This window comes from Tamandua tetradactyla, chromosome 15 (assembly GCF_023851605.1).
Source record: "Tamandua tetradactyla isolate mTamTet1 chromosome 15, mTamTet1.pri, whole genome shotgun sequence".
In the NCBI taxonomy this organism is placed as follows: domain Eukaryota; kingdom Metazoa; phylum Chordata; class Mammalia; order Pilosa; family Myrmecophagidae; genus Tamandua; species Tamandua tetradactyla.
The window spans coordinates 32,427,489-32,497,670 of NC_135341.1; the positions used below are offsets into that span (position 1 = coordinate 32,427,489).

Here is a 70,182-nt window from a genome sequence, read left to right on the forward strand (position 1 = left end):
GCTGGTGTTATCATTGTTACTACTACTACTATTCTCACTTTCACAGGACCCTGAGCCTTGGGGCCGGGGCTGGGGCTGGTGGCTGGGACAGAGTCCGGACACTGTGAGGCCTGGAAGGCCCCAATCTGTCACCCATCAGCCCTGTGACCTTGGTTGGCCTTGCCAAATCTCAGTTTGTGCATCTGGAAAACAAGATTAACAATGAAATGCTGGAGACGGAGACCCTGGTTCAATTTCCGGTGCCTGCTTATGCAAAACAAACAAACAAACAAAAAGAACAACAAAAATCAATGAAGCCTACTCCGGACAGTTCCAGCCAGGATTGGGTAAGAAATGAGTATGGTCTGCAGTGAAGCTGCAACTCAGCCACTCTCTGAGAACACCTGGAGTAAACATTACCACTTGTGCATGGTTGATACTGATAGCAAAGGGCAGCCCAGGCCTGAGGCCCGGCACCCCGTAGCTGCTCGGCCAATGCCAGGGAGAGCTAAGCAAGTGGACGGCGCCCAGCTGGGTTCCGAGCCGCCCGGGACAGGGGTTAGCTTCGCGAGCCTGGGCTTCCCGGGCCGCTCAGTGGGCGCTCGGGCGCTGGTCTTGTCTGAGAACCGGGAGGCGGGCCGGGGCGGGACCCGCGGCTGCACGGCTGCCTGGGGTGATCCTGGCGCCCCGCCCTGTCCCGCCCTATTCCCACGGGCGGGTCCCGGGAGTCTTAAAGCGCCCCCGAGCGGCGCCGGGCCTCGGCCGCTGCCAGTCGCTGCCAGTCGCGCCGCCGCCGGTGTGCTCTCGGTGTCCTGGTCCTCGCTCTCCCCATCCTCCTCCTCGCGAGCCGCGCCATGGAGGCCTACCACAAGCCCGACCAGCAGAAGCTGCAGGCCCTGAAGGACACGGCCAACCGCCTGCGCATCAGCTCCATCAAGGCCACCACCGCGGCGGGCTCCGGGTGAGTGCGGGGGTGGGGGCGCGGGGCCTGGGGGTGCCCGGGCGGGACCCGGGAGCCATTTCCGGAGGCCACGGTCGCCCCGGGCGCGCCGCACGGTGCCACCACCAGGCGGTCGGGAGCATGGTCAGATGGCGGAGACGCACGGGCTCACGCCATGCAGAGCCCAGGCCCGGAGGCCTCTTCCGCCGGGCTCTTCCGTCCCTGCTGCCCGGGCACCACAAGCAAGTTCTGCCCCTCGCTGCACATACGGCGCTCGGGGTGTGCCTGGGAATCACAGAGCCGCATTCTCCGGCCGCGCGGGGGACGCCATCATTATTGCGCCCTCACCGAGACCCCTGCACGCGCGGCGCTCTTAATCCTTCCCCACATCCCCGTGCGGGCGCCAGTGGTACGTCCCCCCCCTTACAGATGGGGAAACTGAAGTTCAGGGTTTAAGCCTATTGCCCAAGGTTACACACGGCTTGTGCTGGGATTTGAGGCGACCCAACCTTGGAAGGCTTTTGTAGCCCCCTTACTCGGAGGGAGACTCTGGGTTCAAAGCTGGGTGGCAGGGACAGAGGCCGGTCCATCTGCCCACCTCCAACTACCCCTCCCACCGTCACCACCCAGCCTCCTGGCACCTTTGGGTTGGGGTCTGAGCTGGGAGGAGAGTGCTGAGATGGTTCGGTGGGGGAGGGGAGGGAGGATGGCGGGAGGAAAGTGGCCACGTGGGAAGCCCTTGCACCTAGCAGGAAGGGGAGGTCTGAGATCTGATCTGGGATGAGGGAGGTGGGACCTGAAAGATAGGTGAAGGAAGGACCTGGCCCAGGGCTCCAGAGGAGGGAATGAAGTCCTGGGGTTAGTGGCCCCGCCCTCCAAGGTCGTTTCCCCCAGCCCTACTGGCTCAGAAGGCGGATAAAACGACTCGCTGATCCTGAGGCGCTCCTCCAAAGATGGCCAGTTCCTGTGACAGTGATAATAGATGATAACTGGTTGAGAGTGAATTACTTCAGGGCCTGTTTCCTACTCTCTAAAATGGGACAATAATGGCACCTACCACACCACAGTAAGGGGTTGCGGGGGTTCAGGTGCCCCACTTGGAGCTCTGAGGTTTTGGTAGGTGGGGATAAGAAGTAAATTCTTTTTTCGTTCTGCAGGGTAAGTTCACTTCCTTTAAGAAACCTGGTTCCCTGAAGGAATTAGACTCCTTGAAGGTGGACACCATTTCCCTGCCGCCCTATCTGTGCACACTTTGGACCCCTTATCTCTCTTGGGTTAATACCAGTCCTGTTGTGTCCAGACCCAGCTCACTCCCAGTATGCCCTTCTCCAGCCTGGCACACAGTAGGTTCACACACCTTGTATTGCTTGCTTGGTACTGCCAGGTCAGCGACCTTTGGCCATTTCAAGGGAGTGGGGCGGGGGGAGTCATTCACCTTGCAGGGCCTTGTTGAGTCCTACTGTGTGCTAGGAGTGGTCAACCTCCTGGAGGATCTAGCTGGGGAGATGCAGCAAATACTGGACTAGCTAGTATCACATGTCTGAGCATCTCACGAGGTAAGATAAGATCTACAGTCAGTTATATGGTGGCTGAGCAGGTAAATAGGGGCCCCTGTAACAGAGAACATTCTTTATTGGTAATGTGTACTAATATTGTCTTATGCATTCTGAGAAAAGCCTGAGTCAGATTCTATTATATTCACATGTTATAAAACAAGAAACTGAGGCTAGTGTGCTTAGTGCCCAAGCTGATAATTGAGGGCTGTTCATACTGCTCATTGGGGGGCTTCAGTTGTCAGGAAGACTTCTTAGGTGGGCGGGCAAGGTGCATTTGTACCAGGCTGCAGAGAGTGGAAAGAAATTGGAAAGGGGGAAATCGGGTGCAGCAATGGTCACGGTATTAACTCAAAAGGTACTTTAGGGGGAATGAAATAATATTTCCAACTACAGAGAGGTTCCCAGAATGATCAAGTGAGTCCCCTGGGCCTATGTTAGGAACTAAACTCTGATAGCCACCCAAAAAGAAAATGATTCTGTATTTGGGTGGCAGAGAGTTACACCCATGTTTACATTGTAACGCCTTAGGGAGAAACTCACAAGCTCAGTAAGTATCCATTTGTAAAAGAAGAAAAGAAAACGTGTAAAATACAATGACTCATGCATGCTTTGTCTTGTGAGCGTGTATGTAAAAGATACAGGAAAGAAATATTTGAAGAATTCAGGAGGAAGTAGCATGGCTCTGCAACTCCTGTCACAAGAGAAGTTGTGAAAGGCATGTGCAAAGAGTATGTGTATGCACACAAATCAGTAAAGGGGAGAGTTGCAATAAGGGCGGTTTTCTGGTTTCTAGGGTGCTTGTGTTGAGGCCCACCTCAATGGGAGCCCCATTTCGTGGTGAGAAGCCTGAGTCCCAAGGTCCTGGCCCGTGCTTGGCTGCATTCACAGCCAGAGTGACCGTCCTTGGTACCAGGGATACTGTCGGAGTGGCCCCTTCTCTGGGGAGCTTACAACCCTGGTGGCAGAAAAGAATTTTGGCCAAATGCTGATGGCTGCCCACCAAGGTTGCCAGGCAGGTTTCTGGATTTAGTGTCGGTTTTCTGTATTGCTGACCTGGTAGGCAGTGGATCTCAACAGGCCCTGGGAAGTAACATTTCCTCCCCAGTCTGATGACACTGGTCCCTGTGTTGGGGGGGGGGGGGGGGGCGGGGGAATGGGTCTGGTGGTGGAGGGACAGCGCCTTCACAAAGGGCTCTTTGTTGAGGCAGCACCCACAGTGGCCAAAGCTTCTCTGGGGTCATGTCCATCCACGTGCCAAGGGGACTGTGGCAAGCATCTAGCTCCTCCAGGTTTTAATAAAAATGAAAACCTAGTGGCTTTCTCAGAAGTGGGCTGGATGCTGACGGTTGTGGTGAAGATTCCTCAGTTCTCACTTCCCAGGATGTCCCCACAGTCCTCAGGTTCCTCAGCGGATGCTGTCAAATCCCTGGGCCATTTGGATATGAATGCAGTTCTGCTAAATGGGGGGTATGTGAGTCTGTGATTTAATCTACAGCCCCGCTTTGGGAATTGCTGGTGAGTTTCATCCAGACCAGGAGCGCAATGCTCTGCTTGGAGGGCTGTGACCTTGTCAGAAAGACCCTTTCCTCCCAGAGCCTCGGTTTCCCCCTCTTTAAAGATGAAATTCGTTGATAAGTGGTGTGCAATGGGCGTCTCAGGAATGAGGCTAGGGACAGCAAGTGAGCAAGCTCTGGGGTCCATCATCTGCCATCAGTTTTACCTCACTGGTGGACTTTGAGACCTTGACATCGCAAAGTGGGGACCCTTCTCCCTTCCTCCTGCCTAGTTCTGGCACGCAGGAGATGCTTTAGCTGAGTACTTTTTTTTTTTTAATTTTTTTAATTTGTTAATTTAAAAAAATTAACAACAAACAAAAATATTAACATATCATTCCATTCTACATATACAATCAGCAATTCTCAATATCATCACATAGTTGCATATTCATCATTTCTTAGAACATTTGCATTGATTTAGAAAAAGAAATAAAGACAACAGAAAAAGAAGGAAAACGATAACAGAAAAAAAAAAGATTATACATACCATACCCCTTACCCCTCACTTTCATTTATCACTAGCATTTCAACTAAATTTATTTTAACATTTGTTCCCCCTATTATTTATTTTTATTCCATATGTTCTACTCATCTGTTGATATGGTAGATAAAAGGAGCATCAGACATAAGGTTTTCACATTCACAGAGTCTCATTGTGAAAGCTATATCATTGTTCAGTCATCATCAAGAAACATGGCTACTGGAACACAGCTCTACGTTTTCAGGCAGTTCCCTCCAGCCTCTCCACTACATCTTGAACAACAGGGTAATATCTACTTAATACATAAGAATAACCTCCAGGATAACCTCTCGACTCTGTTTGGAATCTCTCAGCCATTGACACTTAGTCTCATTTCACTGTTCCCCCTTTGGTGGAGAAGTTTCTCTCAATCCCTTGATGTTAATTCTCAGCTCATTCTAGGGTTTTTCTCAGTCCCTTGATGCTGAGTCTCAGCTCATTCCAGGTTCTCTGTCCCATGTTGCCAGGAAGGTCCACACCCCTGGGAGTCATGTCCCACGCAGAGAGGGGGAGGGTGGTGAGACTGCTCGTCGTGTTGGCTGGAGAGAGGCCACATCTGAGCAACAAGAGGCTCTCTTGGGGGTGACTCTTAGGCCTAGATTTTAAGTAGACTTGACCTATCGTTTGTGGGATTAAGTTCCATATGAACAAACCCCAAGACTGGGGGCTCTAGCTGAGTGCTCTTGACCCTTCATGAGCCCCTCCGTGACCCAGGACCTGGAGGTCTCTTGCAGCATGCAGGCCCAGCTTCCCTAGACACAGCACTGCTGCCCACGCCTGTCTCTCCTGTCGGGACCCGTAGCTCCCACCCCGACCTGGCTCTCACTGAGGGAGGAGCCGACGCGACTGAGATTGCCCCTGCAGCAGCCTTAGCATTTCCTAACTCAATCTGTAGACACCTGACTGCCCTGCAGTGACACATTCTTTGTCCGAGTGACCTCTGAACTCAGCAGGGCTGACAGTCAGTGTTTCTTGAAGCTGTGAATGAGGTGCAGCCCACTGGTTAGGGTCATTGCTTCCTGTGAACTCTGACCGCTCTCCAGTCCCTATGGCAGCTCTGACCCCTGGACTTTTCCTTTGCTTAGTCGTGCCTATTTTCACCAGAACCTGCTTCTACAAAATCAGGAATGCCCTTACTGCCAGAGAAGGTAGTTACCTGGCCAGAAGACTCCCTACTAGGTCCAGAGACCCCTCTGAGGGCAGGGAGCTACTCAGAACTGAGTTCTCAGCCAGCCTCTGCTCTGGGCCCTGCATGTGTAGGTAATGTCCATTTAGAGTCGGGTGGGAAGTGATGGGAGCTAGGTGGTCCCACCAGCAGCTGCGTCTGCCACTTTGGACTTCTTGCTCAGAAGTTGGCTGCGTTCATGGGCTGAATACAATCTCTGAGGGCTGCACAACGGGTGAGGAAGTGTGGGACACCAGAGAATATCCTCTGGGCTCTCTTAGCACTTTTTTCTTCTTTTATAAAACAGATTTTTAACAGCTTTATTGAGGTGTAGTTTAGGTGCCATTTCCATACAATTCAGTGATTTTTAGCATGTTTACAGAGTTGTGCAACCATTCCCACCCCAACATCCCACATTCCCGCCAGCCCCAGACACCCATTAATCTCCTTTTTGTCTCTATGGGATTTGCCTTTTCTGGATATTTCATATAAATGGAATCATGTAGAATGATGTCTTTTGGGTCTAACTTCTTTCATTTTGCCTAATATTTGAAGGGTCATTCATTTGGAAGCATAGAGCAGTACTTCATTTCTCTTATTGCCAAATAATGTTGCAATTTAAGGATCTACATACCACAATTTGCCATTCACCAGTTTTTCTGAGCATTTTGCTTTTGGCCTAGCTCTACTGCTGGCAGGCTGTGTGACCTTGGGCAAGTCACTTCCCCTTTACGAACCTTAGCATCCTATCAAAATAAGGAGGCTCTCTGAGAGTAATAAGAACTAAAATTTACTGGGCAATGGCTATTTTTGTGCACTGAACCAAGCTCTTTACATACCAACTACCTCTTTCAGTCAGTTTCTGTTGTCTCCATTTTATAGTAAGGAAATTGAGGTTCAGAGACATGACTTTCCCCGGGTCCTGCAGTGAGGACCCATCACATATTCATTTGTGTCCTCTGTTTGTGCCAGGTGCTGTTCAGACCTGAGGGGACAATAATGAAAAGGTGCAAAGTCTCTGCCTTCTCAGAGCTTGTCTTGCAGTAGGACCAGACAAGCAAAAAATAGCCACATATATATAGATGCATTACATAGATTCATTCATATATGGATGAATCTTGAAGACATCATGTTGAATGAAATAAACCAGACACAAATGGACAAATGCTGTATGATGTCACGTATATAGAATTACTAGAATAAGCAGATTTGTAGAGACGGATTCAATCACGGGGTTCCAGGAGCAGGGGTAGGGTCGGGAATAGGGAGTGGATACTTAATGGGTACAGTTTCTGTTTGGGGTAATGGAAGAGTTTTGGTAATGCATAGTGGTGGTATATGGCAGCACAACATTGTGAATTGTAATTAATACCACTGAATTGTATACTTGAAGGTCGTGAAAATGGAAAATGTTATGTTGTTAAACATGTTTAACATTTTATGTTAAAATAAAAAAAATTTTAATTACCACACACCGTCAGGTGGTTACAAGTGTGAATGAGGGATGGTCAGGGAGAACTTCTCAGAGGAGGTGACACAGGAGCTGAAAAAATTGAGAGAAAAAAACAAGCTGAGGTCTTGCTTCAGAGGTTCAGGAGCTAACTTGGGCAGTTTGGGGAGCAAGAAGAAGAAGGGCTGCTTCTGAGTTTATTTCTGCCCTGGCATTCTGGAATTCTCTCCAGAGTAGTTTTTAAAAGAAACTTATACCTAAAAAGTATATAAATAATGCATATATATTATAAACAATGAGCCTTACATGTACCTACCACCTGCCTTCAGAACTAGGACATAACTAGTACGTTAGAAGGCTTGTGCTCCTTACTTCCCCCTCCTATAAATTGTGCCTTATCATTCTATTGTTTTCTTTATAGTTTTATGACATTTGTAGACATTCATAAATGATACATTTGGTTTTCTCTGCTATATAGATCCTTTTGCAATATGCTATGTTTGTGAGATAATGTTGATGTTGGGTTATAGTGTTCACTCATCATCACTGCTGTATAGTATTCCATTATATAAACACTTTGCAAATATTCTATTCTATCAGTGGACACTTGGTAGCTCCTAGGTCTTGCCATTACAAACAATTCAGGGGACAGTCTCATGCATGTTTCCTGGCACATGCCTGTTGGCTTCTCTGTGGGTATTTTCCTGCAAAGGGAGCTGCTGGGCCTTAGGGAATAAGCATCTTCAACTACTACTTTGATAATGGTTAAAAGATTACTCAAATGTTCTATTTCTTCTTGAATCAGGTTTAGTAAATTATTTTTTTCCTAGAAATTTTCCTGTTTTCAAATTGGTTGACATCAAATTATGCAGAGTTTACGTTATCTTTTTTGGGGGGATGCATGGTCCTGGAATCGAACCCAGGTCTCCCGCATGAAAGGTGAGCATTCTACCACTGAACCACCCGTGCACCCCTACATTATCTTTTTAATTTCCAATGCATCTGTACTTATGCCCCATTTTCTATTTCTTTTTTTCCCCCATTTTCTATTTCTAATATTGCCTTTCTCTTTTCTTGATTGACCTTATCAGAAATTTGCTGAATTTTTGACCCTTTTTGTTGTTGCTGTTGTTGTTTGTTTGTTTTTATTTTTTTTCCATCCATGTGAGTATCCCCCCTTTTTTTTTTGCATGGGCAGGCACCAGGAATCGAACCCACATCTCTGGCATGGCAGGCAAGAACTCTGCCTGCTGAGCCACCATGGCCTGCTGTTGTTTGTTTTTAAATAACTTGCTCTGGCTGGAATTATTTTTATTGTATATTTGGTCCCTATCTCATACATTTCTGTTCTCTGTGATCTTCTTTCTCAAAAAGCTCACCTCTGCTTTTCTCACATTTCAAGTTGAATCTTAGCTATTGCTTTTCAACTTCTGTGTTTTTTACTTCTTAGGGTACTGATTTCTTCTCCATAACATATTTTCTTCTTCTTTTGTATTTTTAAGCACTGGAAATTGCCTCAGTGAGGCCACTCACTGTAGATGCTCGGCCTCCTGGTTTGTTCTTGTATTGAGAAGCCGTATGCCAAGACTCCTTGTGACTTGGCTCCATGGTGTATGGGAAGGGGGCACTTTGTTAATTGTAGTTTATACCCATCATCTCTTGAAGAAGCCCCATCAGAGAGGTGAGGGATGTTCTCTGACCTTTCCTTTCAGGGAAAATGGTGAGCAGGTAGAGTGAGCACTAAGGGGGACGAGCAGAGGCCTTCCCGGCAATGGGATGTCTGTCTGTCGTCACAGAGGTGGGGGAGGTCTTTGAGAAACGTGATTTGAGGCCTCACTCTAAGCCGAGAGCATTTCCTTCATAAACTGAGCTAGTAGGGACTGTTAATAAGTGGCCTGTTCAGGCCAAGGGCAGGGCTTTTTTTAACAGGTTGTCAAGGTCTTTAACCCCAGTGCATTGCAAAGTCTAGTACATGGGAGAAGTTGAGAAATAAAGACTTACTGAGAATGAATGAAGTTAAAACAGGTGCTGCGTTTGGAGTGATAAGTCGGTCCAAAATAGTAGGATAAAGCACCCTTTAGCCTCCATCTCAGCCGAAGTGGAACATGTCAGCCAGGAGACTGAGCAGTTCTTTATTATTCAGACAATGACATGGGTGTGTCAGGGTCAGGACCTCTACCTGCAGTTGTCAGGCCCTGGGCAGGCTAGAGTTGCAGGAAAGCTCAGGCCCTGAAGCCACTGACTGTATATGATTTGGGTGCCCACAACCCTCTAGTAGGCTGACCTTGAAAGTAATTATGACCTGTGTGCTCAGTGCTTCAGTGTTTATAGAGCCTTATCAAAATCTTTGGCTTTCTTCCCTTTTCTCTGACCTGTGGCCCGGGTTGGTGTGTATGGCGTGGGGGGAGTTGCAGGCACTTGGCAGCTGGGCCCCCCCCAATGGAGAGTGCTGGTTAGTGGTGGCCTGAGCCCTTTGCAGACAGTAGCCCATATCCCCATCCCTGGACACTTTGCTTCCACGCCCATCTGGGGTGGAGTGGAGAGGACACTAAGGAGCCCTATTTGGTAGGTTTTTACTTGGTGGATAGGAAGAGCGCTCCAGGGGCATGGCCAGACGTGTGTTGTATTGCAGGTCTGCCTCATGTGAGCCTGGCAAAGGGAGGGCTTAAAATCAACTCCTTTTCCTATTTCCTATTTATTTTCCCATTTCTGATCTCTTCCCATAGGTGACCTTCTCCCTGCCCTCCGTCTGCGCTTCCTGGGTCTAGGCAGACTTCTGCCCGGGCAGGAAGCCCTGTCTCCCCAGACCCCCTTCCCGGTAGCCAGGTGGAAATGGCCCCCTGGGGTTTTGGGGTGGGCGGGGCAGGCACAGCCTTGTTGTCCTACTTTCTCCGACGAGCAGTTCCGCCCAGTGTCCGCCCACAAACTTCTCTGGCCCTTCCTCATAATAGGGGGACAGCTTTTGAAACAAGGTCCCTCAGGCTTGGGCCTGTCCTAAGAAGTGGGAAGGGCAGCTCTGCCTGACAGGTGTTATTGGGATAATCGCCAACTCAAGTGAAATTCGGCACTGGGGACAAAGGGATTAGAGTCCTGCAGTCAGAAGGTTTCTCGTTTACATTTCCTCACCTCCCTCTTTCAGGTGTAGTGTCTTTCCCCCATGACCGGGAGTTCATAGAAATGGTTAAGTATAAGGTGGTTGTGTGCCGGGAGGGTACTAAACCAGCATGGACGGTTCTCTGGATTTCTCTACTAACGTGTCTGCGCTGGAAGTGACTCACCCCTAACCTGATGGGGGTGCCATCTGGGTCAGGGGAGGCGGAGGCTCACGCGAGTCTCGGCGCTGCATGTGCCCTTGGGATTGGGCATGTATGAGTGTGCAGGGTCCCAAGAGGCCGGGGTCAGCAGCATCAGAGGGTGGAGCTAAGCTGCATGGATGGGGAGGCTGGAGGCACGTGCCCTGAAGCTGACACCCTAACAAAACCGAGTAGACCAGGGGCTTCAGGGTTAGCCAGGGTTTGCAGCTTGCCCTGCCTGGAACCCCAAACTGGGGCCAGGAGCTGGATTAATCCAGTGGGTCCTAAGAGACCTGGACGAGTCTCATCTCTGAGACACAATTACCGCACTTTCCGTTGTTAATTCCTTTGCCCAATAGCTGTTCAAATAACTAATTGTGCAAATATTGGAACAAGAGGCTAAAAGAAGGGGTCCCCCACTCCAAGGCCCCGTTCCAGCCCTTATCCATAGATAGAAAGGACTTTTATTTTTACATGGTCGTAACCTTTGTAGACAATGAGATTGTGTTTTGCTTTTTAAATTCTGCACCCAAGCATGTTTTCAGGTTGCTACATCAGTTCCCAAAATGTCCGTTTAAAAAAGCTGCCGAGCCCAGGATGCAGTTAGAAAGCCCAAAGGCTAATTTTTCAGACTACCAAACTCATATGTTGAGGTTGCTGGGGGGGTGGGGGCGTGGAAATTCTGTGAGCCTCAGTCCCTTACACACTGCCCCCCTGGGCTCAGTGGACCCAGCCCTCAGGGGACCTGGGAGGACAGGGTGCCCCTGACGGATGGACAGCGTCCTGGGTGGTCCCACCCGTTGGGACATAGCTCACTGACGAGTGGTAGAGGCCCCATGGCTCCCAGACCCTCCTCTTGGCTATTGAGTCCTAATAGGAGCCACGAGGTGAGCCTCCAGCCCAGCCCAGCTGTCCCCAGCCACAGTGCCGTCTTCAGCGGGGGCCGAGGGAGCGCCCCTGCCCTCAGGATGGGTGTGCTCTGCTCTCTCCTGGGCCCCTCCTTCCCCCTTACTCTAGTCCCATCCCAGAATTTTTCAGTTCCTATGATTCTGGGGGTCTGGGCTGGTGGCCCCTAGGGTGTTCCAGCCCCTGGCCAGCTCAGACCCCTGGCCGCCCACAGGCAGCAGGAGCCCCTGAGAAGCCAGCTAAGGGCTCGCCTTAGTGCTGGCACCCCAGGTCCTTGTGCGGGCCCTGGTGTGTGCATGACGCGTGTGTCTGTCCTCTCTCCCGGGCCGCAGCCACCCCACGTCCTGCTGCAGCGCCGCGGAGATCATGGCTGTGCTCTTTTTCCACACCATGCGCTACAAGCCGCAGGATCCCCGGAACCCTCACAACGACCGCTTCGTGCTCTCCAAGGTAAGAGCCTGACATCCGGCGGCCCTCGTCCTGGGACTGGCAGGCGCCCTGGGACGCTGAGAAGGTGCTGGCAGCCAGTACTGTTGAGGAAACCTCCCCAGGTCTGGTCCCAGCCCTGGTTTACCCTTCCCAGGTCCTTCTCCACCTGCCCGTCCTAGAGCCTGGCTCTGTGCTGACACATCCAGTGAGCTGAGCCTGAGCTAAGGAAGGAATGTATAAATTAAAGGGTTACGTTTCCAGGGAGCCCAGGGGCATTAACAAAGTTTTGCCCACAGGAACGGGATTAGGGACAATGACACTGGTCCTCCAGGTCTTCTGACATTTTGTGGTGTTTGTTGCCAGGAGTTGGTCCAGCTCTGGGGTACAGCTTTGTGGCTTCCCGCACACCAGCCCCCCGAGCCACGGCTTGCCCCCAGCTCCGGCTGGACAGCAGGGTTTTGAATGGGGTACCCTGTCTGTCCTTCCACATGAGTGTCACAACCACAAGCCATGCTGCAGGGGACTCCAGGCACCCCAAACTCCACCTACTCCCAAGCCTGGCTCTGTGACCTCTTGGTCTCCCAGGGCAGACATTAGAGCTTAGAAGTCTGTCCAAGTCCATTCGTGTGCCAGAAGCCAGGGATTAGGGCGGCCGGCTGCCTGCCTGCTGGAGTTCTGGCCTGTCTGGTTGCACAGCTGTGCTCCCCCGGCACCTGTCCCCGTGCTGGCTTGGCCTCAGCTGTGGGAACTTTGGGCTGAAAACCAAGAGGCTAAAGAGGGATGAAAAGAGGGCAAGTGGCCTTCACTTGGTTCCTCCCCTGAAATGGAGATCCTGCCTGGCCGGCTGTGCTGGGCCCCAGTTTTGGTGTGTGGTGGGAAGAGCCCCCAGGTATCGGCTCCCCCCCCGACCCCTCCTTTCTCTGGCAGGGCCACGCTGCTCCCATCCTGTACGCGGTCTGGGCTGAAGCCGGCTTCCTGCCCGAGGCGGAGCTGCTGAACTTAAGGAAAATCAGCTCTGACTTGGACGGGCACCCAGTCCCGGTGAGTACACCCCCACAGGCTTTGCAGGTCTCTGTCTCTACTTCCTGTTTCCCAAGCGGGCAGGGAAGTTGAAGGTGATGCAAGGCAGAGAATGCAAGATGAGGAAGGAAAGAATGGGCGTTTTGGGGGCAAGTTGCATACACTCCATTCTGGTGCTAAAGTGGGGGCACCTCCCCCCGAGCACTGAGCACCCGGCTTCCCTTTCCTGCTGGGCTGCCCTGACTGCACAGCCACAGCTCGGGAGGAGAGGCTCATTGAGGGATCAGAGGAGGGTACAGTAGGATGCTGGCAGCTCCTCAGAAAGGGGCCACAGTTTGCTCCTCAGAGGCATCCCTGTAAGTGTTCGGAGTTCACGGGTTGCAGTGAAAACTGTCAGCCCCCAGTGTGGACACCAGCTATGGCCAAATGTCCTATGTCAGTTTTGTCATGAATTCTCCCAGCCACCCTATGAGATGGGCCATGTGGGCCCCGTTTACAAATGAGAGGACTGACGCTCAGAGGTTCAGGCCCTGGTCTGAGCTCCCAGCTTGCATGGACAGAGCTGGGACGTGGTTCTTCCTCCACCAAGACCACATGAGAGCTCACACCTCGGGCAGAGGCCCCCTGGACAGGAGATGTGCCCCGAGCCTGCCCCACTGGGTCCCGGTGAGGGTGAGGCCAGGATCCTGGGAGGCAGGGAGGGGCGCACATGGCTCCTTCTTCTCCCCTGTGAGTAACTATGACCCTCTCTTGTGACAGAAACAAGCTTTCACGGATGTGGCCACTGGCTCCCTGGGCCAGGGCCTAGGGGCCGCCTGTGGGATGGCCTACACGGGCAAATACTTCGACAAAGCCAGGTAACACCCCCAGCCCCAGGCACCTCCTCTTGTCTGCCTGGCTAACATGTGTGGCCTGTTCTGTTCTCTCAGAGACCCACTAAGGCTGGTACCAGGACCAGCCCCTCTTTCAGCTGAGGAAACAGGCTCAGAGGAGTTAAGGGGCCTGCCCAGAGTCTCCCAGTAGTGAGGTGGGCCAGGTTTGCACCCGGAGCCCGTGCCCCTAATGTGTGCTGTAGGGCCAGAGTCAGTGTTCAGATCCCAGGCTGGTCTGGAGGCCAGGCTAGGGAAAGGGCCTGCAGGGTGGCACCCAGGGGCTCCACACAGGCAAGGTGGCCCGGCAGCTTTGCTAGCAGGGGTTGTCTTCGCAGCTAGCGGCCTCCCTGCTACTCTTTGAGACCCTGCTGGCAGGTGAAGGGCCTCAGCCAGGGCTGTCCTGGGGCTGGACAGTGCATGGAGGTGTGGAGGGAGCTGTGGGCCTCCGGAGGACAGGTGGCTGCCAGAAGGGAGCCCGATAGGTGCTGCCCCACGCTGAGCACCTGCCGTGTGCGGGCTGCTCCTGCGGGGAGGAGGGGCTGCTCCCCAGGAGGTGGGCTGGGCTGGGAGGCCCTTCCACATGCCCTCAGGCCTGGGTCTCTGGGCCCGGGTCTCCGGGCGTTTGCCCTCAGTCTCTGGCTGAGCTTTGGGCAGGCTCAGTGATACCTACAACTGATTCACTGTGAAGTGAAAAGAGACAATTACAAAGAATGGGATGTATGTTTAAGAGCATGTTATTTGACACAAAACCAGAGATGTGAGTTAATCATTTTCTACAGTTGCTTGAAATAATTCCCTATAGAGTGTCATTTCCTGATCCTAAAATAATAGAACAAGCCAGTGTGGGAAGAAGGGGTTTAGGCGGGTCCACAGAGCCCAGAGTGGCTTGGGACAGAGGTTGGCTAAGGACCTCAGATGGCATCTGGGGTGCAGAGCACACAGAGGTTATCAGCCTGGGCCAGGCGCTCCGAGGTGACACCTGATAGAGCAGGCCTGGCTCTTCCAGCCCCCACCAGGGAGCTGACACCAAGCTGGCTCCCTTTTCACTTTTAAGTGGTTTTTTTTTTTATACTCTAAAATACGAGCTGTTTTGAAAACTACTGAAAGACATTAAAAAGAACTCACGTTTCCCTCATTCTCAATTACCCCTTCCAGATTTAAACTTCACTGACAATGTATTTCATTCATGTTTAATATGGAAAACATCTTACGAATTGGTAATCATAGTATTTATACAATTTTATATTTTGTTTTTGTGGTTTTTTTAAATCAAAATACTATATCATGAACATTTTTTTGCATTAACTGCCAAGCGATTTGTAATGATTGTGTAATATTCTGTTTTATGCCCTGCCACCATCCATCTAGCTGGGCCTCTGTTGTTGGACATTTAAGTGGCTTCCAAGCAGCTCTGCCACAAACATGGACCCTCCTATTCATGGTAGTTCCTGACTGTAGGCTTTTACAGTCCCCACCCCAAAATCTTAACTGCTCCAGGCACTGCAGAGCCTCAGAGCTCACCCCAACTGCTGCAGGGGTCCCTTTCCTGGTTACAGGCCCTTCCCCAGCGTCTCCCCTGGGCGCCCTCCTGTCCTGAGCCTGGGGGCCACGGCCCGGCCAGCCTAGTCCCAGGTCTCAGCCTGAGTCCATGCTGGGGCGCCACTCCTGGCTCTCAGCCCCAGTCCTACTTCCCGGGAAGTGGGTGTGGGGTTAGGAAAGCAGCCAGTATGCTCCTCTGGAATCTCTTTCTGGAGAAATCTCTTCCCCGAGGGCCTCTCTGGCACAGCCCCCTCAGGGGTCTGCTGCCAGAGTACAGGACCCAGTTAAGCCCAGTCCGATGGGGCCTCTGTGAAGTGTGAACCCTGAGACCACAGAGGGGAAGGCTCCAGGCAGGGGGTGATGGGGGAGCCCTCCCTGACCTCGTGGCCGTGGGAGTGCTGTGCCAGCAGCCCCTGGCTGGCTGTCTCCAGCCTCTCCCTCCTCTTCCTCCCTGTGCCTTGGCCCTGCAGCACAGGGGCCTGGAGCCTGGACTGCTGAGCCTGCAGCCAGGTCATGGCCCTTTGCCTGCAGCACCAGGAGGGCAGTTGGGCCTCCTGATCCCTTCTGGGCACCATCCTCACTCCCTGGGGCCAGACAGCTGGACACGAGGCAGGAAAAGGAAGAGTCCTAAGTCCTACCCACTCCTCACCCTTCTTGCCTTGCTAGATAGAGCAGCAGGGTGAGTGGAGTCTGGGCTGGGACTCCGCTATTTCCCAACAGCCTGACCTCAGACAAGTCCCTTGACCTTTCTGACCATGTTTGCTCTCCTGTGTTGGAAATAACAACTGCATTCCTAATGGAGAGGGTCCCTCTGCACAGGATGAGGCACCAGCCTCTCCAGAGCCCCTGGTGAGAAGAAACCTGCCCAGTGGATGGGGCTATTGCTTTTATGCCGCTGCTCCTCAGCCACCCCCACCCCGCACCCCTCCAGGGGCCGAGGTCAGCGCTCCTGAGTTGGTCTCTCTGCCTCTAGCCCCACCCCTTCACTCTACCCTCCCCCAGTGCCAGGGAAGCTTCCATCCACTGGGGAGTTTTTTCCAGGATCAGTGTTCTTACCCTTGAAAAGCTCATAGTTGCCTGTGTTGAGGGGAGGAGAAGTTCCCTGGGGTGGGGAAAGGGCCGGGCCCAGCCCCAGCTTAGACACCTGGTGGTGACCAGTCATCGCAGCCCTGAAGTGTCCCCTGGGTACTCACCCCCCCACCTCGAGGCCCTCCTGCTCTGGATGCTGCTTGGAGCGTGTGACAGCAGCAGTGGGGTGTGGGCCTCAAGGCCCCCCTTGCCCTCTGGCCCACCCAGCAAGTTCCCAGAGCTCCCCAGCGCTCCTGGTCCTGAAAGGGTGATGGGAGAAATAACCCCGTGCCAGTAGTTTGCCTGCTCATCCACTCTTCACCTTCCTCTTGCCGTATCAACCCCCATTTTTCTGGCTGTTGTTGGCCGGGTCCCCGTTGTCTTAGAGCTATTTTCTTGGCAGCAGCATCTCTTTCAGGAGCTCCTGGCAGCTTCCTTCACAGCCACTTCCTTCCGGGCTTGTGGCCTTGGAGATCCGATGATGCGTCTGCCCGTGTGAATGCCATCTGCCCCTCACTTCTCTCGCCCAGAGAGCTGGCTCCTTTGGGCAGGGGGGGCTGGGGGTATGAGGGGCCCAGGGGAGAGGGGCGCCCCTCAGCCCTCGCCCCTCTCTGTCCGCAGCTACCGCGTCTATTGCATGCTGGGAGACGGGGAGCTGTCAGAGGGCTCTGTGTGGGAGGCCATGGCCTTCGCCAGCATCTACAAGCTGGACAACCTTGTCGCCGTTCTGGACATCAACCGCCTGGGCCAGAGCGACCCGGCCCCGCTGCAGCACCAGGTGGAAGCCTACCAGCGGCGCTGCGAGGCCTTCGGGTGAGTGCAGGCCTGTGGCCGAGCGTGGTCCCGGCATGGGAAGTTGTCCCCATTAGAAGCATCACAGGAATTAGGAGCAGAACCCCTATCTAAAGATGGTCCCCAGGAATTTCAATTCAACAGTTTTGAACTGGTCATTTGGACCTCACGTGGCCAGTCAGCCACCACGGTGGATTTGTGGGCTGGGGCCCCGTTATCATGGGTTTTTTTTTCTGGGCAAACCACGGTTGTGTGGCATGTTCTCAGCGCTTCCACATACGCCATCTCATCAGTCCTCACGCTGCTCCTGGGGGAGAAGGGAAGGGTCAGCACAGAGGTGAATGGGGCTCACTCAGTGAGGCGGAGGCAGCTATTGAGGGGTTTGCAGATGTGATCCCCCACATCCCGTGAGGATTAACAGGCTCCCTCACCTAGTGAAATGGGAGTTAGGGCTTTTCAGAGGTCCCCTTGGGCCTTGAATAATGATTGTGAGTTCGGAGTCATATGTTATAGAACGGGGAGGTGGATCTGGTCCCCTCCCCAGCCCCCAACACAAACCTCTCTGCAGTTGGGGTCCCAAAGAGCCCAGACCCCCAGGGTCGTTCTTGAGGGAGCTGTGGATTCTGAGCCTAGAGGTGGGGTGGGCTGGCCCCCACAGGGCTTTGAGGGCCTCAGGCCACCAACGCTGCCCTTTGTAGATAAGTCAGTGCGTGTAGGGACGCCAAACTGACCGAGGAAATTTGAGGTTGATTGTGGTAACCAATTACCCAGTAGACGGTTTTATTAACTCTGTTGGGCAAAGTTTCTCAAGAACCTCCCCAAGGCCACATGGGCCCCGGGCACTTGGCATCTAACCCCACAGAGCTCCTGGAGCCCGTGACCTTGTGGCTCTGGGACCAGATTCTGTCAGTTAAGTCCAGGCTCCCCGCTGACTAGCTTTGCGACCTTGAGCAAGTTACTCGACCTTCTGTGACTCCACTTACTTATCTATAAAATGGGCAATAACAGAGCCCCCCTGTAGGGTTGAGGTGAGGCCTGAGTGGGTTAAAATGTGTAGGGTGCTCAGCACACCAGCTGCACAGAGTGAGTGCCTGGGTGGGTAAGCTGCTATTTCTATTTATTATTAATATTCCCGAAAGAGTCCCAAAGGACTGCTTTAAAGAGAAAGGTTGTCCTGCTCCTGCTCTTCTCTTCAGCATCTATGAAGTGTTCAAATGTGTCTCCTAAATAAAAATCGGACCAAAAACTCATCAAGAATATAATAGTAGACAGATTCCAAATCCAGTACACTATCCCAAAATATTTCTTCATAGGAAATGAATAGATCAGGAATGAAAGTGGCAATAAATGAACTAAGCTTTGAATGACTTAGGAAAGAGGAGGGAAATGAGTTCAAAGGCAAGCGAGAGGAAGTAAAATAACAAGGAGAGAGAGAGAAAAAAATAAAACCCAAATTGGAAACAGGAATGTTTTAGGCTTCCTAACTCTTACAGCTCTTTTACAGATCAGCAGCTGTGAGTTGAGCGAGGGCAAACCCTCCCCCACCAGGTCAGACCTTTCCCTGGGCATGGCCCCTTCCTGTTATTGAGTTCCCAGCCCCCTTGCCCTTGCCCCGTGGTGCCATGCTCCTGCTTTCTCTTCCCAGCTGGCACACCATCATCGTGGACGGACACAGCGTGGAGGAGCTGTGCAAGGCCTTTGGCCAGGCCAAGCACCTGCCAACAGCCATCATTGCCAAGACCTTCAAGGGCCGAGGGATCACGGGTCAGTGTGCAGCACCCGCCTCCCCACCCCTACCCGGCACTGTGCCCTGGGCTCACTGGGGTGGGATTGGCTAAGAGGCTCAAGCCCTTTTCCATTCCTTATGGCTCGGGAAGCACAGTCTTTGGTTGCCTTACTGAGCGCACCTGGGCTCCGGAGGAGGGGAGCAGGAGATGCCAGGCTCCCTGCCTTCAGGGCTCCCCTGCTCCTTGGAGACTGAGGGCCATCCTCGCTTGCTTACAGGCAGGACTGGCCTGGAGCAGCCGTATTGTGTGGGGCCGTAAGGGAACCGGCCTCCAGGAAGAGGATAGCAGGAACTTATGTTTTCTGAGTGCCGAACCCTATTGCATCCTCCTAACCACCCTGCAGGGCTGGGCTGTGTCGTTTTGCGGATGAGGAAGCAGGCTTGGTGAGGTTGAGTTGCTCAGGGGACTCAGTGGTCAGTGAAGCTGAGCCTGGATTTGAACCCAGGCTCTAATGCTAGCCTTGAAGCACCAGGCTGAAGAGGGGCTTGGGGAGGGCCTGTGGGTAAGGAGGCAGGACAGTGGTGTGAGAGTCCTTGGCTTCCCCACCCTGGCTGGGGCACTTTGTCGTTTCCTTGGCAACCCTAGCTGTCTGCTCTAAGCTGGAGGTCTGATACTGAAAGCTCCAGGACAACCTGGAAACTCAGTTTCTCCCCTCAAAGGTGAAGAGGGTACTCCTTGAGTGACGGAAAAGCACTTAGCAGAGGCCCATGTGGCCAGGGAGAGTCTGAGAGGGGCTTCCTGTGCCAGGCATGAGAAGATGCAGGCATAAATTGTTCCCCGGGACCCAGGATCCAGACCCCCAGGGCTGGGCTGGCTCCCACCCATTTAAAGGTTGGGAAATGGGGCCAGAAGTGAGTAGGGAGTTGCCTGAAGACACAGGAGTCTTGGGGCACTAGGGCGCCTAAATCCAGTCCCTGCGGCATATGTCCTGGCCCCCACCCACCTCCCAGGGGCCACGGCTCCCTCCACCTGTGGGGCTCCAGACGTCCGCCACGGCTGGGAAGACGGTGGTGTGGCTTTTCCAGGTGGGGCAGGTGTCGAGGCGAGCACTCTTGGGGGCCCCAGGCTGTCACAGCCTCGGTGCTGCTGCTTGGCACAGACCCCTCAGGTGTTGCACCCCATGTGGGATCTCTGGAAACCTTGTGACAGTCTGCGGGCTGTTGGAGGTGCCTGGTCCTTGGCTTTGCCTGGGCTGTGGTGACCTACAGGGATGCTAAGCAAGGCACTTTGTTGGGGGGGGGGCACGCCTGGGTGCCACTTACACATCCAAGTCTGCTGCTTGTCGATGCAGCAGCAACCCCGGTTGTGCTCACTCTGTTCCAGGCCTGTTTCCACTTCTGATTCCCCAAATCCCTCCCCGCCCAGCCAGCAAACTCTGTGCAGGCTTGAGGTAGGGGGTGACCCAGGAGAATGGGAGATGGCAGGTGGGGGATGCTGAGGCCAGAGCATGCTCCCCTCCCCACTCACTGAGCTCCTGGGTACCAGGCTGCTATTGAGTAGGTACCTGTGGGAGTCCTGCTCCTCCTGTCTCCCTCTAACAGCCCCCCCGCAGTGCCTAGCAAGGGGCTCTGCTCATCCCGCCCTCACCAGGTGGAGGGCCACCCCCTGGAACACCTTCCTGGCCCATCAGAGAGCTTCCATCTTACTTGTCCCTCTGCCCTCCTGAATTGTACCTGCAGGGGTAGAAGATAAGGAGTCTTGGCACGGGAAGCCCTTACCTAAAAACATGGCTGATCAGGTTATTGAGGAAATCTACAGCCAGATCCAGAACAAGAAGAAGATCCTGGTGACTCCCCCGCAGGAGGACGCCCCCATGGTGGACATCTCCAATATCCGCATGCCCACCCCGCCCAGCTACAAAGTTGGGGACAAGGTGCAAAGTTGGGCCTTACTTTTCTGGACTAGCTGGAGGTGGGGTGGCCCATAGTCTGACTTCCAAGGCTGGGGCCAAGATGTACATTCTGGAGGCTGGGGAAGGGGGCGGTGGGCTTTAGCTGGGAAGAGAGGGAAGCCTGAAGCATCTCCATTGTGACCACTACAAATGGAGGAAGTCCAGTATAGCTGATACGAATTATTTTTAGAGGAATTATTTTTAGAAGTCAGTGAGTTCAAGGTCTGAGGCTAAGTTCATCTGAAGCTGCTACCAGCTCTTTCATGGGGATAGCCAACTCTGGAATTATCTCCCTTTGACAGGTCAGAAGCATAGACTCAGAGTTACACAGTAAGCCACTGACAGAACTGGGCCCAAAGCCCAGGGCACCCAAGCCCCTGCATCCCTGGTTCATCAGGGGCCCCCGCCCCATGTAACCTCATTGATAAACAGTCCTTCGTCAGGCTGTCTGATACCCAGGGCCTCAGTTTACTCCCCTGCAAAGTGGGGTGAGCTCACTGGCCTCTACTTAGGCGGTTAGGGAAGGTGGGATTTTTAGGGCATCTTTTGTCATTTGGACAACTGATCCCGAACAGGTGGTTCCAGGAATCCCTAAGACATTCATTGTAGATGTCCTCTTGTGCCACCCTACGGAAGTTAAAGGTTTCACAGGACCTTCTGCTATGGAGATTGTTTCTCCTGCCCGGAATTTTGTCCTTCTCCCTCAATGATGTGGCCTCCCAGAGGCTGGTCAGGCTCCTGGCCTAGGGGTGCTCAGAGCACCTCCCCACTGTGCCTGCTCAGCCTTCCTGCCCCCCCCCACACAGATCGCCACCCGCAAGGCCTATGGGCAGGCCCTGGCCAAACTGGGCCACGCCAGCGATCGCATCATCGCCCTGGATGGAGACACGAAGAATTCCACTTTCTCAGATCTCTTCAGAAAGGAGCACCCAGACCGCTTCATCGAATGCTACATCGCTGAGCAGAACATGGTGGGTGTTGGGCAGGCGGGGGGGTGGGGGGCGGTCCCAGGCCTGAGGGGGAAGGGGAAGGGCTGAACTGTCCTCCTTGGAGGAGGTGAGGCCATGTGCCCACTGTGGGCCAGCCTTGGAGACCGCAGGAGCAGCTGGGACCCAGAATTGACTCTTGACCTCAAGTAGCCACAGTGGATGGGGTATCACACCCAGGTAGACAAACCGGGGAGCTGAACAGGGCTGTAAGCTGCGTGCAGGAGGAGCTGCGCCTAGGCTAAGGGTGGTGGTGAATGGACCGTTCTGGGGGAAAAGGGCCTTCTGAGTAGAGAGGCAGGCATAGCACGGAGGCTGGAACTGGGGACCTTTTATGCACAAGGCTCTAGGCCCCCACCCTGAGGGATGGCAGATGGGAAACTGTGGGCTCTTGACATGCATGCAATTTGGGGAGCAGCCTCTTGTCAGTAACTATTAATGGTCAAATACGGAATGTTTTGTCCTGTTTTTCACAATATCCCCTTCTCCTGCCCGAGGTGCCCGGCCTGGCTTGCATGCCTCTGGGGATAGGGAGCGGCCTCACTTTGCTGTCTCCCTGGCTCTAACGTCCACAGTCCTTCCACCTTAACCTAAAATTGTCTCTCTGTGGCCCCTAGTCGTGCCAGCTGGAGGGCCAGGAGTCCAAACCAAACTGGCAGGATGTGGGGGCTGGGAAGGCCCCCAGGTGCCAGGAAAGGGAGCTCATGTCAGCTGTGGGTTTGGGAGCCATGGAGAAGTAGATGTAGAGCCCATGACAGTACTCGGTGCCTCCAGCGGCGGACTTGGGGTTGGGAGCCCTGGGCTCTGCAGAGGTCTGGCTGCTGGCCAGGGACACGGGGGAGCAGGGACTTTCAGAAGCCCAGGAAGGATGGACCATCTATGACCAAGCTTTATTCCCCTTCTCTGGGAAAGGGTTTGGCTGTGGCTAGGGAAAAACACCTTCCCCAGGAGAATAGTTCTGAGAGGACTTTGACACGGGTATTTCGAGTTGCAGGGGCGTGGTGTTTAGAAACAGGTGCAGCAGAAGTCCCGCACAGGTGGAGGGGTGTGAGCAGCTAGTCACTGGGACTGCAGACCCCTCCCCGCTGCCCCTTCCAGGGCTGAGCCTGCCCACCCCGCCCCCAGGTGAGCATCGCTGTGGGCTGCGCCACGCGCCACCGCACAGTGCCCTTCTGCAGCACCTTTGCAGCCTTCTATACGCGCGCCTTCGACCAGATCCGCATGGCCGCCATCTCCGAGAGCAACATCAATGTCTGTGGCTCCCACTGCGGCGTGTCCATCGGTCAGTCTGTGCCTATAACTTCCTGCGGCCCTGGGGACCAGGAGGAGGAGGGTGGGGCAGGGCCGGATTCCACTCCCCAGCCAACGGCCGTCGTTTCAGTGTGTCCTTCTCCACCCTCCAGGGGAAGATGGGCCCTCCCAGATGGCCCTGGAGGATCTGGCCATGTTTCGGTCACTCCCCATGTCGACCATCTTTTACCCGAGCGATGGCGTCTCTACGGAGAAGGCGGTGGAACTAGCAGCCAACACAAAGGTTGATCAGCCGTGGCTGTTCGTTCTTTCTCGTGCTGGCAGCTGGCAGCTGGCGCTTCCCAAGGGGGCGGATGCGGAGGCCAGCATGGAGGCACAGAGCTGGTCATCCCCTGCCCCCGGGCAGCACATCCTGACCTTGCCCCTGGTGTTTGGGCAGCTTGTGGAAGTTAGACCCGGGGAGGCAGTTAGAGGCCACCGTGACTGCCGCTTGCTAGATGTTGCCGAGTGGTCACCACACTCTTTCCCACCGAATCCTGCTCGCCTCTGCCAGCGGACACCTGTCTGCCCTTCCTGCAATGGGCTCTCTGACACAGTAAAAGGGGCTAAGCAGCCTGGTCCAGATCAAGAGCAGCAGACAAGCTGCAATAGACCAGAGAGTGGTTTGCATTCTGAGGGCAGGGGCAGACCAGGTGCATTCTCGGGGAGCAGTCCATCTGCCTGGTAGGAAGGTCATTTTCACTCTGAGGCTGCCAGAGCCACTGGGCAGTTCTCAGGAGGAGTGTTGAGGGAAGTACAGCCTGTAGAGGGCTATGAAGTTCTTTTTCCTTGCTAGAAGGGTATCTAGGGCGAGGTGAATGACAGAAACATCCCCATAGGGATGACAGGGCAGAAGATGCTTGCAGGGTGGGACGACGCCGCTCTGCGAGGCTGGGTGTGCTGTGTCCTGTGGTCCTCAGTTTCCCTGTTCCATCCCAGGGCATCTGCTTCATCCGGACCAGCCGCCCGGAAAACACCATACTCTATAACAACAACGAGGATTTCCAAATTGGGCACGCCAAGGTCAGTGAGTTCATGCCCAGGGACCCCACCGAGCCAGCCTGGACAGGAGTTGGGGCTTGCTCCAGGCCGCCAGTCCCTGAGCCTCACCGTGCCTTCTGTGTCTCCCCCAGGTGGTCCTGAAGAGCAAGGACGACCAGGTGACCGTGATAGGGGCTGGGGTGACCCTGCATGAAGCCGTGGCCGCTGCTGACCTGTTGAAGAAAGGTGAGGAGGGTAGGACCCCCAAATCAAGTGCTGACCACATACTAGGTCCTGGGGGGGTTGGGGGAGAGGCTCAGCTAGTCAGAAGCTGATAGTAGTTTGAGCCACGCTCTGAATGGTCACAGTGTACCCAGCAGGGTGCTCAGTCCTGGGGCTGCAGAGGCCACCAGCCCTGGCAGGCGAGGCACCCTAGCATGGTGGTCAGGACCGAGGCCCTGGCACCAAGCGAGGGTTTAAACTGGGGCTCACCCAGGCTCTAGTTAGGTGAGTTATTCCCTAACACCGTGCCTCGGTTTTCCCATCGATAAAATGAAAATGCTGTCACCTTCCCCATGGGGATCCTGGGGATCCAGTGTGGCCCAGCACCCTGATAGCCCTCCCTCGTCAGCTGCTGACACTGCAGGGGACAGCCACAGAATCACAGTGGAGGCCCCATTTCACCTGTGCTCGACAGCAAGCAGAGGCAAACAGGGGTGGGCAGGATGGTCTTAGGAAAGAACCTCAGGGGTGAGCGGGAATTGAGCAAAGTAGGGGGCAAAGAGCAGCCCAGGCAGAAGGAATGGTGCATGCAGAGCTTCAGGAGCTGAAGACAGAGTGGGGAGGGGGGAGCACCTGTGGGGCCCTGGCAGCCCCGAGCAGGGATGCGGTTTTATCCTGAGATCCAGGGCGGGCAGGGTTTGATTTATCCTGAGGAGGCCATCCGGCTGGGTCTTTGCCTGACCCCTCGGCTTACCTGTGGCTGCAGTCCCCTCCCCATACATCCTTGCCTTAGCCCTTCCTCCGGCTTCCCCTTTCTCTTCGAAGGTGTGCTGGGGCGGGTGAGGGAGAGCCGCTCACGGTCCACACATTATCCCGACGTGATGTTTGGACTGTACGCGGCACCCAGCTGGCCCTGGGAGGCAGAGGAGGAGGAGGGGCACTCAGTCTTCCTGGGTCAGACGCTCCCCAGGCAAAATGACAAACGGGGTAGATCAGGAAGGCTCCCCAGAGGAGGTGGTGAGTGTAGAATACAGAGGACACAGGGTCACAGATAAGCAGAGGAGGAAGGCCAAGCCGTGGGGGGCTTTGATAGGCCTCAGGAGCCCCCACCCAGGGGTCCCACTGAGGGCAGACCAGCCCTGTCCCCTCAGCCATGCCCCTCTGCCTTCTCCCCTCGCAGACAAGATCAACATTCGCATATTGGACCCCTTCACCATTAAGCCCTTGGACAGAAAACTCATTCTTGACAGCGCCCGTGCCACCAAGGGTCGGATCCTGACGGTTGAAGACCACTATCCTGAAGGTAATGGGGAGTCTGGGGGCGAGAGTAGGGGGCAGGTGGGTCAGGAGAGGGCTGGGGAAGAGGTGGGGCTAGAGAATCTGAGGGCCAGACAGACCTCCCATTATCCCAGGAGGGTGGCTGTGGCGCCCCAACTTGGCCTCTTAACAGGCCCTGGGCTTGGACCAGCTTTGAGCACCCTTCACCTCCCAGGAAGCCAGTGAGGAGTCCCACCTTGCCGCTAAGAGTAGGAAAGGTGGGTTATGTCGTACAGAATCAAAACTAGGAGAGATCACTGAATGCCTGCCTTTTACAAGTCCTTCACAGAGCAGCACTGTACAAGTATGCACCATCCCCTCCTCCTAGGAGGCCCGGGGGAGATGGGCTTAGACTCTGGGGCCAAGTGCAGGTGCTGGCTGATTGATGGCAGCTCACAGGTGGGTTTATTTACAACAACAACAACAAAAAAAGGAACCGGATTGATTGGTGTGTGCCGCGGCTAAGAGAGTGGATAAGGGTAGTTTTATGCCATCTTTACCACTGTTGGCTTAGGGTATAAACTCAGGCTGGTTCAAAGGGCCGGGAGTCAGCCAGGGGCTCTGGGGACCACCCGCTGCTCGCCTTGAAGCTGCATCCCCTGACTCACACACTCTCCTTTACCCAGGCGGCATAGGTGAGGCAGTGGCGGCTGCAGTGGTGGGTGAGCCTGGTGTCACTGTCACCCGCCTGGCCGTCAGCCAGGTTCCGAGGAGTGGGAAGCCGGCGGAGCTGCTGAAGATGTTTGGCATTGACAGAGATGCCATCGCAGAAGCTGTGAGGGGCCTTGTCAGCAAGGCCTAGGGGTCCACGAGGCTTATGGGGTGCCGGTTGGGGGATGTCTACACATTCCAAGGGCTTCTGGTTAAGGTGCCCAAAGACGTACTGAAAGGAGTAGTAAATATATGTTTGGAGAAAAATGAGTCAGCCTCTGAGATGTTTTTTTCCATAGTGCGGATGCTGGTTCTGGGGGAGAAGGGAAGAGGAGGAGTAGGGTGACTGGCACCCATAGCTCAGAGCCGGTACTTGGGCAGCCTAGGGCCCTCTGGAATCACCTTCCCCTGGGCCCGGCATCTTCCCTCAACCATCAGAGCTGCTGCTGCCCCCCACGCACTACTGAGTTACCTCTTCCTTAGCCAGTATGGTCCTGAGGGAAGCTGGGGAGCTTCCTTGCTGTCTGGAAGCATCCAGGCCCCTCAGGGTGGCCTGACCTTGCCCCAGGTCCCACAGCCCTGCAGTCAGAGGTCTCCTCTGGTCAGGAGGTTCATTTGTTCCATGTCACCTCCTTACGTCTTAACCAGGGCAAAGAAGCCAGGGCAACCCCTGTCCTGGGAGGAAGGCGATCCTCTGGCATTGGAGCAGCAGGTGGTGGAGAAATAAGAAGAGGGCCCAGCCGCCACCCAGCACTGTAGACCAAATGTCCTCAACCACTCCTGTGCAGAGCTGCACCCTCAGCCTATTAAAATGCACGTCCCTGGGCCTTGCCACTGGGGTCTGGCCCTGATGTCACAGCCAAGTGCTACATAGGTGTGAGAGTTCCAGCATCCCGCCTACTGCTGCTGCTCCCAGGTGGCGTCCCTCATTCCATGGCCACATCTTTCTTCTCCCCTTGCTGGTCTAGTGCCCAGAGCAGGAGTTGGCCCTGCTTGCAAGGTCATCTGCATGCAAAATTGTCCAGGCCTAGGGCCAAGGCCTGGGCCGCTGGTGGCCTTCCTAGGAAACCCTCAGAGCTCTTGGGGAGGACAAGACATTTGCAGATATGTCCTTTCATCCACCCAACAATCCGGACAGAGTGAACCAGTTAAACCCAAGTTCAGCAAACCGCTGCCCACTTAGCCACGTGACCAGGTTTGCCTATATAAGCGGCTCTGTGCCTGCATTTGAGCCAACACCAATTCCAGAGGGAGCCGGAGGGCCAGGGGTGGATGACACAGGCAGGTCTCAGCTGCCAGAGGGCCTAGGGAGCAGCCTGTGGCCTGTTCTCCACCTCCGAGGCTTCCACTGTGGTCACCCTGAGTTAGTGAGCAGAGGGGTGAGTGTGGAGGGCTCTAAATGCAGGCGGCGGGCATGGGGCTGGTGCCAGGACAGGGGTGAGTTTGTAAAAAGCTCCCCACATGAGTCTAATGTGCAGCCAGGTTTGGGAATCACTCATTTGATGGAGACCTGGGAGCCAAAGGTGAAGCTGGAGATGTGGGAGGACCCCAGGGCTCCTGAAGGGGGTGGGGGTGGGGGGTGGGGAGAGGAAAAAGGTAGAATTTACCTGAGGCAGGTTTAGCGGGAGAGAAGGAATTACCTGTGTTTTCCCCAGAGGCCTGCTCCAGGATGCCACTCTGTCCCTGTCAGCTGGGACTCGGAGATTCGCTGGTGAGGACCATGGTCCCCAGGCCGTGGCTGCCCTGGGTCCCTCCCTACCCCTCCCCAGGTTCAGTTCCAACTCATGAGCGCCCAAAGCACCTCCGGCCAGAGAAGCCTGAGGGTGGGTCGCCGCATCAGGGTAGGCACGGGTGGCTGTGGACACCAGGCACTGCAGGGGCCTCTCTGCCTGCCGGGGGCAGGAGCAGGGCAGTGGGGAGGGGGGCCAGCTCTCAGCCTGGAGCGCTGGGCCCTGACACATTCTGATTCCCTATCTGCCGTGGTATAATCCAAAATGAAACAACAGTGAACAGTGAAAAGGTCTGCGGTGAGCAGCCCCTAGGAGGGGGAGCTGGGGTGGGTGCTAGTTGGCAATCATCCTCGGTACTGCGATGCCAAGTGGAGCTGAGATGGGGGCTCCAGGAGGGGCTGTTGGCTGAGAACTGGGCAGCAACCAGCCCCCGACGGTGAGGGGCAGGGGTGGGAAGGCAGAGGTGATGTTACTGGGCATCTCCCGAAAGACAGAGCTTTACGTGTTCCCATTTTACAGATGAGGCAACACTGAGGCTCTGAGGAGGCATTGCTTGCCCCATCTACAGCGAGTAAGGATTGGAAATCAGGTCTTTGTGACTGCAGAGATCCCAAACTCTGTGCCTTGCTGCCTCTGGCCCCGTGAAGAAGGGGTTGTGCAAGGTTATGGGAATGCAGAGCGGAGGGAGCAGCTACATTACAGATCCCGATGTGGCTAAATTGCCCCGGTTCGCGGAGCCTCCAGGCTTCTGCACAGAAATTCCTAGAAGCACGTGGGAGATAAGGGCACCCAAGCTGTGGGCACAGGCCCAGGTCTGCAGGCAGGCTGGGGTGGAGCCAGCTGGGCCATCTATACTGCACAGCCATGGCTCCAAGGATCTGGACAGCCCTGGCTAATTCAAGCCGGGGGCATAGGGAGGCAGCTGCCCTCACCCCCAGCCTGCCTGGTCTCTTGCAGGCCAACACAGCTTATGGAGAAGACAAAAGGCCTGGGTAGGCTGGCCATTTGGGGTTTGGGTAGATATGGGGATGGTGGCAAGACTGAGATCCAGTCCTGGGACCCCAACATGAAACAGACATTTGGGGATCCCAGGGGTCACGGCATGACGCTGAAGACTTTGTGCGGAATGTGCTGGAAACCAGTCACCTGGGCCTGGTACCGCCAGCACAGCTGTTTCCGTAGGCGGGCCTGCCTAACCCCAGCTGCAAAGGAGAACTGCTCCCAGTGCGGGGCTGATTGATTGCATGTGCACTTTGCAAGGGACTGGAGGAATTTTCCCCAAACCAGTTCAAAGTGGGGATGTGAGTCAGGGATTTTGTAGATAAAGGAAAGAGGGTAGGAGTAAAAAACCATTATGATTCATTCTTGTCAGGTCAGCGATGGCGCTGGAGCTTTGTAAGGCACGCACAGGCAAATTTCTCAAGCCTGTGTTATCTCAAGCATGCCTTGTTGCTCCAGCACCAGTGATTAGATTGAGATATTGATGTGCAAGCTCTACGTGCAGCGTCTTCATAACTCTTTTCTTAGTTGATCCTCAGGAATGTCAGACTTTTGCCTTTTGAGGAGGCAGTCACTGATTCACTGGGCCACAGGGTGTCCGTGATGCTGTTCTGTTATGTTAGCCCTGTGAGAACTATGAAGGTCTGGTTCGTGTCCTCTGGGAACTAAATGCACAGAGGAGCCTGCCAAGCTCAGCCAGGGTAAGATATTCTCCAGCTACCAGGCCCTCATGGGAGACCAAGGAGCCGATCAGTTTCCCTCAGCCCCTGAGCAGGGAGGATAGAAGCTGAGACATCTGGGGCAGACTGACTGAGGTGCCACGTCCTCCTCGGCCTGCCTGAGCTCTCAACAGGGAAACTGGGGGGTCAGGGGGTGGTTGGCCAGGCCTCTTGTCTACGGCAGCTGAGTGGGAGGTCAAAGTGAGGACGGCCATTTGGCTCACAACAACTTCAGGACAAACCTCTGGGCCCGGTGGGCAGAGAAGGGAGGCCGGAGGCCACAGTTCATCACACAGCCATGCGGTGTGACAGGGTCATGAGGAGGGGGGTATGCCAATGTCTTCCCAGAGCTCCCATCCCTCGGGGAAGGCTGCAGCCAGCCGAGCCAGATGAAGGGGCAGGCAGGGAGGTGGGCACCCACCAGTCCCACAGCCCAACTCGGCCTGGAGAAACGGACCTGGGTTCTGACCCCACCCCACCACTGTCCCCTCTGTGCCATCAGGAGAGTCCACCCCCGAGCCTGTTTTCCTCACCTGTCTGGTGGGAGTAATGACAGCAAGGCTGCCATGAGGATGAGAAAGAGACCTAGTAATACTTTTACCACAAGGCCAGGCATTTAAGGGCTCAGAAGGCAGTTGCAGGTCATAGTGACTGGTACGGGGGCAGGGGCAGGCGAGTGGCATTCCGCGCAGGCCCCCAGGGAGCACGAGGCTCGACCAGCAACAGCCCAGGCTGGTGACAGGAGCTCCTGACCCTCGGGGGAGCTGCCCAGCACACTTAGCCCTTGTACTCATTAATGTCCGACAGTCCTGGGGTTTGTTTTAAGCAGTTTCATTGAGGGATAATGCACATATGCAGACAATTCACTATCTCAAAGTGTATTTTAGTATATCTACAGAATTGTACAACCATCACTACAATCAATTCCAGAACATTTTTACCACCCTATAAAGAAATCAATATCTGTTTGCAGTTGCCCCCCCCCCCCCCGCTTTCCCCCTTCTCTCAGCCCCTGGCAACCATGAATCCACTTTCTATCTTTATAGATTTGCTATTCTGGACATTTCATATAAATGGAATCATACAGTATGTGGTCTTTTGTGCCTGGCTTCTTTGACTTAGCATAATATTTTCAAGGTTGATCCATGTTGTGACATGTATCAGTACTTCATTCCTTTTTATTGTTGAATAATAATCCATTGTATGGCTACATCGCATTGTGTTTACCCATTCATTAGTTGATGGATATTTGGGTTTTTCTATTTTTTGGCTATTAACAATAATGCTGCTAAGAACATTCATGTAAAATTTTTTGGGCGGACATACGTTTCTATTTCCTTTAGGTATATACCTAAAAGTGCAATTGCTAGGATTTATTGTAAGCGTATGTTTATGTTTTTTTTTGGGGGGGGGGAATCACTTTATTCTAATTAGTCACAGACAATCACATTACTGCAGCTGGTTTAAGGAGGCCACACGAACATTTGTCCAGCCCCAAACCCTACACCATCTCCGTGGACTCTTCTATAAGAACAGCTTCTCCTTTTGTGATTCTAAAGCAAAGAAGCTATTAATGATAGAGAGGTTTAACTGGTGATTTTACACTTTATACTTTCACTATCAATTATAGTTCTATGCTAAATAAACTTGGTCATTAGATCAGATTTTCCATTTCTTCATTTTCAACTTCTTGATTATGCTAATCCATTTGCAATTCTGCACTGCTTCAGCACCTCACTGAAACCCTCACACAGCTTAAGGTCACCCTGGCTCTGGGCACACTCCAAAAACTGTTTCATCTCATAGAGGCAAGGGCCAAACTGCTGCTGCTGCTGGTATGCTGGCTGGGGTCCCTGAGGTTCCTGGTAAGTGATGTCAGGACTTGAGGGCTCAGCATTGCTCCCAGCACCAAGGCCCCCGGTGACGGCATGGCCCCGACTGTGCCCAACAGCAGAGCCCACAGCCACGCCAGCTGCAGTGGCTGCCCTCTGGGCCATCAGACCTGGCTGCCCGGGTGCAGCAGCAGGTGAGCCAACGGCAAACGGTGGGGCTGCTGCTGGTGACTGAGCTGCTGGCGCTGGCCTGGGCGCAGCATTCATCTGAGGCACCCAGCCTGTCAGAGGGGCCACGCATGAGGTACGGCTTCAGCTTCCACACGGCATCACAACCAGGCGGCAGTAGCTTCTAGAAAGACGAAAGCCTGAGGAGTGTTTAACTTTTTAAAAAACTGCCAAACTGTTTTCAAAGTTGCTGACGATTTTACAATCCTACCAGCCGTGTATGAGGATTCCAATTTCTCCACATCCTTGCCTCCCTTCATCTGGTGTTTTCATTCTAGTTGTCTTAGTTGGTGTGAAGTGATCTCACTGTGGTTTTTTTTTCTTTTTTTAGATGGAAGAAACTTACATCAGTATGGTTGTGGTTTTGATTTGTATTTCCATGATGGGTATGAGGTTGATGATCTTTTCATATGTTTATTGCCCATTTGTATATTTACATTACAGAAATGTCTTCAGTTCCTTTGCCTATTTTTAAATTATTGAATTGTAAGGGTTCTTTATATATTCTACATACCAGTCCCTTATTTTATAGGTCTATTATTTCTATAGGTAAAAAAAAAAAAACTTTTTACCTTGCAATAATTATAGACTCACAAGGAGTTGCAAAAATAGTACAGAAAGGGCCCAGGTACTTATCACCCACATTTCCCCAATGGTGGCTTCTATGTAACGATAGTGCATTATCAAAACCAGGCAACCGACATTTGCACAATGCCTGCAGTGACCAAAGACCTTACTTAGGTTTCACCAGTGCTTCTGTCCTGCTGATAGAGGCTCTCGTCTGTGCCTGTTTGAAACTATTGTGTACCCCAGAAAAGCCACATTCTTTAATTCTCACTCAATAGTGTGGGTGGGACCTTTGAATTAGGTGTTATCCATGGAGACGTGTCTCCATCCATTCAAGGTGGGGTGGCTTACTGGAGTCCTTTGAGAGGAAACCATTTTGGAAGAAGACAGAGCTGACACAGGCAGAGACATCTGGAGATGAAGAAAGAGAATGCCCCTGGGGGAGCTGTTTGAAATTAGAAGCCAAAGACCCAGGCAGATGCCAGCCACATGCCTTCCCAGCTGACAGAGGCATTCAGACCCATTGGCCTTTCTTCAATCTAGGTATCTTTTTATGGGTAACTTAGTTTGGACATTTTTATAGCTTTAAACTTGCAACTTAATAAATTTCCTTTTTTAAAGCTGTTCCCTATCTGGTATATTGCATTCCAGCAGCTTTAACAAGCTAAAACATTGTCCTTTCTGGGAAGAGGATGGGGAGACCAGCATCAGGTAACCTACTGCTCTTGGGAGGACCCAGCCCTCCTTTTCCTCCCAGTGAGGAAGCTGTCACACTGTGACCCACAAAGATGCCTTCCAGTGTAGAGCTGGGCCACAGCTGTACTTCCTGCTCCCACCAAAAATTCCCTCCCCAGGTTGTGGGGCGGGGGGGTGATGTGGGTCCCGCCACAAAGAAAACAACCACCTCCAGCAGCTCGTCTCATTTCCCAGTCTCTGGGACCCTTCTCACCTGGGGGAATTGGGATTTTGAAGGTTTTACTTTAATCATTAAAGCATTTCATTGTTGTTTTTTGGGGAAGGGGCAAATGTCACTAACAAAATGTCTCCAAAGCCAGATTAATACAGGAGAAAACACAATTCCCCTCTAGTTTTTTTTCCCCATCTAGTTTGGAGAGACTTCATCTTTACCCCCAAGATAGTCGACTCCCTGACGACGATACACATTAGCCACCTTGGCACAAATGCCCTGTGGTGTGGATAAAATTAAAATTCATTTTTATGTCTTTAAGTCCTCTTCTCCTTCTCAGTCTTCAGCATATACTTGATTCTCTGAAATCTGTTGGGGCCTGACCTAGAAAATTACCAGAATGTCAGACAATCTGGGGTTTCCACTGATGCCTCCGAGACAGCATCCTGCAAAAGAACAGCGAGTCCTCGTTTAGGCTGTGGATCCTCAAACTGATAATTCTGCCATTTTCAGTTCATTTCCTGAAAGTCCCAGGGTCGGCTCATGAAAAGTTGTCAAACAACACGTCAAATGTGGAATGTCAGCCTTACTCTAAACTTTCCCTGTTTGGAAAATCAGATGAAGACTTCATTGGACTTTATAGTGGCTGTCTGATTTTGGTAGTCCATTGAAGAAGGGAATTTGAAAGTTGTTGTATACTGTTAATGATTGTCTGCCCATGTCCTGTCTGAAATACCATGATGGTTTATGAAAAGTATCTTTAATAAAGGCAGGCTCCAGTTTGAAAAAAAAAAAAAAAGAAAAAGGAAAATATCTGGAATTTAAAGGGGGTAAAAAGAGTGGTTTTTAAAAGGAGGCAGACCTCTCCCCTACGTTGGACATGACTCCCAGGGGTACAAATCTTCCCGGTAACTTGTGACTTGACACCCCCCACCCCCACCCGGGGATGAGCCTAGCCCCGCCACTGTGGAATTGAGGAAGCCTTCTTAACCAAAAGGGGAAAAGAGAAATGAGACAAAATAAAGTTTCAGTGGCTGAGAGATTTCAAATAGAGTCGAGAGGTCATTCTGTAGGTTATTCTTATGCAATATATAAATATCCCCTTTCTGTTTTTGCTGTATTAGAGTAGCTAGAGGAAAATACCTGAAACTGTTAACTGTAATCCAATAGGCTTGATTCTTGAAGATGATTATATAACTGTAGAGCTTTTAAGATATGACCATGTGATTGTGAGAACTTTGTGACTGACGCTCCCTTTATCCAGCGTATGGAGAGATGAGTAAAAAGGAAAAAAAAGACAAAAGATAATAATAATAATAGGAGGGATGGGATATTTGGGGTATTCCTCTTTACTTTTACTTTTGCATTTCTTCTTTTTTTTTTAACTTTTTTATTGTATAGTATAACATATACACAAAGGAAAGAAATAAAAAAGCAATAGTTTTCAAAGCTCTCTTCAACACGTAGTTACAGGACAGATCCCAGAGTTTATCATGAGCTACCATACGATCCTCTTAGATTTTTTTCCTTCTGGCTGCTCCAGAATATAGGAGGCTAGAAGGCTTAAATATTTTTTTTTAATTTTTCTTTTATTCTTATTTTTATTCTTTTGGAGTAATGAAAATGTTCAAAAATTGATTGTAATGATGTATGCGTAAGCTATATGAAAACACTGTGAACCACTTTGGATTATTATACGGTATGTGAATATATAATGTTTCTCAATAAAATTACATTTGAAAAAAAGAATCAAGGCTAAAGAAGAAAAGCAAGGCAGAAACTCATCAAAAAGCCTCTAACCACTTCCTAACCCATTCTTGGGTCCAGAGTAAAGGGTATCCAGAAGCCCCAATCCTTCCTCTGGTTCTCACCTTCTAAAGAGCAGCCCAGAGTTTCTACCATCAGCAAATGTTCCCCCCAACCCTCAAATTTCTGTTTGTGCCTCAACCTTCATCAAAGTAGCACAGGTGAAGTTTATTAGTATACCAAGTTGAACATTCAATAAATATACTTTTTTGGGGGGTGATGGTGCATGGTCCGGGAATCGAACCCAGGTCTCCCACATGAAAGGCAAGAATTCTACCACTGAACCACCCGTGCACTCCAATAAATATACTTTTAACATATTTTCTTTTTTTTTTAGATTTGTACCAAATAAACATTTTTTGCTTTAGTCTCACACTTAAGTTTAAATTTTAAAATATTAAGTGCCATCTATTTTCAGCACACTGCAGTAATGACATTCTTTTGTTCTTCCTCATGCAAAAACATTTTTTAAATTTGTACATTTAGTCACTATCGTTATACACTCTAGGCATTCCTAGATTACACCATCTCAATCTTTATCATCTATCTTTCTTTGTGATTTCATTTATGCCCCCAGCCCTCCTCCCTCTATCATTCTCACATTCAGCTTCATTCAGTGTTTTAACATGATTGTAATACAGTTAGGTAGTATTGTGCTGTCCATTTCTGAGTTTTTATATTCAGTCCTGTTGCACAATCTGTATCCCTTCAGCTCCAATTACCCAATATCTTACCCTATTTCTATCTCCTGATGGTCTCTGTTACCAAGGAAATATTCCAAGTTTATTCACTGATGTCAATTCATATCAGTGAGACCATACAGTATCTGTCCTTTTGTTTCTGGCTAATCACACTCAGCATAATGTCCTTAAGGTCCATTCATGTTGTTACATACTTCATAACTTTATTCTGTCTTACAGCTGCATAATACTCCATTTTATGTAAATGTCACAGTTTGTTTAGCCAACTGTCTGTTGATGGACATTTTGGCTGTTTCCATCTCTTGGTAATTGTTAATAATGCTGCTATAAACATTGGTGTGTAAATGTCTATTTGTGTCCTTGGCCTCGTGTCCTTTGAGTAGAGACAGCATATAGATGGGTCCTGTTTTACAATCCATTCTGCCAGACTATGTCTTTTGATTGGAGAGTTTAATCCATTAACATTCAGTGTTATTACTGCATGGGTAGTACTTTCTTCTACTATTTTGGCTTCTGGATTTTATATGTCATATCTAATTTTCCTTCTTTTTACCTTTACTCATAGTCTTCCTTTCTACACTCTTCTCCACACCTCTCTCTTCTGTCTTCGCAGCTGTCTCTAGTGTTCCCTTTAGTATTTCTTGCAGAGCTGGTCTCTTGGTCACAAATTCTCTCAGTGATTTTTTGTCTGAAAATGTTTTAATTTCTCCCTCATTTTTGAAGGACAGTTTTGCTGGATATAGAATTCTTGGCTGGCAGTTTCTCTCTTTCAATAATTTAAATATATTATCCCATTGTCTTCTCGCCTCCATGGTTTCTGCTGAGAGATCTGCGCATAGTCTTATTGGGCTTCCCTTGTATGTGATGGATTGCTTTTCTCTTGCTGCTTTCAAGATCCTCTCTTTCTCTTTGGCCTCTGACATTCTGATTATTAAATGTCTTGGAGTATGTCTATTTGGATCTATTCTCTTTGGGGTACACTGCACTTCTTGGATCTGTAATTTTAAGTCTTTCATAAGAGTTGGGAAATTTTCAGTGAAAATTTCCTCCATTAGTTTTTCTCCTCCTTTTCCCTTCTCCTCTCCTTCTGGGACACCCACAACACGTATATTCATGTGCTTCATATTGTCTTTCAATTCCCTGAGTCCCTGCTCATATTTTTCCATTTTTTTCCCTATAGTTTTTGTTTCTTGTCGGATTTCAGATGTTCCGTCCTTCAGTTCAGAAATCCTATGTTCTGTCTCTTGAAATCTACCATTGTAGGTTTCCATTGTTTTTTTCATCTCTTCTACTGTGTCTTTCATTCCCATAAGTTCTGTGATTTGTTTTTTCAGACTTTCAGTTTCTTCTTTTTGTTCATTCCTTGCTTTCTTTATATCCTCCCTCAGTTCATTGATTTGGTTTTTGATGAGGTTTTCCATGTCTGTTTGTACATTCTAAATTAATTGTTTCAGCTCCTGTATGTCATTTGAATTGTTGGTTTGTTCCTTTGACTGGGCCATATCTTCAATTTTCCTAGTGTGATCTGTTATTTTTTGCTGGTGTCTAGGCATTTAATTACCTTAATTAGTTTATTCTGTAGATTGCTTTCACTTCTTTTATCTAGGATTTTCTTGCTGGATGAATTTGTTGTCTATCTGTTCTTTGACATTCCATTCAGCTTTATCTGGACCTTTAGCTTAAGTTTTGTTTAACAGTGAATAATTTTTCAGTTCTTGTTTCTTGCCCTGCTTGTGTGGTACCTTTCCCCCCCACACACTTAGGAGGGTCTGCTTAGATATTATAGACCCCAGCCAGATTTTCCCAGACCAAACTGGCCTCCTATCAGGAAGAAAGAATCACCTGCGTCGGTTTTCCCTGAGGGTGAGACCCAGCAGGTTGAAAGACTTGCCTGTGAAGTCTCTGGACTCTGTTTTTCTTATCCTGCCCAGTATTAACATATTTTTTTTAATGAGAAACAGCAGAATAGAATTTTAACAAAAACTTCCCATCCATATACCACACCCAAATTCTGGAGGTTTCCATCTCTGTTTCTGCAATCCCAAGAGGCTGATCAAAACACTAGCCAATTCAGAACTTTATCCCTTAGAGATTACTCAGAAACAAGCCAGAACCTCTGCATGTGCCTGTGCCAAAGATCACCAGGGCACTGACGGAAGGTGATAGAAGTGTGAACACCACCAGGAACTTCATTTTAGCTCATCTCAGGGACACAGAACCTCAGCAGCTTGCCTGTCCCTCTATGCATGCTCAGGAGCCCCAGTCCTGAGCTGTAGGGTGCTCACACAGCACTAAAACTGCAACAAGTATGCTGGATGTAGAGGCGGCTTTGGGGCAATTCACTCACTGTGAGGCTGGACAGGTTCTGTCCCATATATCTAGGTCCTGTTGATTCTGCTTTCTAAGTGATCTCAAATATACCTCCTTCTGTCCTCATCCTGGCCCAGGCCTCCAGCATCTCTCCCTTGATGGTGTCACAATCTCCTGACTACCCTCACACCTCCCACCCCAGCTCATTTTCCACACAGCAGCCCAAGGGAAACATCTAGAACCTGACGTAATCGCTCCTCTGATTAAACACCCCCACGACCCCCATGGCTCCCACAGATTGAGCCCAGCCTCTGGTGAGGCCCTGGATTGCTGGTCTTGCCCCTCTCCAGCTCCATCTTGCCCCGTCTCCCCCTCTCTCCCAATCCCCATTTCCAGTCCAGCTTCTCAGTTCCTCAAAGTTCTCTCTCGCTTCTCTTTCTGCTCCCCATCTGGGTTGGTGCCTGAACACTCAGGGCTAGGAAAGCAAAAGTCAGTTTGGCAATAGGAAGGAGGTGGGAACCAAGGAGGAGGAAGACAGAGCTCAGCTGGGGGACAGAGGGGCCGTCAGAAAAGACTTCCTGGAGGAGGCCGCATCTGAACCAAGCCTTCAGGAGAAGACTGGGTTTTGACTGAGTGAGCTGGGGGGAGTGGGGGCACATCCCAGGAGGAGGGCCAGCCTATTTGGGCAAAACTAGGTATCTGGCCAAGTAGAGGGCACATGCAAAGAGGTGGAGCGAGGCTGGCTGGAATGGAAGACAGACCCTCAAATGCTAGAGGAAGAGAACCGGGTTACTCACAGAGGAACCGGAGTCTACTCCTGTGTGGCTTCCGGCAGCTCTCTCACCCATCAAAAGGGCCTCACTTCCTCACCCATAAGACAGGATATTGTCATGTCTCAACCTTCTAGAGGAGCACATACCTTGTGTTTCAAATTATACTCAGGCCAGCCCTCAGGCAGGTGGTAGACACCCAGATGGGCTGGGACTGAGGGCAGGTGGAGGCCCCAGCCAGTCTAGCCCTAGCTATCTCACTAAAACTGTGAGATGCCGGGAAAGCTCTTGGGTCCTAGTGTCCCCTGTAACAAGAGAAAAGAAATGGAATACACAGATGTCTGGGCAGAGTTCAAAACTGCCTGCCCCAGGCTCATCATGTCTCTGGGACTTCCTATTTTATCTTTAAAATTCATGCAGACTTTGCCCTCTGTTCTATAACATCTGGTTTTTAACATCAAAAAATCTTTTAATTAGGCCTAAAGTCACCCCCAGATAACCTCTTTTGTTGCTCAGATATGGCATCTCTCTCTCAGCCAACACGGCAAGAGAATCCATGCCCTCCTATGTGGGACATGACTCCCAGGGGTGTGGACCTTCCTGGCAACGTGGGACAGAAATCCCAGAAAAAGCTGGGACCTGGCATCAAGGAATTGAGAAAACCTTCTTAACCGAGAGGGAAAGAGAGAAATGAGAAAAAATAAAGGGTCTGTGGCTGAGAGATTTCAAACAGACTCGAGAGGTTATCCTGGAGGTTATTCTTACGTATTATACAGATATCCCTTTTCAGATTATGGTGTATTCGAGTGGCTAAAGGGAAGTACCTGAAACTATAGAGCAGTGCTCTAGTAGCCATGTTTCTTGAAGATGATTGTATGAAGACATACGTTTTACAATATGACTGCCTGTTTGTGAAAAGTTTGTGTCTGATGTTTCCTTTATCTAGGGTATGGACAGATGAGTAAAAAACATGGATTAAAAAAAAACAAATAATAGGGGGAAGAAGGTTAAAATATATTGGATAGATGGAAGTAAATACTAGTGGTCAAAGAGAGGGAAGTGTAAGGGGTAGGGGATGTATGAGTTTCTTTTTGTTTCTTTTTTCTGGAGTGATGTGAAAAATGACCATGGTGATGAATATACAACTATGCGACGATACTGTGAGCCACTGATTGTACACCATGTATGGGATATTCGTATGTTAAGAATATTTGTGTTTGTTTGTTGTTTTGTCGATATAAATATAAGAATATATATCTTTTAAGTCACTTTTTTGTAAAATTTTAAATGCATTTATAGAATTACCCAGTGAAACCATTTAGACCTGGAGTTTTCTTTGTGGGAAGTTTTTTAGCTTACAAATTCAATTTCTTTAATTGACGTAAGTGTGTTATCTATTTCTTGAGTGAGTTTTCTTGGCTTGTATCTTTCAAGGGATTTATCCAGTTCATCTAAGATACAAACTACGAAAACTCACTCAAGAAGAAATAGTCGGAGGGCAGCCGCCCCCCGGGGGGTGGGGGAAGGGGGCGGGCGCGGAGTCTCGGGGGCGGGGGTGGGGGGGGTCACCGGCGGTTGGTGGGGGGCGGCCGTCGGGGAGGGGAGCGGGCTGCAGGGTTGGGCTGGGCAGAACCGTCCCCCGGCTGGGGCGCCGCAGCCATTCCGGGGTACCCGGCCAGCCCTCTCCGTGCTTCGGTGAAGCCGCCGGGTGCCCCAGCTTCGGGCGGCCAAGAAGGTGCGGTGATTACTGCTGCCATCGCTCCGGCTGCCGTCTCCTCCTCCTCCTTGGCCGCCACCACACTTCCTCCTCCTCCTCCTGGGCCTGATTCCTCCTCGCTGCAGCCTCCTCCTGGACAGGGCCCGCGGTGCTGCGTCCGCTCGCGGAGCCCCTCCTGCAGCCGTCGCCTCCTCGCTTATCCGCGGGTGCCGTAGGCGGCACAGGCTTGGAGGTGTCCACCCGCGCGGTCCGCCAGGAGGCCAGTCACGCCGGGAGCGCTGCACAGCCTCAGGACCTCAGCCGAATGCACAGCTAGAAAGTTGACTTTCGCAAGTACAGTCTACACAAAGACCTGCTGGAGCCACTATTGCACCCCATGCAGCATATGCGTGCTGTGGGTCCTGTGCTGCCCAGATTTACAAACAGGTGGACCCACCTACTACGCGCAGAATGTTCATCCTTAGGCATTCCCATCATGTGCCCTCTCTCCATGTGCACTTTCCAGGGTGGATGGATATAGGACCCCCTTGTATAACCTTCGTATTGACCAAAAGGCTTACGGAGAACTATGGAAGACAGGAGTACCTGAACGCATGTCTCCGCAGGCAGATGAAGGCGGGCACAGTTATTGAAATGTATTTGCCTTACATAGCTAAAGCCATGGAAAGCCATAAGGATGAGTTTACCATTATCCCTGCACCCGTTGGAGCTCTGAGCGAGTCAAAAGAACAGGCATAAGGAGAAACTCTTCAATAGTGGATCCTGGTAATCTCTGTGGCTTCTTCTGATTTTTGCCATTAGGATCAAAGGTTCCGTTACAGTTACTGTGTTGAATCCCAAGGGGAGATTTATAGATCCAATCAACACCTAGATAAAATGGGTGTGAATATTATGGAACAATTAGACACTGTATCTTTTAGCAATTACTTGAAGAAATACCATAATACACGTGGAAGACATTCCATTGGCGTGTTATTAAATGCTATCACAGAGCGCCAGCAGATTGGAATGAATATGAGTTGTTCCTTTTTGAATTATGCATGGCCAAACCAGTGTAGAAACTATCCAGACAGCTTGGTATGTTATGCAGCTGGAGCACTCCACTCCACGGCAGCTCTGAGTCCTCGGGGCTGCTGCCTGCATATTCTTAGACTCTGTCTGGGTCCCAGCCTGGCAGTTACAAAAATACTGTTCCTGGTTTGGGGGATTCTGAAACCTCAAACTAATAGAACTTTCTTTTCATTTTTTCTAGGAGGTGTAGTCCTTCCTTAATTTCAACTCATTAGAAAATGCTTTATTGTTCAGGGCAGTGGAAGGAAGACAGGCATCAAACTATTTTAATTTAAAAAGATGACAATATAAAGGCATACTTGTAGCAGACAGTTTTCTGAAAGTAACCTGTACAAAGCGTTTGCCATATCCTAAATTTGCACTCCTTGCAGACTTGTGCATATATATTGTGCTTGCAGAATAGTGTTGCAAATTGTACACGAAGGGTGGGAGCTTTCTAATAAATTGCATTTATAAATGGTCTGTATTAGATTATAATACATCTCCAGTTATAGATGATTACTACCCATGTTGTGCAACAGATACCTTCCATTTTAGTTGCTAGTAAAGGTCTACACAACTCAGGAAAAAAAAAAAAGAAGAAGAAATGGATAACCTGAATAGCTCTATATAAAAGGATAAGGGAATATTAGTGAACAACTTTATTTATACCTTTTAACATCTGTAGAATTTACAGTAATAGTACCTCTCTCATTCTTGATATGGGTAATTCATAGATTTTTTTCCCCTTTACAGTTTTGCTAGAGATGTATCAATTGTATTGATCTTCTGAAATACACACCCTTTGGAGCCATTGGTTTTCTGTATTGTTTTTCTGGTCTCTATTTCATTGGTTGCTGCTCTGATCTTTATCACCTTCCTTCAGCTTACTTTGGCTTTCATTTGCTCTTATTTATCTAGATTCTAGAGTGGAAATTGAGAACATTGACTTGACCTTTCTTATTTTCTGATATAGGCATTTAGTGCTATAAATTTCCCTGTAAGTATTGCTAACGCAGTATACCACAAATCCTGATATGAAGTGTCTTCATTCTAATGTCTAATTCATTCTAATTTTCCTTCAGATTTTTTCAACTCATGAGTAATTTAGAAGTGTATTTTTTCATTTCCAAATATTTGGGGATTTTCCAGAGACCTAGTCTAATATCTAATTCATTCTAATTTTCCTTTGGACTTTTTCAACTCATGAGTAATTTAGAAGTGTATTTTTTCATTTCCAAATATTTGGGGATTTTCCAGAGATCTTTCTATTACTGACTCCTAGTTGAATTCATTGTTGTCAGAGAACAAAACTTAATGTGACTTGAATCCTTTCAATTTTGTTGCGGCTTGTTTTATGACACAGAATATGTGTCCTCAAGAAAAAATGCATTCTGCTGCTGTTGGGTTAAGTTGGTTGATTGTGCTGTTCACATCTCCAGTATCCACACTGACTTTCCATCTACTTACTTTATCAATTGTCAAGAGATATCAAGTGTAGTTATGAATTTGCCTGTTTTTTTTTTTTAGTTCTATGGATTATTGCTCCATGTATTAGGTACATAAACATTTAAGAGTGTTATGTCTTGATGAATTGACAATTTTATCATTAGGAAATTATCCTCTTTATATCTGGTAACATTCATTGCCTTGAAATCTGCTTTGCCTGATGTTAATATAGACACTCCAGCTTTCTTTTTTCTTTTACTTTATAAATTTTTTTCAGCTTTCTTTCTAAAAGCTTTTTTATTGTAAAGTATAACATATATACAAAGAAAAGAAAGAAAAAAGCAATAATTTTCAAAGCACACTTTAACAAGTAGTTACAGAGCGGATCTCAGAATTTGTCTTCTCAAAATCCACCATCTCAGATTTTTCTTTCTAACTGCTCCAAACTACTGAAGGCTAGAAGGAATATTAATATAGTGATTCAGCAGCCATACGCATTTGTTAAATCCTATTTTCTCTGTTGTAACTCCTCCTTCTCCTTTAATTCTTCTCCCAATCTTTGGGCAATGCCCATTCTGACTTTTTCATGTTGAGAAGCAGGGCGATGAAATTGATAATCTTGGAGAGTCTGGTTCCTCTGAGTTTCAAGATTTATCTGATTTAGGAACCCTCCAGGAATTATATGTTCCAGGAAGGCAAACTTAGTGCATGAGAGCTTTATAGAGTCTCAGTTCAAGCCCTCGGAGTTCTTAGAAGTCAAGAGGAGTGATGTTGGTTGGGGTTCAGCAAGCCAAGACAAATAGCACTATCTAACTGAAGCTTGCATAACAGTAGCCTCTTGACTCTATTTGATCTCTCTTAGCCACTGATCTCTCTTAGCCACTTATTTTATTACACATTCCCCCCCTTTTGGTCCAGAAGGCATTGCTGATCCCACGGTACCAGGGCCAGACTTATCTCAGGGAGTCATGCCCCATGTTGTTAGGGAGTTCATTCCTGGATGTCACGTCCCACAAAGGGGGGAGGGTAATGATTTTCCTTGTAGAGTTGGGCATAGAGGGAGAGAGACCACATCTGAGTAACAAAAGGGGTTTCCTGGAAGCAACTTTTAGGCCTCATTAGGTAGCTTCTCCACTACAAAAATAAGATTCATAAAGGCAAGCCTCAAAATCAAGGGCTTGGCTTATGTTCTTGGGAATCCCCAGTGGTTGAGAGGGTAACCTGGGTTTCTGAGATTAGAGAGTTTACTAGTTCCATAAGTCCCCCCACTCTTTGAATTGTCAAAGAACTCTACCAATACCTCTTTTTTTTCTTTAATTTTTTTTATTGTATAGTATAACATATATACAAAGCAAAGAAATAAAAAAAAACAATAGTTTTCAAAGCACTCTTCAACAAGTGGTTACAGGACAGACCCCAGAGTTTGTCATGGACTACCATAAGATCCTCTCAGATTTTTCCTTCTAGCTTCTCCAGAATATAGGAGGCTAGAGGGCTTAAATACTTTTTTTATCATCACAACTCTTGTCCTTCTTTTTTTGTGAACAGTAATATATATACAAAAAAGCTATAAATTTTAAAGTGCAGCACCAAAATTAGCTGTAGAACATATTTCAGACTTTGACATGGGTTACAATTTCACAATTTTAAGTTTTTATTTCTAGTTGCTCCAAAATACTGAAGAGTAAGAAAGATATCAATTTAATGATTCAACATTCATATTCATTTGTTAAGTGCTATCTTTTATGTATAATTCCACCAACACCTTTGATCTTTCCATACCTCTCTTTGGGGTTGTTTGGGCTATGGCAATTCTACGTTTTTGATATTGGAAGGGTCTGTCACTAATATGGGGTAGGGAGATGAAACTATCTGATGTTCTGGAGAGGCTGGGCTAGGTTTCAGGACTTACCTGGACCAGGGACCTATCTGGAAGTTGTAGGTTTCTGGAAAGTTACTCTAGTGCCTGGAACCCTTGTGAAATCTTATAAATTGCCCTAGGTGTTCTTTAGGATTGGCTGGAGTGGTCCTGGTTGGGGGTTGGCAGGTTATGCTAGGTAGCAAGGTTTACCTGAAGCTTGTGTAAGAGCAACCTCCAGAGTAGCCTCTCAACTCCATTTGAACTCTCTCTGCCACTGATACTTTATTAATTACACTTCTTTCCCCCCTTTTGGTCAGGATGGAATTGTTGATCCCACGGTGCCAGGTCTGGATTCATCCCTGGAAGTCATCTCCCACGTCGCCAGGGAGACTTTCACCCCTGGGTGTCTTGTCCTATGTAGGGGGGAGGGCAATGATTTCACTTGCAGAGTTGGACTTAGAGAGACTGAGGCCACATCTGAGCCACAACAGAGGTCCTCCAGAAGTAACTCTTAGGCATACCTATAGGTAGTCTAAGCTTCTATGCTACCTACATAAGCTTCACAAAGTAAGCCTCATGATCGAGGGCAGGGCCTATTGATTTGGGCGTCCCTAAAGTTTGACACAGTGTTCTAGTTTGCTAGCTGCCGGAATGCAACACACCAGAGATGGATTGGCTTTTAATAAAAGGGGATTTATTTTGTTAGTTCTTCAGAGGAAAGGCAGCTAACTTTCCACTGAGGTTCTTTTTTACATGGAAGGCACAGGATGGTCTCTGCTGTTCTTCTCTCCAGGCCCCTGGGTTCCGACAACTTTCCCCGGGGTGACTTCTTTCTGCATCTCCAAAGGCCTGGGCTGAGCTGCGAGTGCTGAGATGAGGAATGCCAAGCTGCTTAGGCTGTGCTACGTGCGCTCTCTCATTTAAGCACCAGCCAATTAAGTCAAACGTCACTCATTGCAGCAGACACGCCTCCTAGCCGACTGCAGATGTAATTAGCAACAGATGAGGTTCACATACCATTGGTTTATGACTGCAGCAACAAGACTAGGTATGCTTACCTGGCCAAGTTGACAACTGAATCTAACTAACACACGCAGTATCAGGGGATTCCCTGATGGTAAGGTTTAATAGTTCCATAGTCTTTCTCCCCTCCCTCAGGGGACTTTGCCAATACTTTTTGATTATCTGTTTAATATACTCTAGGATGTTTCCAGGCATTACAATAATCTACACAGGATTAAAGGACCTCTTTCTTATTCTGTGCTTCTTGTGTTTCAGTTGTTCAATCTACCAGTACTTTTTAACTATCAACCCACCATAGTCTTGAGATGTGTCCTGGTATTATTTTAAGCTATAGGGAATTACAAGGCCTCGTTCCCATTCTGGACTCTGGTAGTTTGGGTTGTTTAAATGAGCTATCCAAAGAGGTTGATTTAAATTATGTGTTACAGAAAATTTAGATTGTAGACACAATAAACCCTTCTGCCTTTGATCTCATATAATAACTGAAGGTCTGGAATACATACACTGTCATCTTTTAATTTCTAATTTACCTTAGTCCTAGCCAGATTGGCTTAGTTTTAAATTCTAATTGAGGCCTGATTACTTTTTTGGTTACGGTAACTGTAATTCTGTATAGCTATGCTAACTGTCAGGACTGCAGCACTCCATTTCTGGGTCCTTGGTGTCATAGAGTTACTCAAAGTTCCAGGCAGTTGACAGCTGATACACATGAACCTCAGTGTCTCAGAATCTAGAAATACGTTACAACTCCAGACAAAATGTGTCTGCTATAAAGGTTTACAATCTAGGCTACCATTTTCTTGCAAGTATTTTCTGAGAGAGATCTTAGCATATTTGTTCTTTTGTTTCTGACTTATTTTGCATAATACATTGTCCCCAAGGTTTGTTCAGTTTATGTGTGCCTCTTGACAGCCTTCCTTTTTGTAGCCGCATCACATTCCATCATATACATGTATCACCATTTGTCACTGTGCTTCTCTGTCATTGTATCCTTTGGCTCCCTGCATCTATTGGGCATTATGGATAATGTCCAAAATAAATAAACCATGACTTACAGTATCCTTGCTTGGTTGTACAGTCAGCAGCACACAAAATTGGTCCATAAGGACAAAGAACCAGCAAATGCAACATCTCCAACTATCAAACCCCCATCACTTGTCCTCCCCCCCAACTAGTTGCGCCTGGTAGTGCTGTGGTACTATTGCTGTCTTCCTGTTAACTATTGGCCATAGCATGCATTTTTAGTTTTCCCCCTATATTCCTCTTCTATTAACTCTTTGTCCACTATTGAACTTTTGAAATCGTTCATAGAGAACTTACTTATAATTGAAGACTTAGTCAACGGGATACATGGGACTATACATCCCCTTTCAAACATATTCACCTTTAATATGGTAATGTTACTTATACACCTGCTGATTAGTTATCATCACTTCTTTCCATTTCCTTGCTTTTAAATTCAACCTCTTTGGGTAATCTTTCTCCTGTCTTTAGCTCTTGTGTACCTATAGGTCTATTATATTCTATGGGGTAACCTCTGAGATTATCTTTACCAGAGTCATAATAGTGAATTCATATGATTTATTTCACTCAGTTTTATGTCCTCAAGCTTCATCCATGTTGTCAAATGTTTTAGAACCTCATTTTGTCTAACTGCTGCATAATATTCCATCGTATGTATATACCACATTTTGTTTATCCACTCGTCTGTTGATGGGCATTTGGATTGTTTCTATCTTTTGACGATTGTGAACAATGTCGCTGTGAGCATTGGAGTGCAAACGTCTGCTCATGTCACTGCCCTCAGCTTTTCTGCGTATTTACCGAGCATTAGTATCACCAGTTGTTTTAGTTGGCAAGCTGCCGGAATGTGATATACCAGAACTGGAACGGCTTTTAAAAAGGAATTTATGAAGTTGCAAGTTTAAAGTTCTAAGGCCATGAAAATGTCCAAATTAAGGCATCAGGAGAAATATATCTTAACTCCAAAGAAAGGGCCACTGAAGTTCAGGGTCTCTCTCTCAGCTGAGAGGGCACAGGGCAATGTCTGCTGGCTTTGTCTCCTCATTTCATAAGGCTCCTTCAATGGCCTCCCCGGGGCTCTGTCCTATTTGTTGGCCCTATGGGTTCTGATGGTGCTCTAGCTTTTTTCCAAAATGGTTCCCCCTTAAAGGGCTCCAGTAAACAACCTCACCTTGAATGGGTGGAGACATACTTCCATGGAAACCGTCTAATCACTGGATGGGTCACATCTCCATGGAAACAATCAGAAAGGTCCCACCCAGCAATATTGAATGAGGATTAAAGGACATAGCTTTTCTGGGGTACGTAATAGCTTCAAACTAGCATCCAGGTCATATTTAAACTCAATATTTAGTTTTCTGAGGAATCACCAAACTGTCTTCCACAGTGGCTGGACCATTATACTTTCCCATGAACAGCAAATAAGTGTCCCAATTTCTCCACATTCTCTCCAATACTTGTAGTTTCCTGTTAGTTTAATAGCAGCCGTTCTTATAGATGTAAGATGATATCTCATTGTCCTCTTAATTTGCATTTCCCTTATAGCTAATGAAAATGAGATCTTTTCATGTGCTTTTTAGCCATCTGTATTTGCTCTTCAGAAAAGTGTCTATTCATATACTCTGCCCATTTTATAATTGGGTTGTTTGTTCTTTTGTTATTGAGCTGTATAATTTCTTTATGTACACAGGATAGCAAGCCTTTATCTAATATGTAGTTTCCAAATATTTTCTCCCGTTGAATTGACTGCCTCTTTACCTTTTTGGCAGTCCTTTGAGGCACAGAAGCTCTTGATCTTAAGGAGTTCCCATCTGTCTGTTTTCTCATTTGCTGCTGTGCTTTAGGGGTAAAGTTTAAGAAGCTACCTCCTGTTACTAGATCTTAAGGATGTTTCCCAACATTTTCTTCTAGAAGTTTTATGGTACAGGCTCTTACATTAAGATATTTAATCCATTTTTGAATTAATTTTTGTATAGGGTATAAGGTAGAGGTCCTTTTTCATTCCTTTGGCTATTGATATCCAATTCTTCCATGCCCATTTATTGAAAAACCATTCTGTCCCAGTTCAGTGGATTTGGGGGCCTTGTTGAAGATCAATTGAAGATTTGGCGGTCTATCTCCCACACTCTCAATTCGATTCCACTGGTCGATACTTCTATCTGTGTGCCATTACATGCTGTTTTGACCAATGTGGCTTTATAGTAAGCTTTAAAATCAGGAAGTAATAGTCTCCCCACTTTGCTCTTCCTTTTTAGGATCTCTTTAGGTATTCAGGGTCTGTTTTCCTTCCAAATAAATTTGATACCCAGCTTTTCCAAGTCTTCAGAGTAGGTTGTTGGGTTTTTTATTGGTATTGCATTGAATCTGTAAATCAGTTTGGGTAGAATTGCATCCTAATGCCATTCAACCTCCCTAACCATGAGCATGGAATATCTTTCCATCTCTTTAGGTCATTTTTTTTTCTTTAGCAACTTTTTATAACTTTCTGTGTATGTCTTTGACATCCTTGGTTAGGCTTAATTCCTAGATACTTGATTCTTTTGTTTGTTATTTTGAATGGAATTTTCTCCTTAATTATCTCCTCAGGTAGATCACTGCTTGTGTACAGAAATACTACTTATTTTTGTACATTAATCTTGTATCCTGCCACTTTGCTGAATTTATTTATTACCTCAAGTAGCTTTGTCATAGAGTTCTTGGAGTTTTCTAAGTATAGGATCATGTCATCTACAAACGATGAAAGTTTTACTTCTTCCTTTCCTATTTGGATGCTGTATTAGTTAGGGTTCTCTAGAGAAACAGAATCAACAGGGAACACTCGCAAATATAAAATTTATAAAAGTGTCTCACGTGACCGTGGGAACACAGAGTCCAAAATCTGCTGGGCAGGCTGTGAAGCCAACGATTCTGATGGAGGGTCTGGATGAACTCCACAGGAGAGGCTCGCTGGCCAAAGAAGGAAGAAGAGACTGTCTTTTCTGAATCCTCTTTAAAAGGCTTCCAGTGATTAGATTGAGCATCACTCATTGCAGAAGACACTCCCCTTGGCTGATTACAAATGGAATCAGCTGTAGATGCAGCTGATGTAATCATGATTTAATTCTATGAATTGTCCTCATTGCAACAGACAGGCCAGCACTTGCCCAACCACACAAACAGGTACCACCACTTGGCCAAGTTGACATATGAACTGGACCATGACAGTTGCCTTTTATTTTTTTCTCCTGTCTGTGCACTTCAGCTCAGACTTCTAATACAATGTTGAATAATAGCGGTGACAGTGGGTATCCTTGTCTCATTCCTGATCTAGGGGAAATGCTTTCAGTCTCTCACTGTTAAGTATGATGCTGGCTGTGGGTTTTCCATATATGCTCTTTTTGATATTGAAAAAGTTTCCTTTGATTCCTACCTTTTCAAGTGTTTTTATCAGGAAAGGATGCTGGATTTTGTTGAATGCTTTTTCAGCATCAATTGATATGTTCATGTGATTTTTCCCATTTAATTTGTTAATGGGCTGTACTATGTTGATTGCTTTTCTTGTGTTGAACCATCTTTGCATTCCTGGTATAAACCCCACTTGATTACAGCATATGAATTCTGTTTGCTCACATTTTGTTAAGAATCTTTGCATCTGTGGTCATTAGGGAAATTGGCCTGTAGTTTTCCTTTCTTGAAAATTTTTTTCAATTTTGCTAGTAGAGTGATCTTAGCTTCATAAAATGAGCTAGGTAGCATTTCTTTTTCCTCAACTTTTTCGAAGAGTTTGAGCAGGATTGGTGTTCTTTTTGGAATGTTTGATACAATGCCCCTGTAAAATTCTGGTCCTGGGCTTTTCTTTGTGGGATGACTTTTTTTTTAAATCTTTTAATTTTTATTCTAGTATCATATATGATCTAAAATTTTCTCTTTTAACCACATGTGCATATATACTTCAGTGCTGTTAATTACACTCGCAATAATGTGCTACCATCACCACTAAATATTTCCAAAAACTTTACAATCAACCTATATAGAAATGCTGTACATATTAGGCATCAATGCCCCCCAATCCATTCCCTGGCAACCTATATTCTAAATTCGAACTCTATGAGTTTGCTTATTATAATTAGTTCATACCAGTGAAATCATACAAAATTTGTCCTTTTGTGACTGACTTATTTCAGCATAATGTCCTCAACATTCATCCATTTTGTCATATGCATCAGGACTCCATCCCTTTTTACAGCTAAATAATATTTCACTGCATTTATATACCACGTTTTGTTTAACCAGTCATTGGTTGATGGACTGTGGGAAGATTTTTGATGAGTAATTGAATCTCTTTACGTATATTCATTTGTTGAGATCTTGTATTTCTTCTTGAGTCAGCATAAGTAGTTCATGTGTTTCTAGGAATTTATCCATTTCATCTAAATTGTCTAGTTTATTGGCATATAGTTGTTCATAATATTCTCTTATGATTTTTAAAAATTTCCTCAGGATCCATGGCAATGCCCCCCCCCCCCCATTTCTGATTGTGTTTATTTGCATGCTCTCTCTCTTTTTCTCTTTGTTAGACAGCTAGGGGTCTGTTCTAGCTTGCAAGCTGCTGGAATGTGATATACCAGAACTAGAATAGCTTTTTAAAAAGGGGAATTTATTAAGTTGCAAGTTTACAGTTCTAAGGTTGTGAAAATGTCCAAATTAAGGCACCAACAAGAGAGGCCAGTGAAGTTCAGGGTTTCTCTCTGAGCTGGAAGGACACGTGGCAAAGTCTGTTTAGCTTTCTGGTTTCATGAAGCATCCTCAGGGGCATTTTCCTTCTTCATCTCCAAAAGGTCTCTGACTTCAATGTCTCTGATTCAATGCTTTTTCCAAAATGGTTCCCTCTTAAAAGGTTCCAGTTAGCAACCCCATCTTGAATGGGTGGAGACACATCTCCATGGAAACCACAATTGGGTGGGTCACATCTCCATGGATAATCAGAAATATCCCACCTAGCAATATTGAATGAGGATTAAAGGACATAGCTCTTCTGGGGTTCACCAAAGATTCAAACGGGCACAGGGTCCATCAATTTTATTGATTTTTTCAAAGAACCAAATTTTGCTGATTTTTTCTATTATTTTCTTGTTCTCCAGTTTGTTTATTTCTGCTTTAATCTTGTTATTTCTCTTCTTTTATTTGCTTTAGGGTTAGTTTGTTGTTCTTTCTCTAAATTCTTCCACTGAGCAATTAAGTCCTTAAGCTTTGCTCATTCTTGTTTTTTAATATAGGCATTTAGTGCAATAAATTTCCCTCTCATCATTGCCTTTGCTGCATCCCATAAGTTTTATATGTTGTATTCTCATTATCATTCATCACCAGGCATTTACTGATTTCTCTAGCAATTTCTTTCTTGACCCACTGATTATTTAAGAGTGTGTTGTTTAACTTCCTTATATTTGTGAAAGCTCTGCATCTTTGATGATTATTAATTTCCAGCTTTATTCTGTTGTGGTCATAGAAAGTGCTTTGGATAATTTCAATTGTATTAAATTTATAAATACTCAATTTGTGCCCCAGCATATGATTTGTTCTGCAGAATATTCCTTGTGTGCTAGAGAAGTATGTATAACCTGATGTTTTGGGGTATAATGACCTGTATATGTCAATTAGTTCTAATTCATTTGTCTCATTGTTTAAGTTCTTTATTTCCTTGTTGATCCTCTGTCTGGTTGTTCTATCTATAGTGGAGAGTGGTGTATTGAAGTCTCCCACTATCACTGTTGAAACATCTGTTGTTCACTTCAGTTTTGCCAATGTTTGCCTCATGTACTTTGGAGCTCCTTGATTGGGAGTGTAAACATTTATGATTGTTATTTCCTCTTGGTGAATTCTCCTTCTTATTAATATGTAGTGTCCTTCTTTGTCTCTTATAATGTCTTTACATTTAAAGTCTATTTTATCTGATATTAGTATAGCTACTCCGCTTTCTTTTGGTTACAGCTTGCAAAGAAGATCTTTTTCCATCCTTTCACGTTCAATCTAATTGTGTTCTTGGGTCTAAGATGTACCTCTTGTAAACAACATATAGATGGGCTATACTTTTTAATCCATTCTGCCAGTCTGTATCTTCTTTTAAAAATATTTTGTTCTGGTTTGCTAGCTGTCGGAATGCAATATACCAGAAATGACTTTTAAAAGGGGGATTTAATAAGTCGTTAATTTACAGTTCTAAGGCTGAGAAAATGTCCAGTTTATAAACAAGTCTATAGAAATGTTAAATCAAAGATATCCAGGGAAAGATACCTTGCTTCAAGAAGGCTGATGATGTTCCGGGTTTCTCTCTCATTCTCGAAACGCACATGGCAAACATAGTCAGTTTCTCTCTCGGCTGGAACGGCACATGGCGAGCAAGGTGTCATCTGCTAGCTTTCTCTCCTGGCTTCCTGTTTCATGAAGCTCCCCAGGAGGCGTTTTCCTTCTTCATCTCCAAAGGTCGCTGTCTTGTCGGCTCTCTGCTTCTCATGGCTATGTGTTCTTCTCTGCTCTCTCTGAATCTCTTTCATTCTCCAAAATGTTTCCTCTTTTATAGGACTCCAGAAACTCATCAAGACCCACCCTAATGGGTGGAGACATATCAAGTCACCTAATCCAGCTTAACAACCACTCCTGATTAAATCACATCTCCAGGGAGATGAGCTGATTACAGTTTTAAACATATAGTATTGAATAGGGATTATTCTGCCTTTATGAAATGGGATTTAGATTAAAACACGGCTTTTCTAGGGGACATCATCCTTTCAAACCAGCACAGATATTTATTGATAAAGGTAGCATACAAACACAAACATTCTTAACATACAAACATTCTAAACATGGTATACAATCAATGGCTCATACAATATCATCACATAATTATGTATTCATCATCATGATCTTTTTTTTTTTTTTAACATTTACATCACTCCAGAAGAAGAAATAAAAAAGAAAAAAGAAAAAACTCGGGTGCACAGGGGGTTCAGTGGTAGAATGCTCGTCTCCCATGCAGAAGACCTGGGTTCGATTTCCAGACCAGGCCCCACCCCCACCCCCCAAAAAAAACCCTCGTACATGCCATACCCTTACCCCTCCCTCTAGTGTTTCCTTATACCCAATTTATTTTAACCTTTGTTCCCCCTATTATTTGTTTATTTTTTATCCATATTTTTTACTCATCTGTCCATTAGAGAAAAGGATCATCAGCACAAGGTTTTCACAATCACAAAGTCACAATGGAAAAGCTGTATCATTATATAATTATCTTCAGGAATCAAGGCTACTGGAACACAGCTCTTCAGTTTCAGGTATTTGATTATCTTAATAAGGTTATTTTGCAAGTTGGTTTCCTTCACTTGTCTGAAGTTTTCTATTTACTTGGTTTCACATTGAAAATTTCCTTTTGCCTTGGATTGTCAGGTATCCCTTGTGTCCTAGTTTGCTAGCTGCTGGAATGCAATATACCAGGAACGGAATGTCCTTTAACAAGGGGAATTTCATAAGTTGCTAGTTTACAGTTCTAAGGCTGAGAAAATGTCCCATTTAAAACAAGTCTATAGAAATGTCCAATTTAAGGCATCAGGGGAAAGATACCTTGGTTCAAGGAGGCCGATGACGTTCAACGTTTCTCTCTCGAATGGAAGGGCACATGGAGAACATGGCAGCGTCTGCTGGTTCCTTCTCCTGGCTTCCTGTTTCATGAAGCTCCCTAGGAGGCCTTTTCCTTCTTCATCTCCAAAGGTCTCTGGCTGGTGGACTCTGCTTTTCTGTTCTTCTCTCTCTGAATCTCCCATTCTCCAGAATGTATCCTCTTTTATAGGACTCCAATAAACCAATCAAGACCCACCCAAATGGGTGGAGACATGTCATCACGTAATCCAGTTTAACAACCACTCTTGACTAAATCACATCATCCAGGGAGATGATCTGATTACAGTTTCAAACATACAGTATTGAATAGGCATTATTCTACCTTTATGAATGGTATTTAGATTAAAACATGGCTTTCCTAGGGGGCATACTTCCTTTCAAACCAGCACACCTTGCCAAATCAAGGCCTGGATCTCATATGGGGATACAATTCAACTCGAAGATCGATTAAAAACTAGGCCCAGGTGCCTGGGTGTTTCAGTGGTAAAACAGCCACCCACCACGTGGAAGACCCAGGCTCAATTCCTGGCCCATGCACCTAAAAAAATAATAATAAAATAAGTATATGATAGAAATATAAACAACAGCAACAAAACACACCTCAACAGTAGTAGGCCACAAATTCAGAAGGAGACACCCCAAGATGTATTGGGAATGATCTCAGACTGGTGTCTACCAAAGGGAGAGAAAATTCAAAAAAACAAGAAAAAAGTAATAATAATAAAAAGAAATAAATGAATAAAATAGAATAGAATAATATATATATAATAAGCAATTTAAAACAATCAAGAATATAAATATATATAAAAATCAAAGTACTACTAATAAAAAATTTATGTATAGAAAAATATATTTTAAAAAAAGAATATTAGGAAAAACATAAAAACCTAGATAGTGAGATAGCCTGCTGGCACTTACCCCTTACGCCAGCAGGTGGCCATCCCAAGGCACCTCCTCCTCCCTCAGGCCCACCACTCAAAGAATGAAGCAGCTGGAAAACGGGCGTGCACTGCTGGGGGGCTGCTCCTGGCCCGTGGCAGCTGGACATCTCGCCCATGGGGCCATCTGTTCCTGGCACCCGACTGGGCGATCAGTCCCCACACCTGGGATGCCTGGACCCCAAGATGGACAACTAGGTCTGCCTCCAGGGTCCCCATGGGTATTGTCAACTATGGAGCTCCTCGGGGAGGTCTCCCCAGGCAGCAGCTGGGGCAGGTGGGAGCAGAGGGACCGTCAGTTCCCCCACATCGCACCTCCCCTCACACTGTAGCCTGCCTCCCCCTGGTGAGGATCACAGTTAGTTGGCCCACCCTGTTCTCTCCATCCTGCCCCCTCCACCTCTCTCCCCCCGAAGACTCCCTAGAGATCCTCTGCTTACTCACATCGCGGGTCCACAGTCCCAGTCATTTTCTCCCCATCCCCTAACTTGTTCCACAGAGCAAGAGTGAATTTAATCCATTCTGCAATGCCATCTGCCTGGAAGTCCAGCTTCCTTTTGATTAGTGTTAGCAAGACATATCATTTCCCATTTCTTTACTTTATTTCTGCCTTTATAGTCAAAGTAGATTTCTTGTAGTCAGCATATAGTTGGGTGGGTCTTGCATTTTTATTCAATCTGACAGTCTATGCCTTTTGTTTTTAATGTTTGCATTTTTTAATTTAAACATTTTTTATTGAGGTAAAATTCACATTGCATAAAGTCAACTATTTTAAAAGTGAATGACTCAGTGGCATTTAGTACATACATGATGTTGTGCAACCATCACCTCTATCTAACTCTGTTAGGTCTCAGAATGAAAATTCCAAGAGCAAAAGGGACTCTTGATGCAGGGCTCTCCTCAGTCCCCCTCCTCAGCATCTTTGGTAGGTCCAAGGATGCAGATATAAACCTGTTACAAGCCCCCATCCAATCAGGAAGCAGAACATGACCTAGCGGGCATCTTCCCCTCCCAGCATCACTGTCCCTTTAAAACACAGCTCCCAGGACAAAGAACCAGAACCTCTTTCTCTTTCTTTCTGCTGGCTCCCCAGGCAGGAGCCAATTTCAGGCTCCTACCTGCTTTCTCCCTTTTGCTCTCCCACCTGCTTCCTCCCTGCTTTATTCCTTCAATAAATCTGCTAATCTTTAACTCACTGTCTCTGTGGAATCCTTAATGACTCCGTGCTTAACAATTTGAAAACATTTTCATCACCCCCAAATAAAACCTTATTTCCAATAACCATCGCTCCCCCTTGCCCTCTCTTTCTCTGCCCCCAGCAAGCACAAGTGTGCCTTCTTTTTCTCTGTATTTGTCTATTCTGAACATTTCATATAAATGAAATCAAAGCATATGTAACCTTTTGTGTCTGGCTTCTTTCACTCATCATAATTTTTCAAAGTTCATCCATGTTGTCACATACATGGGAATGCCGTTCTTTTTTTTTTTTTTTCATTTATGATGGATTGGGTTTATTAGTACTTTTCAGTGGTGGTAAACCTAGTCTTCAGCCTAACATCTAATCTTTTTTTAATGCCTTTTATTGTAAAATATAGCATATAGATAAAGCAAAGAAAGGAAAAAGCAATAATTTTCAAAGCACACTTCAACAAACAGTTACAGAACAGATTCCAGAGTTCGTCATTCCACCATCTCAAATTTTTCCTTCTAGCTGCCCCAAAACCCAGGAGACTAGAAAGAAAATCAGTATAGTGATTTAGCAGCCATACTTGTTTGTCAAATCCTATTTTCTCTGTTAAACCTCCTCCTTCTCCTTAGTCTATGCCTTTCAATTGCATATTTTGATCAATTGCTTTTTCAAAAATCTTTTTTACATTTTTTAATTCTTTTTTTTCTTGTTTTTCTGATTTAAAGGGTCTGTCACTAAGATGGGGTAGGTAGATGGAACTATCTGATGTTCTGGAGAGACTGGGCTAGGTTTCAGAACTTATCTGGTTCAGGTACCTATGTGGAGGTTGTAGGTTTCTAGAAAGTTACCCTACTGCATGGAATCTTTGTAGAATTTCATATATTGCCCTAAGTGTTCTTTAGGATTGGCTGGAATGGTCCTGGTTGGGGGTTGGCAGGTTATGATAGTAGCAATGTCTAACTGAAGCTTGCATAAGAGTGACCTCCAGAGTAGCCTCTTGTCTGTATTTGAACTCTCTCAGTAACTGATACTTCATTAGTTACATTTCTTTTCTCCCTTTTAGTCAGGATGGAATTTTTAATCTCACAGCGCCAGGTCTGGATTCATCCCTGGGAGTCATCTCCCACATCGCCAGGGAGACTTTCACCCCTGGATGTCATGTCCCACGTAGTGAGGAGGGCAATGATTTCACTTGCAGAGTTGGGCTTAGAGGGACTGAGGCCACATCTGAGCAACAGCAGAGGTCCTCCAGAAGTAACTGTCAGGCATGCCTATAGGTAGTCTAAGCTTCTCCGCCACCTACATAAGCTTCACAAGAGTAAGCCTCAAGCAAGGGCTTGGCCTATTGATTTGGGTGTCCCTAATGATTGACACAGTATAAGGGGATTTCCTGATGGTAAAGTTGAATAGTTTCATACTTTTTCTCCTATCCCTCAAGAGACTTTGCCAATACTTTTTTATTATCTGCTGAATATCCTCTAGGATATATCCAGACATTGCATTAAGTTTACAGGATTAAGGGACCTCTTTCTTATTCTGGGCTGTGTTTCAATTGTTCAAATGAGCTATACAGATAGGTTGGGTTAGATTATGCACTACAGAAAATTTTGATTCCAGACCCTTTCGCCCTTTGATCTCAAAGAGTATGTGTGGTTCTAAAATATAGACATTGTCTTCCTTACCCCCGTGTTCTGAATTACTTTAACCCCATCATCCAGCATATTTTTCATCTCAGACATTGTAGTTTTCTGATTTGGGCCTTTTTTTATATCTTCCATGTCTCTACTCAATATTTTGAACATATGGAATACAGCTATAACAACTGTTTTAATACCTTTGTCTGCTAATCTAATATCTGGGTCAGTTTCAACTGATTAATATTTCTCCTGGTAATTTTTTATTGCATGCCAGATCTTAATTTTATCTTATTGGGTACTAGATATTTTTGTATTCTCATAAATATCCTTGAGCTTTGTTCTAGGATTTGGTTAAATTACTGGGAAACAGTTTGATCCTTTTGGGTCTCACAACTGAGCTTTGTTAGGCAGGGCCAGAGCAGTGTTTTGTCTAGGGTTAATTTTTCCGGCTCTCGGAACAAAACCTCTCTGAGTAATCTACCCAATTATGACCATCAGTTACAGTGACCATTCACAAGGGACCACATACTGTATGATTCCACTTATATGAAATGTCCCACATAGGTAATCTACAGAGACAGACTAGGGTTAGGGTGGAGGAAGGGTAAGGGGTTGGAAGGTAATGGTAAATGGTATGGGGTTTCTTTTTGGAGTGATGAAAATGTTTTAAAAATCCATTGGAGGTGATGGCCACACAATTCTATGAATATGCTAAAAATCATTATACTTTCAATGGGTGATTTGTGTGGCATGTGAGTTACGTCTCAATAAAGCTCTTTTTTTTTTTTTAAGAATTGCATTTGAGGTTCACGATTTGACAAAGATCAATTTCAAAAGCATGTGAGGAGGAAATTGAGCGCCAGAAGGATCCTCAGAGCACAGACAACGCTTCTATGAACCTTAAAAACATGCAAGACTATTTTCTAGATTCCCTTCAGGGATGCCTCTGTGCTAAGGTGCAGAGAAATGCTGCAAACACTAAAAGCAGACACTGGTTCCTCTGGGGTAGTGGAAAGAAAATGAGGTGGGGGAGGGGAATATAGGTGGCTGCAATTGTTCTGTTTTACATCTGGGGCGGAGTAACTATCTCCACTTTTCTTCACATCTAGAAGATTGCTCAAGATTGTCAGATAAAAAAATCCCCAGTATTCCCCCATGGCAAGTACTCCCCTCTTATCCTGTACATGCACAGCGCCCAGGGGCGAATTCCAGTCCAGCTGCTCTGGGTCTGGACTTCCCACGCCTCTACAGCAAGAACACCAGAGAATTGGAGACATTTTTTTTCCTCTTTCCTTGAAGACTATTTTTTTTCTTCTCTCAGAAAAACCTAACTTGCCCATCACCTCCATCAGGGCTGCGCCTTCGCCAATCTTTCCAAAAGCCCCTATAAAATCCTGCCCCGCTGCTGAAGAGAGCAGGCAGTGGGACCTGGGTGAGCTGTGGCTCCCATACGCCTCCACCCGTGGCCCGACCCACCCTCCGCTCCCCCACGAGTGCAGCTGCAGCCTCCAGCCAGAGACGCCAGGCTCCCAATAACCCCCAATGCGGGCCGCAGCACCCACCTCTCACTATACCCAGCAGGCAGTTAACCCACTTTATCAACCCATCGTCCCTCCTCCAGCTGGCGGCCCCTCCCTGACGGCTCACCTTGCAGGCGGCCGCTTGCAGAGGCGGGACCGGATCAGGCCCCGCCGAACGAACGCGGTCGGGTGAGGAGCCCAGCCGCGCGCAGCCCAGGGCGCGGAGCCGGGCTGCTGTCCCAGGGGGCTGTGGCCTCCTTGGACCCGGACTCCCAACGCCCTGTGGGCACCGGGTCCGCCCTACTCCCAGGTCTCTTCTCATGCTGGGTCCTCCGCCTGGTACTGCTTTCCTGGCCCCAGCTTCTTACCTACTCATTCTTTTTCACTTTAAAAACCTTTGAAATGTCACATCCATAAAGAAAAGCACAGAGAACACACATGCAGTGTAGCAAATACCTATAAAGTGATACCTGGGAAACCCACATTCAGGTCAAGAGACAGATTCATTGACCCTCCACCAAGCTCTATGAAAGGCAAATGTTTTTTCAGGGTAAATGTTTCAGGGTATTTTGTATGTTGTGCCGTGGGGGTCACATTTCCTTCGTTTCCATGTGGACATCCCGTTATCACAGCATCATCTGTTGAATGTTTTCTTGTGTGTGTGTGTGTGTGTGTGTGTGTGTGCATGGCCTAGAATCCAGCTCTGGTCTCCTGTGTGGCAGGTGAGAATTCTACCACCGAGCCATCTGTGCTCACATGCACACATCTTTTTTTTTTCTTTAAGGTAAAATATTTCAGATGAAAGTCAAGCCTGTCTGGCACCTCTGGACCCCAGAGGACCTCTCCCGCAGCCCTCGGAGGTAGCCGCGTCCTGATGTGTCTCCCACACCCCCATGTGCCTGTGTGCTTTGCCACCGAAGTTTGCATCCCTGGCCCACACCAGCTCTGCTTGGCACCGCTCCTACTTTATATAAAGGCATCACTCTGCACACAGCCTTCTGTGCTGGGCCTCCCTCCTTAATGTGGGTTGGGATTTTATTGTGGTTGAAGCAGGCAGTTCTCTGCAGCGGTCAAGGTGGATGAAGCAGTATTTCACTGCCTGAATTTGCCCCGAGTTCCTGATCTAGTCTCCTGTTGAGGACATTTGGGGTGTTTCCAGTTTTTCACTTTACAAACTTTGTGCGACTCTCAATGCCACAGCTGAGACTTTCTCCAGGAGTGAAATTGCTGTTTCTTCAGGTCTCCCAGGGAGTGCTGAGCTGCTTTCTGGGAGATGTGGTGCACTTTACATTTTCACTTTTTTTTTTTATTATTAATTAAAAAAAATTAACTAACACAACATTTAGAAATCATTCCATTCTACATATGCAATCAGTAATTCTTAATATCATCACATAGATGTATGATCATCATTAGTACATATGCATCGATTTAGAAAAAGAAATAGCAAGACAACAGAAAAAGAAATAAAATGATAATATAGAGAAAAAATAAAAATAAAATAAAAATACAAAAATATATAAGAAAAAAAAAACTCTAGCTCAGATGCAGCGTCATTCAGTGTTTTAACATAATTACATTACAATTAGGTAGTATTGTGCTGTCCATTTTTTTTTTTAGAAATCATACCATTCTACATATGCAATCAGTAATTCTTAACATCATCACATAGATGCATGATCATTGTTTCTTAGTACATTTGCATCGGTTTAGAAGAACTAGCAATATAACCGAAAAAGATATAGAATGTTAATATAGAGAAAAAAAATAAAAGTAATAATAGTAAGAACAAAACAAAACAGAACAAAACAAAACAATACAAAACAAAACAAAAACCTATAGCTCGGATGCAGCTTCATTCAGTGTTTTAACATGGTTACTTTACAATTAGGTATTATTGTGTTGTCCATTTTTGAGTTTTTGTATCTAGTCCTATTGCACAGTCTGTATCCCATCAGCTCCAATTACCCATTATCTTACCCTGTTTCTAACTCTTGCTGAACTCTGTTACCAATGACATATTCCAAGTTTATTCTCGAGTGTCGATTCACATCATTGGGACCATACAGTATTTGTCTTTTAGTTTTTGGCTAGACTCACTCAGCATAATGTTCTCTAGGTCCATCCATGTTATTACATGCTTCATAAGTTTATCCTGCCTTAAAGCTGCATAATATTCCATCGTATGTATATACCACAGTTTGTTTAGCCACTTGTCTGTTGATGGACATTTTGGCTGTTTCCATCTCTTTGCAATTGTAAATAACGCTGCTATAAACATTGGTGTGCAAATGTCCGTTTGAGTTTTTGCCCTTAATTTCTTTGAGTAGATTCCCAGCAATGGTATTGCTGGGTCGTATGGCAATTCTATATTCAGCTTTTTGAGGAACCGCCAAACTGCCTTCCACAGTGGTTGCACCATTTGACATTCCCACCAACAGTGGATAAGTGTGCCTCTTTCACCGCATCCTCTCCAGCACTTGTCATTTTCTGTTTTGTTGATAATGGCCATTCTGGTGGGTGTGAGATGATATCTCATTGTGGTTTTGATTTGCATTTCTCTAATGGCCAGGGACATTGAGCATCTCTTCATGTGCCTTTTGGCCATTTGTATTTCCTCCTCTGAGAGGTGTCTATTCAAGTCTTTTTCCCATTTTGTAATTGGGTTGGCTGTCTTTTTGTTGTTGAGTTGAACAATCTCATTATAAATTCTGGATACTAGACCTTTATCTGATATGTTGTTTCCAAATATTGATTCCCATTGTGTAGGCTATCTTTCTACTTTCTTGATGAAGTTCTTTGATGCACAAAAGTGTTTAATTTTGAGGAGTTCCCATTTATTTATTTCCTTCTTCAGTGCTCTTGCTTTAGGTTTAAGGTCCATAAAACTGCCTCCAATTGTAAGATTCATAAGATATCTCCCTACATGTCCCTCTAACTGTTTTATGGTCTTAGACCTAATGTTTAGATCTTTGATCCATTTTGAGTTAACTTTTGTATAGGGTGTGAGATATGGGTCTTCTTTCATTCTTTTGCATATGGATATCCAGTTCTCTAGGCACCATTTATTGAAGAGACTGTTCTGTCCCAGGTGAGTTGGCTTGACTGCCTTATCAAAGATCAAATGTCCATAGATGAGAGGGTCTATATCTGAGCACTCTATTCGATTCCATTGGTCGATATATCTATCTTTATGCCAATAGCATGCTGTTTTGACCACTGTGGCTTCATAATATGCCTTAAAGTCAGGCAGCGCGAGACCTCCAGCTTCGTTTTTTTTCCTCAAGATGTTTTTAGCAATTCGGGACACCCTGCCCTTCCAGATAAATTTGCTTATTGGTTTTTCTATTTCTGAAAAGTAAGTTGTTGGGATTTTGATTGGTATTGCATTGAATCTGTAAATCAATTTAGGTAGGATTGACATCTTAACTATATTTAGTCTTCCAATCCATGAACACGGTATGCCCTTCCATCTATTTAGGTCTTCTGTGATTTCTTTTAGCAGTTTTTTGTAGTTTTCTTTATATAGGTTTTTGTCTCTTTAGTTAAATTTATTCCTAGGTATTTTATTCTTTTAATTGCAATTGTAAATGGGATTCGTTTCTTGATTTCCCCCTCCGCTTGTTCATTGCTAGTGTATAGAAATGCTACAGATTTTTGAATGTTGATCTTGTAACCTGCTACTTTGCTGTACTCATTTATTAGCTCTAGTAGTTTTGTTGTGGATTTTTCCGGGTTTTTGACGTATAGTATCATATCATCTACAAACAGTGAGAGTTTTACTTCTTCCTTTCCAATTTTGATGCCTTGTATTTCTTTTTCTTGTCTAATTGCTCTGGCTAGAACCTCCAACACAATGTTGAATAATAGTGGTGATAGTGGACATCCTTGTCTTGTTCCTGATCTTAGGGGGAAAGTTTTCAATTTTTCCCCATTGAGGATGATATTAGCTGTGGGTTTTTCATATATTCCCTCTATCATTTTAAGGAAGTTCCCTTGTATTCCTATCCTTTGAAGTGTTTTCAACAGGAAAGGATGTTGAATCATGTCAAATGCCTTCTCTGCATCAATTGAGATGATCATGTGATTTTTCTGCTTTGATTTGTTGATATGGTGTATTACATTAATTGATTTTCTTATGTTGAACCATCCTTGCATACCTGGGATGAATCCTACTTGGTCATGATGTATAATTCTTTTAATGTGTTGTTGGATACGATTTGCTAGAATTTTATTGAGGATTTTTGCATCTATATTCATTAGAGAGATTGGCCTGTAGTTTTCTTTTTTTGTAATATCTTTGCCTGGTTTTGGTATGAGGGTGATGTTGGCTTCATAGAATGAATTAGGTAGCTTTCCCTCCGCTTTGATTTTTTTGAAGAGTTTGAGGAGAGTTGGTACTAATTCTTTCTGGAATGTTTGATAGAATTCACATGTGAAGCCGTCTGGTACTGGACTTTTCTTTTTAGGAAGCTTTTGAATGACTGATTCAATTTCTTTACTTGTGATTGGTTTGTTGAGGTCATCTATGTCTTCTTGAGTCAAAGTTGGTTGTTCATGTCTTTCCAGGAACCCGTCCATTTCCTCTAAATTGTTGTATTTATTAGCGTAAAGTTGTTCATAGTATCCTGTTATTACCTCCTTTATTTCTGTGAGGTCAGTAGTTATGTCTCCTCTTCCATTTCTTCTCTTATTTATTTGCATCCTCTCTCTTCTTCTTTTTGTCAATCTTGCTAAGGGCCCATCAATCTTATTGATTTTCTCATAGAACCAACTTCTGGCCTTATTGATTTTCACTATTGTTTTCAATTTCATTTATTTCTGCTCTAATCTTTGTTATTTCTTTCCTTTTGCTTGCTTTGGGATTCGTTTGCTGTTCTTTCTCCAGTTCTTCCAAATTGATAGTTAATTCCTGAATTTTTGCCTTTTCTTCTTTTCTGATATAGGCATTTAGGGCAATAAATTTCCCTCTTAGCACTGCCTTTGCTGCGTCCCATAAGTTTTGATATGTTGTGTTTTCATTTTCATTCGCCTCGAGGTATTTGCTAATTTCTCTAGCAACTTCTTCTTTGACCCACTCGTTGTTTAGGAGTGTGTTGTTGAGCCTCCACGTATTTGTGAATTTTCTGGCACTCCGCCTATTATTGATTTCCTTCTTCATTCCTTTATGATTCGAGAAAGTGTTGTGTATGATTTCAATCTTTTTAAATTTGTTAAGACTTGCTTTGTGACCCAGCATATGGTCTATTTTTGAGAATGATCCATGAGCACTTGAGAAAAAGGTGTTTCCTGCTGTTGTGGGATGTAATGTCCTATAAATGTCTGTTAAGTCTAGCTCATTTATAGTAATATTCAGATTCTCTATTTCTTTATTGATCCTCTGTCTAGATGTTCTGTCCATTGATGAGAGTGGCGAATTGAAGTCTCCAACTATTATGGTATATGAGTCTATTTCCCTTTTCAGTGTTTGCAGTGTATTCCTCACGTATTTTGGGGCATTCTGGTTCGGTGCGTAAATATTTATGATTGTTATGTCTTCTTGTTTAATTGTTCCTTTTATTAGTATATAGTGTCCTTCTTTGTCTCTTTTAACTGCTTTACATTTGAAGTCTAATTTGTTGGATATTAGTGTAGCCACTCCTGCTCTTTTCTGGTTGTTATTTGCCTGAAATATCTTTTCCCAACCTTTCACTTTCAACCTATGTTTATCTTTGGGTCTAAGATGTGTTTCCTGTAGACAGCATATAGAAGGATCCTGCTTTTTAATCCATTCTGCCAATCTATGTCTTTTGATTGGGGAATTCAGTCCATTGACATTTAGTGTTATTACTGTTTGGATAATATTTTCCTCTAACATTTTGCCTTTTGTATTATATATATCATATCTGATTTTCCTCTTTCTGCACTCTTCTCCATACCTCTCTCTTCTGTCTTTTTGTATCTGACTCTAGTGCTCCCTTTAGTATTTCTTGCAGAGCTGGTCTCTTGGTCACAAATTCTCTCAGTGACTTTTTGTCTGAGAATGTTTTAATTTCTCCCTCATTTTTGAAGGATAATTTTGCTGGATATAGGAGTCTTGGTTGGCAGTTTTTCTCTTTTAGTAATTTAAATATATCATCCTACTGTCTTCTAGCTTCCATGGTTTCTGCTGAGAAATCTACACATAGTCTTATTTGGTTTCCCTTGTATGTGATGGATTGTTTTTCTCTTGCTGCTTTCAAGATCCTCTCTTTCTCTTTGACCTCTGACATTCTAACTAGTAAGTGTCTTGGAGACCGCCTATTTGGGTCTAATCTCTTTGGGGTGCGCTGCACTTCTTGGATCTGTAATTTTAGGTCTTTCATAAGAGTTGGGAAATTTTCAGTGATAATTTCTTCCATTAGTTTTTCTCCTCCTTTTCCCTTCTCTTCTCCTTCTGGGACACCCACAACACGTATATTTGTGCGGTTCATATTGTCCTTGAGTTCCCTGATACCCTGTTCAAATTTTTCCATTCTTTTCCCGATAGTTTCTGTTTCTTTTTGGCATTCAGATGTTCCATCCTCCAAATCACTAATTCTATCTTCTGTCTCTTTAAATCTATCATTGTAGGTATCCATTGTTTTTTCCATCTTTTCTACTTTATCCTTCACTTCCATAAGTTCTGTGATTTGTTTTTTCAGTTTTTCTATTTCTTCTTTATGTTCAGCCCATGTCTTCTTCATGTCCTCCCTCAATTTATCGATTTCATTTTTGAAGAGGTTTTCCATTTCTGTTCGTATATTCAGCATTAGTTGTCTCAGCTCTTGTATCTCATTTGAACTATTGGTTTGTTCCTTTGACTGGGCCATATTCTCAATCTTCTGAGGGTGGACAGTTATCTTCTGCTGCTGGCGTCTGGGCATTTAGTCAGATTTCCCTGGGTGTCGGACCCAACAAGGTTGTAAGATTTTTCTGTGAAATCTCTGGGTTCTGTTTTTCTTATCCTGCCCAGTAGGTGGTGCTCGTGGCACACGTTTGTCTGCGGGTCCCACCAGAAAAGGTGCTGTGGGTCCTTTAACTTTGGAAAACTCTCGCCGTGGGGGAGGTTCGCTAGCCGAAGCAGCTTGGAAGAGTGCCAGCCGGCCCGGGGTTCGAACGCAGGGAGGGTCGCTGGCTGCCGCAGCCCGGGAAAGCGCCCGTCTGAATTTCCTAGTTGGCCCGGGGCGCCAAGTGTAGCGGGAGGGCGCCAGCTGCAGCGGCCCGCCCGGGAGAGTGCACGTTCCCGGGGAGTCACGGGTTTGGAAGGGGCCCCCCCCATCACCGTTCTCCGCGGCCTGGGGATTTCCGATCCAATTCTCTCCGTTGGTCCGGGGGGCCGCGCGTGGTGTGGGTGCCAGCCGCCGCGGTTTGAGGGGACCTCCTGTCCAATTCTCCCAGCCGGCCCGGGAAGGGGGAAGGGAGTGACTCCGGCCGCTTGCCGCCCCGCCTGGTGAAGCCCACGCCCCTCGGCGATCTCACCAGAGCGGGTTCTCTCAGCCAGCCACCCGTTCCAGGATGGGGTACGCTGTCTTTTTTATCTCTGTCGTGGCTTTGAGAGCTGTTCTGTATCGTTTCTACTCCCCTAGTAGCTGCCCTGGAGGAGAAACTAAGATCCGCGCATCTTACTAAGCCGCCATCTTCTCTGGAAGTCCTACATTTTCACTTTTGAGAGTAAGGGGCCACTGCTCTGCATTTCACCAACCCTTGGTGTTTTCGTTTGCAAGCTGCCAGAATGCAATATACCAGAAATGAGACAGCTTTTAAGAAAGGGAATTTATTAAGTTGCTAGTTTACAATTCTAAGGCTGCAAAACTGTCCAAATTAAAGCAAGTCTATAAAAATGTCCAATCTAAGGCATCCATGGAAAAATACCTTGGTTTAAGAAAGCCTATGACGTCCAGGATTTCTCTCTCAGCTGGAAAGGCATGTGGTGACATCTGCTAGCTTTCCCTCCAGGAATATTCAGTGGCTCCCCAGGGGATCTCTTGGTTTTGGTGGCTTTCTCGTGGCTTTAAAGCTTTTTCCAAAATGGTTCCCTCTTAAAGGGCTCCGGTAAGCAACCCCACCTTAAATGGGTGGAGACACATCTCCATGGAAACCATCTAATCAAAAGTTACCATCCACAAATGGATGGATCACATCTCCATGGAAACAATCAATAAGGTCTCACCCAGGAATACTGAGTGAGGATTAAAGAACATAGTTTTTCTGGGGTACACAACAGATTCAAACCAGCACACTTGGCACTATCAGACTTTAAAAGTTTTGCCATTTTGATAGTGAGAGCTACTCAGACTAGGTGCCCCTCTTCATTCTCTGGCCTCTGCCACCCACCCAGGAAGCCAGCATCTCCTCTGGCCTCCCCAGTCCCTCAGTGCCCCTCATCCCTGCACCTCCTGTACTGTAATTGTCTCCTCACAGATCCGCTTCCCCACTGGGCCGTGTGGCCTGTACCTTGTTTGCATCCATTTCCCCACCATCCAGCACCACACCTGGCATGCAGCCAGGGCTCCCTAAATGTTCACGGAGTGAATGAATGAGTTCAGCCTCCATTTCAGGGTCACAGCCACAAATGCCCTGGGCAAGCCTCCAGCGCGGGGTCTGCCCTTAGTAGCTGCTCAAGAAACGTCAACAGAATATGGTACCCATATCACCAGCAGGGGATGCATTTGGGGCTTCCAGAAGTTTCTCCAGCTCTACCCTTGGAACATGCTGGTGGATGGTCGAGGATTGAGCTGAGGGAGAGATTTCAGGGTGGGCTGTAAGACCAAACAGGAGGGGGCAGAGAAGGATCCACACCATGGACTCTTTCTGCTACTGCTGAAACTTTCAATGGAATTTTGCGATGATGGTAATTAGTGCTTTTCATATCATTTGACTTTTAATTTGTGCCAGTCAAGAACTGGGACATGTGACATTCACATTTGGATTTTTTTCTTTCACATAATTGAAAACCACAAAGAGATGCATTGCTTTGGTGGCAAGCTTTGATATTTACTTTCCAGCTGCGGAGCTTGTGGACAGCTCAAGGCCCCGGGTGAGGAGTGAGTGAAGAGGAAGTGAAGGACCCTGATGCCAGGATGGGCGCTCACCCCACTCCCACCAAGGAAAATTGCGTCTCTTGTTCTGTAGGGCCCCAGGATGCTACCAAACCTGGGTCCAGTCATGCCTTACACTTGTGGCATTCTTATGAGGCAGACATTACGGAGTGATGTAAAATGTTCAAGGAGTTAAGAATAAGAATAAAATCCTTACATCTCCTGAGCACTGACTGCAGGCCAGGTGTGCTCTAGTTTTCCATGCGCCAGCCTCACAACAACCCTATAAAGCAGGTCTACTGATGAAGAGACTGAGGCTCAGAGAGGCCGAGTGATCTGCTCAGGGCTGGGTAGGTAGGTGTAGGCCCAGATCCGACTCCACGCCAGTGTCCTATGGTTTCGCCATCAGCCCTGCACATGCCGTGGGTCCACTGTGAACTGGGATATTTGATATCAAGCTATTGCCAAGCCTGAGCCAAGGTTTAAAAACAATCCTTTTTTACTTATTTATTTTTTTAACAAACCTGTTTCCAAAACAGGACATTCAAGAACAATTAAATTCATTTTTAATTCAACGCAAGTATTTTTGTGAAGTGCTTTATTTTATTAGTGCAAAGTGTGTCTAATTGACCTAATTGTTTCTGAACTCACGTTTTTAAAACCCAGGAAGCACCTGGGAGAGGGCTCGCCCGTACTCTGAAGGTGGATCTCACAGGCCAGGACTTGCACGTCTGCCTTGCCCCTGACGGGGTTCCCACCCTCAGCCGGGGCGGGCCCTCCCACCAGCAGGACGGATGCAACCTCTGAGGGTCTGAGGGTGGCCTGGCCTTGAGCACCTTCTCCCCTGCTAATTCTGTGAAGCAGGTCTGGAGGCCCAGCCTGCTTTTACCTCCTCCTTACCCTTGCCCCTTCCCCACAGCGGGAGGAGGTGTGCGGACAGCGAAGGGGCAGGGCTCAATGACATTTATTGCCCCCCGCCCCGTGCTGTGCTGGGCACAGGAGGAGGAGTGCTGGGGACACACCTGGCCACACCCTCCAAGGGTCTTGCAGCATCCCTGCTGCTGCCTTCCTGGATGATCCTGGCCCAGCCCCTGCCCCTTTCTGAGCACTGACTGCATGCCTCAGTTTCTGCTCTGCAAAACACGTGTTGGCTTTGTGACCTCCAAGGCTGCTTCCAGTGTCGGCCTTCCTGCACCCCTCCTAGCTGACTTCCGTTGTCCCTGCCCACTGCCTGGTCCACCTCCTCTCCTCCTGAGGACCAGGACAAGGGACCCGCTCCTTCTCTCTCCCTGACTGAACCTAAACCGA

The 70,182-nt window shown here is 47.1% G+C and overlaps 1 protein-coding gene and 2 pseudogenes across 2 annotated transcripts; 2 read left to right on the forward strand and 1 right to left on the reverse strand.

The window, feature by feature from the left end:
• Positions 1-704: 704 nt before the first annotated feature.
• On the forward strand, positions 705-26,480 carry TKT (transketolase). 2 transcript variants are annotated; one of them, XM_077128999.1, is made up of 14 exons: positions 705-940; positions 11,698-11,815; positions 12,722-12,835; positions 13,574-13,671; positions 16,915-17,106; positions 18,731-18,849; positions 20,552-20,745; positions 21,570-21,734; positions 22,875-23,031; positions 23,153-23,283; positions 23,979-24,062; positions 24,173-24,266; positions 25,423-25,545; positions 26,186-26,480. In XM_077128999.1, exons 1-14 carry the CDS (start codon positions 834-836, stop codon positions 26,359-26,361), a joined length of 1,872 nt encoding a protein of 623 aa, XP_076985114.1. In that variant the 5' UTR covers positions 705-833; the 3' UTR covers positions 26,362-26,480. The 2 variants fall into 2 exon arrangements, with proteins under 2 accessions (XP_076985114.1, XP_076985115.1); XM_077129000.1 differs by lacking the exon at positions 705-940 and adding an exon at positions 3,724-3,990.
• A 4,872-nt stretch (positions 26,481-31,352) lies between these two features.
• Positions 31,353-31,820, reverse strand: LOC143657904 (coiled-coil-helix-coiled-coil-helix domain-containing protein 2 pseudogene; annotated as a pseudogene).
• Positions 31,821-40,872: 9,052 nt separating this feature from the next.
• LOC143657905 (uncharacterized) lies at positions 40,873-42,138 on the forward strand (annotated as a pseudogene).
• Positions 42,139-70,182: the final 28,044 nt, after the last annotated feature.

Excerpts from the sequence above, each read along its gene's own strand:
- TKT (XM_077128999.1), top strand. The coding sequence starts at position 834 with ATGGAGGCCTACCACAAGCCCGACCAGCAGAAGCTGCAGGCCCTGAAG. Across the intron at positions 11,816-12,721 it reads ACCGCTTCGTGCTCTCCAAG|GGCCACGCTGCTCCCATCCT; the intron begins GTAAGAGCCTGA and ends TTTCTCTGGCAG. Across the intron at positions 23,284-23,978 it reads AACTAGCAGCCAACACAAAG|GGCATCTGCTTCATCCGGAC; the intron begins GTTGATCAGCCG and ends GTTCCATCCCAG.